Source organism: Oncorhynchus mykiss, chromosome 3, assembly GCF_013265735.2.
Source record: "Oncorhynchus mykiss isolate Arlee chromosome 3, USDA_OmykA_1.1, whole genome shotgun sequence".
Classification (NCBI taxonomy): domain Eukaryota; kingdom Metazoa; phylum Chordata; class Actinopteri; order Salmoniformes; family Salmonidae; genus Oncorhynchus; species Oncorhynchus mykiss.
In genome coordinates, this window is record NC_048567.1 from 34790631 (window position 1) to 34862719 (window position 72089).

At 43.1% G+C, this 72089-nt stretch overlaps 1 protein-coding gene across 3 annotated transcripts; it reads right to left on the reverse strand.

The window, feature by feature from the left end:
* Window positions 1-24248: 24248 nt before the first annotated feature.
* Window positions 24249-40598, reverse strand: vegf (vascular endothelial growth factor precursor). 3 transcript variants are annotated; one of them, XM_021581441.2, is made up of 7 exons: window positions 40316-40598; window positions 38564-38606; window positions 36034-36230; window positions 35410-35486; window positions 34923-34955; window positions 27139-27270; window positions 24249-25814 (listed from the first exon to the last, which is right to left on the reverse strand). In XM_021581441.2, exons 3-7 carry the CDS (start codon window positions 36217-36219, stop codon window positions 25793-25795), a joined length of 450 nt encoding a protein of 149 aa, XP_021437116.1. In that variant the 5' UTR covers window positions 36220-36230; window positions 38564-38606; window positions 40316-40598; the 3' UTR covers window positions 24249-25792. The 3 variants fall into 3 exon arrangements, with proteins under 3 accessions (XP_021437116.1, XP_021437118.1, NP_001117889.1); NM_001124417.1 differs by lacking the exon at window positions 40316-40598 and adding an exon at window positions 39904-39972 and having other exon boundaries at window positions 25793-25814; XM_021581443.2 differs by lacking the exon at window positions 27139-27270 and having other exon boundaries at window positions 39904-40598.
* Between the last annotated feature and the right edge of the window lie 31491 nt (window positions 40599-72089).

Here is a 72089-nt window from a genome sequence, read left to right on the forward strand (position 1 = left end):
CCAATACATAAGTGTGACACATGGGAAGACACATGGGAAGATTTTATTGTTTTTTCTAAAGGTGAGAGAGATAGAGAGAGAGTGACATAGCCATACTCACAGCGCCAGGCCAGACACGCCTACAAGAATACCATGAGTCAGGAGACCAGTCCAATGTGTCAATGTTTTGACTTTTATATGACTCGTGTGGCGGTTTGCAATGCTAGATGTAAAACCTAATTTCGCAGAGTGAGTTTGATGGAGTCCAAACAATTACAGTAACCACCCTAGACATTCCAGAGAGAACACAGAGCGCAAAAGACAGGTCACCAAGGACAGATTAAGGAATGGTCACCCATAGAGAAGTAAGTAGCCCTCTTCTGTTTCTGTAGCATAAGACATCTTTATGTACACGCATATTTGGTGTGCCTCGACCTGGGATCGAACCCTTAACCTTCCAATTTCAGGATAGACTGTAACCACAAGGTCGCTGAGTGATTTCTGCAACAACAAAACAATACAGCATCATTTAAAATACGAAGGAGGGAGGATAGAGGAATGCCTAGCTGACGATGGAGTTCAGAATATGTAAAGAGAAAAGCAACCAGAAACCAAAAACAGATAACGTCTGTTTGTGACTGGGATTATAACTACCTAATTACTCATACGATTTAATTGGTTGGTAATTAAAAATGATAAACCTATCTGATTGGACCTGCATGAGTATCACTTAACCTTCTGGGCGGAAGATGTATAGTATATAACCTGGAGTAGCTTGCAAATGATTAACTATAAACCCATGTAGTGAAAGAGTTCAGGTGCTTGCTATAAGCAATATGGTGTAACTGCAGACCGCAATTAGGGGCGTTTCTTGAGGGTTATAGTGTTTCCAGTAAGCGTTGGTGTGTGGTGTCAATGACACCTTGAATGGGTTGATCATTGAGGTCAGTTTGATTCCAGAGTCATAACTGTAAACTGGGTTTGCTTTCAATGTTGTTATCGGTGGCGTGATCATCATGGCATCATTTACAGAGCTGACGGTATTGAGTCACTTTCAGATGAGGTGTGGCTCGAGAGTTGCTGTCATTATTATGGACTGATTATTTACATTTTAGAAGCTGGATTTAACTGCTGTAGGCTAGTTGGTAGAGGCATGACAGGGAGACAGACACACAGAGGTGAGAATCAGTCACATTTCTGGCAGAGGATGTTGTTGGAGTCATGCATTCTTACTTTCTATTTCTAAACATCCATGCCTGCATGCATGTGATTCTGTCTGTTTGTCTGTCTCTGTCTGACTGTCCATTCATCTGTTTTCTACGTGGGTAGGTGTGTTTAGGCAAGCCTAGAAGTAGTTTATTTATATACTAGGGCTGGATTCAATCTGTATTGCGGATGAATCGCAGATCTATGTTATATCTCAATTTAAATTTGAAGGCAATGTTCCGGCATTCGCATAGACTGCATTCACAGTAAACGCTGCATATCTTCCACGATACTTGCGCGATACAGATTGAATCCAGCACCATGCCAATGTAAACGTGACCAAAATGGGAAGCGGTAAATAAATGAATGACTAACTTACTGGCAAAACTAGTCATCATTAAGATTCACATTTGCGCAAACATTTCCCTTTATTACAGTGCTATTATGCCCATTGTTAGCTTCTTAGTGTTTTTGTAGCTTTCTTTGGCTTTTATAAACCACCAGTCTAGATTGTTAGTTAACTAGCTGGCTAACTTAGATGGTGACTTTCCTTGGGCTTAGCCAAATGAGAATGTCCTAATTCTTAGGGTCTGTTTCGGCGGTCCAGTGCAAGTGGTCTTTGTGAGAAAACTTTGTGCTAATGGCTATTTTCTCCGTGTGTATTTGTAGTACAGTCACTTACAGTCCCAATAACTACAGTGAGCAAACCAGGACGTGTGTCAATACTGTATGTGAACAGCTCACATGAACAAATACCACAGTTTACTATAGAATACTATAGTCCTTACTGTAGAATTCTGTAGCAAACTGTAGTATACTGAAGAATACTATAGTATACGCTGTAGTATACCTCAATCATGTGTACAGTAGTACTTACTATAGAATGTTGTAGTATACTGTATAATACTATAGTAAATACTAGAAGTATACTACATATAATAAAAACATAAAAACACAACAGTAAATACTATAGTAATGTTTACAAATACACAACAGTCCGCAAAAACCCTACAGTAATTGCTATAGTATATACTACAGCATTTAATTTGCATATACACTACAGTTCAAAAGTTTGGGGTCACTTAGAAATGTCATTGTTTTTTAAAGAAGAGCACATTTTTTTGTCCATTAAAATAACATCAGATTGATCAGACATACAGTGTAGACATTGTTAATGGTATAAATGACCATTGTTCTGATTAAAGAAGCAATAAAACTGGCATTCTTTAGACCAGTTGAGTATCTGGAGCATCAGCATTTGTGGGTTCGATTACAGGCTCAAAATGGTCAGAAACAAAGAACTTTCTTCTGAAACTCGTCAGTCTATTCTTGTGCTGAGAAATGAAGACTATTCCATGCGAGAAATTGCCAAGAAACTGAAGATCTCGTACAACGCTGTGTACTACTCCCTTCACAGAACAGCGCAAACAGGCTCTAACCAGAATAGAAAGAGGAGTGAGAGGCCCCGGTGCACAACTGAGAAAGAGGACAAGTACATTAGAGTGTCTAGTTTGAGAAACAGATGCCTCACAAGTCCTCAACTGGCAGCTTCATTAAATAGTACCCGCAAAACACCAGTCTCAACGTCAACAGCGAAGAGTTGACTCCGGGATGCTGGCCTTCTAGGCAGAGTTCCTCTGTCCAGTGTCTGTGATCTTTTGCCCATCTTAATCTTTTATTTTTATTGGACAGTCTGAGATTTGGCTTTTTCTTTGCAACTCTGTACTGTACCCTGCCCATTCCCCTCTCTATATCCCAATTTGTGCCACCCATAAGTGAGAAACCTACATGCCAAGTATAGATTCAAAAAAAGAGTAAAAAAGAGCTGACCATTCAGACTAGAGTCCTACCTACCTAAATGCTCTTTGAATATTTTGCCCAGGGACAAAGTCCTCACTCCTATGTCAAAGATAATAAAGGCCTATTTATTTGTAACTAACTCTGTGTTGTTGTTTTTGTTGCACTGCTTTGCTTTATCTTGGCCAGGTCGCAGTTGTAAATGAGAACTTGTTCTCAACTGGCCTACCTGGTTAAATAAAGGTGAAATAAACACCACAGTAAGTACTACAGTATACTACAATCCGCAAAAACACTACAGTAATTACTATAGTATATACTATAGTTTCCCCCCCCATACTACTGTATTTACACTACACTTTTTCCATTCACTCGCGACGTTGCTCCCTGTCCCAACACATTATTTTTGTATTACTCTTTTCAGTGGAAATCCCCACGTGATTCTCAGAGGAGATTGTTTCCTGAAGCAGGAGTCTGGAATGAAGCAACAAGTCTGGGCTTGCTGCCTGTCACCTGAGTCTCCCATTGGAATGTACACCTTCCCCCATCTATATGCACACGCAGACACAATCGTGCATGTACACACATGCACACACATACACACACACACCTGAAAGCAGGTGGACACAAATGCGTGTGCACACACACGAACACACACACACACACAGAGGATCTACATACATTCATGTAATGTGTTTACTTTCATATTTCTATGTGGTAAATGGAACATTTGCATATTCCTCTTTATCTGCGACTTTATCTGTATTTGCAAAAGCATTGTGTAAAATTGCTCACACAAAAAAACGGAACTGGGTTAAATGTAAAAACAACTCCAGCAGAGGGCTTGACATAAGATGAGTGTGTTCACGTGAGCGTATAGAAGACACCCAGTTCCCCGCCACGCTAACCTCGTAAACACCTCTCCTCACACAACAGTTCCAGTGGGAATACACAGGTAGCCATAATGTATTAAACATTTTTTACAGCAACACTGTTCAGGGCCCAGCCTCATACTTCTCACGATCATAAAGATATCAGACGTGCTGATGTTCTAGGGGAACTAAGCCACAGACAGACAGACAGCAGCAGCAAAGGAACACCAGTCATGAAAGAAACCGGTCACGTCAGCCTAACCCCCCACAGTGGCCTCCCCCTAATATTACCATGCGCCATCTATCACAGCATGCTTTACTGTGGGATGAGGTCATTTTGCCGTAGTGCACCCTGCTTTTTATTGGTCTTCCCACTGGATGTTTCCCTCAGAGCCCCTGGGGCATGCTGGGAATAGAAATGAAGTAGCTGAGCGGCCTATAATTCTCAGGCATTCTGACTCAGTAAGGGGTCCACTGCACTTCAGCCATTCCAGAAAGAGATTTGAGGGAGTGGAGACTAAGAGAGTGGAAGAGAGAGGAAGAGAGTGGAAGATAGTGGAAGAGAGAGAGGGGGGGAGAGAGAGAGAGAGAGACAGGGCAAGGAAGGTAAATTAGTATAAGAAAGATTTTAAAAAAGATAGACTACTAGGTTGTACTCTTTAACTGTCTTGTATTATATAGATTTAACATTTGTAAAACCTTTGAGCCCTCTTTTTTTGGAGAGGGCAAATTGAAAAGGACGGACATTGTGTGTGTGCACCCTGGACCTATAGCACCCTGTCTGGCTGTCTGGCTGTCTGGCCGTCTGGCTGCCTCCTCATCTGTCACAATTATTCTTTCTAATCAATTATTTTATTCTTCACAACCAATATACATCACTTTATCTTTTTAATCAACGGCACAAACACATATACAGATACTCAGACACAAAGGGCAACGTTTTCAAAGAGAAACCGTTAACAGATTACATTAACGCTCTTGGATACTAGTATTGTAATCTAAATTGGTTTAGCTAATTAGGGTCAGTAAGGGCACAACTGATCAGTGGTCAACAGAGGTGCTTTACTGTCCAGACACAGAGGGTGGTTGACAGCTTGGGAGTAGTTAACAAGATACAGTATACTGTCTGGTCTGGGTGACACTTGAAAATCATTGCCACAGTGGCCCTTGTACAATCATCATGTGAGATAGAATAAGGCTAATCCCCACGGGAGCTATTTTGGAGATGTCATTTGACATTTGAAAGAGGGCAGACATCTGCATCCAGACTGAAAGAAGCAACACTGCAATACCAAACCCCAGCAATTTCCAAACCAGTGACTTTCCACTTAAATAATTACTTAGGCAAATCAGGGGCAGAGTTACACTACACAGACGGGACGGAATGGAAAATGCCGTGTGTAATCTCTTTCACACTCTTGCTCTCTCCCTGGGAGGTGTGTGTGTGTGTGTGTGTGTGTGTGTGTGTGTGTGTGTGTGTGTGTGTGTGTGTGTGTGTGTGTGTGTGTGTGTGTGTGTGTGTGTGTGTGTGTGTGTGTGTGTGCATCGACAGGGCTGTAGTGGAGCAAGTCGAGAATTTCAAGTTCCTTGGTGTCCACATCACCAACAAACTATCATGGTCCAAACACAACAAGACAGTCATGAAGAGGGCACGACAAAGCCTTTTCCCCAGGAGACTGAAAACATTTGGCATGGGTCCCCGGATCCTCAAAAAGTTCTACAGCTGCTCCATCGAGAGCACTGGTTGCATCACTGCCTGGTATGGCAACTGCTCGGCATCTGACTGTAAGGCGCTACAGAGGGTAATGCGTATGGCCCAGTACATCACTGGGACCAAGCTTCTTGCCATCCAGGACCTACAGTGCCCTCGACTAATATTGGCACCCTTGGTAAATATCAGCGAAAGGGCTGTGAAAAAAAGTGTCTGCTGTTTATCTTCTTGGTCTTTCATTCCAAAAATTCATAAAAATCGAACATTTAATTGAAGTAAAATGATTGCAATTATAAATTAATTAATTAATTGATTAAATCAATATTTTTCTCCGAAACAATTATTGTCACCGCTAGAAATTCTTATGAGTAAAGTCTAACTAAAGTATATTCCCATTCATATTTTTTTAAAATGTTTTTAAGTTCACCTGAGGGATTAGGAAAACTTAAGTGGTAAGCCATGACTTCCTGTTTCACTGGGGTATAAATATGAGGTGACACACAGGCCAAGTTCCCATAGTTATCCCGAGCATACAATAATGATGTGCGCCAAAAGGTTGTTGAGCTGCACAAATCAGGAAATGACTATAAGAAAATAGATCAACGGTTGAAAATGCCCATTTCCACTCTCAGGGCATTAATTAAGACATTTAAAGCAACTGGAGATGTTAACAATCGGTCCTGGAAGAGGATGTGTGTCTATATTGTCCCCACGCACAGTAAGGAGGACGGTTCGAGTGGCAAGGAAATCTCCAAGGATCACAGCTGGAGAATTGCAGACGTTAGTTGGGTCTTGGGGTCAGAAAGTCTCCAAAACTACGATCAGACACTACCTACATAACCACAAGTTGTTTGGGAGGGTTGCCATAAAAAAGCATTTGCTGTCATCAAACAACAAACTCAAGCGCCTATAGTTTGCCAAACGTTACTGGAACTTTCAATGGGATCTATGGTCAGATGAGACCAAAATATAGCTTTTTGGAAACAAACACCAGAGGTGGGTTTGGCATAGACAGAAATATAGCCATGCAGAAAAGTACCCCATCCCCACTGTGAAGTATGATGTTGGATCATTGATGTTGTGGGACTGTTTTTCTTTCAAAGGCCCTGGACAACTTGTTACAATAAATACATGGTATCATAGACTGGGCCGTGTTTGAATCTTCCAGCAGGACAATGATCCAAAGCACACCTCAAAATCAACACAAAATTGCTTCACTGACCACAGAATCAAGGTTTTGCCATGGCCATCCCAGTTCCCTGACCTAAACCCCATAGAAAACCTTTGGGATGAGCTGAAAAGGAGAGGAGAGCGTGGACCTCGGGAATATGTAGGAGCTGGAGAGATTTTGTATGGAAGAATGGTCTCAGATCCCTTGACATGTGTTCTTCAACCTCATTACGCATTATAGGAGAAGACCCAGAGCTGTTAACTTGGCAAAGGGAAGTTGCACAAAGTATTGAATGAAGTGGTGGCAATAATTGTGGCACACATATATTTGAGAAAAATATTTGTTTTATGATAATAATTTATTTTTTCTTTCAATTATTTTACTTTAATTAAAGGTTTGATTTTTGTGAATATTTTAAACGAAAGACCAATAGGATTAAAAATAAATAAATCACAACCCGCTTTGCTTATATTTACCAAAGGTGACAATGTTACTGGCGGGCGCTGCAGGCTAAAGTTAAATCTAGACTTGGTTTCCTCTATCGTAATCGCTCCTCTTTCACCTCAGCTGCCAAACTAACCCTGATTCAGCTGACCACCCTTCCAATGCTAGATCACGGAGACATCATTTAAAGATCGTCAGGTAAGGGTGCTCTCGAGCGGCTAGATGTTCTTTACCATTCAGCCATCGGATTTGCTACCAAACACATCACTGCACTCTATACTCTATACTGCACTCTGTATACACGTCTCAAGACGCACTAGTTGATGCTTATTTATAAAACACTCTTAGGCCTCACTCCCCCCTATCTGAGATATCTACTGCAGCCCTCATCCTCAACATACAACACCCGCTCTGACAGTCACATTCTGTTAAAGCCCCCCAAAGCACACACATCCCTGGGTCACTCCTCTTTTCAGTTCGCTGCAGCTAGCGACTGGAACGAGCTGCAACAAACACTCAAACTGGACAGTTTTATCTCAATCTCTTCATTCAAAGACTCAATCATGGACACTCTTACTGACAGTTGTGGCTGCTTTGTGTGATGTATTGTTGTCTCTACCTTCAAGCCCTTTGTGCCTTTGTCTGTGCCCAATAATGTTTGTACGATGTTTTGTGCTACTACCATGTTGTGTTGCTACCATGTTGTTGTTATGTTGTGTTGCTACCATGCTGTGTTGTCATGTGTTTCTGCCTTGCTATGTTGTTGTCTTTAGGTCTCTCTTTATGTAGTGTTGTGTTGTCTCTCATGTCATGTTGTGTGTTTTGTCCTGCATTTAAATTTTTTTTATTTTTTATTTTAAATTCCAGCCTCCGTCTCCACAGGAGGCCTTTTGCCCTTTTGGTAGTCCGTCATTATAAATACGAATTTGTTCTTAGCCTCTTGAAGCTAGGGGGCTATTTTTATAAATAAGAATTTGTTCTTAACTGACTTGCCTAGTTCAATCAATCAATCAAATTTATTTTATATAGCCCTTCGTACATCAGCTGATATCTCAAAGTGCTGTACAGAAACCCAGCCTAAAACCCCAAACAGCAAGCAATGCAGGTGAAGAAGCACGGTGGCTAGGAAAAACTCCCTAGAAAGGCCAAAACCTAGGAAGAAACCTAGAGAGGAACCAGGCTATGTGGGGTGGCCAGTCCTCTTCTGGCTGTGCCGGGTGGAGATTATAACAAAACATGGTCAAGATGTTCAAATGTTCATAAATGACCAGCATGGTCGAATAATAATAAGGCAGAATAGTTGAAACTGGAGCAGCAGCACAGTCAGGTGGACTGGGGACAGCAAGGAGTCATCATGTCAGGTATTCCTGGGGCATGGTCCTAGGGCTCAGGTCCTCCGAGAGAGAGAAAGAAAGAGAGAATTAGAGAGAGCATATGTGGGATGGCCAGTCCTCTTCTGGCTGTGCCGGGTGGAGATTATAACAGAACATGGCCAAGATGTTCAAATGTTCATAAATGATCAGCATGGTCGAATAATAATAAGGCAGAACAGTTGAAACTGGAGCAGCAGCACAGCCAGGTGGACTGGGGACAGCAAGGAGTCATCATGTCAGGTAGTCCTGGGGCATGGTCCTAGGGCTCAGGTCCTCCGAGAGAGAGAAAGAGAGAAGGAGAGAATTAGAGAACGCACACTTAGATTCACACAGGACACCGAATAGGACAGGAGAAGTACTCCAGATATAACAAACTGACCCTAGCCCCCCGACACATAAACTACTGCAGCATAAATACTGGAGGCTGAGACAGGAGGGGTCAGGAGACACTGTGGCCCACTCCGAGGACACCCCCGGACAGGGCCAAACAGGAAGGATATAACCCCACCCACTTTGCCAAAGCACAGCCCCCACACCACTAGAGGGATATCTTCAACCACCAACTTACCATCCTGAGACAAGGCTGAGTATAGCCCACAAAGACCTCCGCCACGGCACAACTTAAGGGGGGGGGGGGGGGGGGCGCCAACCCAGACAGGATGACCACATCAGTGACTCAACCCACTCAGGTGACGCACCTCCTCCAGGGACGGCATGAGAGAGCCCCAGTAAAGCCAGTGACTCAGCCCCTGTAATAGGGTTAGAGGCAGAGAATCCCAGTGGAAAGAGGGGAACCGGCCAGGCAGAGACAGCAAGGGTGGTTCGTTGCTCCAGAGCCTTTCCGTTCACCCTCCCACTCCTGGGCCAGACTACACTCAATCATATGACCCACTGAAGAGATGAGTCTTCAGTAGAGACTTAAAGGTTGAGACCGAGTTTGCGTCTCTGACATGGGTAGGCAGACCGTTCCATAAAAATGGAGCTCTATAGGAGAAAGCCCTGCCTCCAGCTGTTTGCTTAAAAATTCTAGGGACAATTAGGAGGCCTGCGTCTTGTGACCGTAGCGTACGTGTAGGTATGTACGGCAGGACCAAATCAGAGAGATAGATAGGAGCAAGCCCATGTAATGCTTTGTAGGTTAGCAGTAAAACCTTGAAATCAGCCCTTGCTTTGACAGGAAGCCAGTGTAGAGAGGCTAGCACTGGAGTAATATGATCAAATTTTTTGGTTCTAGTCAGGATTCTAGCAGCCGTATTTAGCACTAACTGAAGTTTATTTAGTGCTTTATCCGGGTAGCCGGAAAGTAGAGCATTGCAGTAGTCTAACCTGGAAGTGACAAAAGCATGGATTAATTTTTCTGCATCATTTTTGGACAGAAAGTTCCTGATTTTTGCAATGTTACGTAGATGGAAAAAAGCTGTCCTTGAAATGGTCTTGATATGTTCTTCAAAAGAGAGATCAGGGTCCAGAGTAACGCCGAGGTCCTTCACAGTTTTATTTGAGACGACTGTACAACCATTAAGATTAATTGTCAGATTCAACAGAAGATCTCTTTGTTTCTTGGGACCTAGAACAAGCATCTCTGTTTTGTCCGAGTTTAAAAGTAGAAAGTTTGCAGCCATCCACTTCCTTATGTCTGAAACACATTCTTCTAGCAAGGGCAATTTTGGGGCTTCACCATGTTTAATTGAAATGTACAGCTGTGTGTCATCTGCATAGCAGTGAAAGTTAACATTATGTTTTCGAATAACATCCCCAAGAGGTAAAATATATAGTGAAAACAATAGTGGTCCTAAAACGGAACCTTGAGGAACACCGAAATTTACAGTTGATTTGTCAGAGGACAGACCATTCACAGTGTTATGGTGAGTGAATGAGGACCCAAAAGCGAACTAACTTAAACAGAGCTTCTTTAATAACCAAACATAGGTAGGCTCAGATAGACCGGCAGATTCCGACAGGACAGGACAAGGTTACAGCAAACATGACGATAGTCTGGCTCAGGCATGAAACACAAACAAGAATCCGACAAGGACAGGAACAGAAACAGAGAGAGATATAGGGACCTAATCAGAGGGAAAAAAGGGAACAGGTGGGGAACGGGGTGAATGGGTAGTTAGAGGAGACAAGGGACAGCTGGGGGAAAGCGGGGGAGAAAAGGTAACCTAACACGACCAGCAGAGGGAGACAGGGTGAAGGGAAAGGACAGAGACAAGACAACATGACAGTACATGACAGTACCCCCCCACTCACCGAGCGCCTCCTGGCGCACTCGAGGAGGAAACCTGGCGGCAACGGAGGAAATCATCAATCAGCGCACGGTCCAGCACGTCCCGAGAGGGAACCCAACTCCTCTCCTCAGGACCGTACCCCTCCCAGTCAACTAGGTACTGATGACCACGGCCCCGAGGACGCATGTCCAAGATTTTACGGACCCTGTAGATAGGTGCGCCCTCGACAAGGATGGGGGGGGGGGGGGGGGGGAAGACGAGCGGGGGCGCGAAGAACGGGCTTAACACAGGAGACATGGAAGACCGGGTGGACGCGACGAAGATATCGCGGAAGAAGAAGAAGTCGCACTGCGACAGGATTAATGACCTGAGAGATACGGAATGGACCAATGAACCGCGGGGTCAACTTGCGAGAAGCCGTCTTAAGGGGAAGGTTCTGAGTGGAGAGCCAAACTCTCTGACCGCGACAATATCTAGGGCTCTTAGTTCTACGCTTATTAGCAGCTCTCACAGTCTGCGCCCTATAACGGCAAAGTGCAGACCTGACCCTCTTCCAGGTGCGCTCGCAACGTTGGACAAAAGCCTGAGCGGAGGGGACGCTGGACTCGGCGAACTGAGATGAGAACAACGGAGGCTGGTACCCGAGGCTACTCTGAAAAGGAGATAGCCCGGTCGCAGACGAAGGAAGCGAGTTGTGGGCGTATTCTGCCCAGGGGAGCTGTTCTGACCAAGACGCAGGGTTGCGAAAAGAAAGACTGCGTAAGATGCGACCAATAGTCTGATTGGCCCGTTCTGCTTGACCGTTAGACTGGGGGTGAAAGCCGGAAGAGAGACTGACGGAAGCCCCAATCAAACGGCAAAACTCTCTCCAAAATTGAGACGTGAATTGCGGACCTCTGTCCGAAACGACGTCTGACGGAAGGCCATGAATTCTGAAAACATTCTCGATGATGATTTGTGCCGTCTCTTTAGCAGAAGGAAGCTTAGCAAGGGGAATGAAATGAGCCGCCTTAGAGAACCTATCGACAACCGTAAGAATAACAGTCTTCCCCGCTGACGAAGGCAGTCCGGTGACAAAATCTAAGGCGATGTGAGACCACGGTCGAGAGGGAATAGGAAGCGGCCTGAGACGGCCGGCAGGAGGATTGTTACCGGACTTAGTCTGCGCGCAGACCGAACAAGCAGCCACGAAACGACGCGTGTCATGCTCCCGGGTGGGCCACCAGAAACGCTGGCGAATGGAAGCAAGCGTACCCCGAACGCCAGGGTGGCCGGCTAACTTGGCAGAGTGAGCCCACTGAAGAACGGCCAGACGAGTAGGAACGGGAACGAAAAGAAGGTTCCTAGGACAAGCGCGCGGCGACGGAGTTTGAGTGAGCGCTTGCTTTACCTGCCTCTCAATTCCCCAGACAGTCAACCCGACAACACGCCCCTCAGGGAGAATCCCCTCGGGGTCAGTGGAGGCTACTGAAGAACTGAAGAGACGAGACAAAGCATCAGGCTTGGTGTTCTTAGAGCCCGGACGATAAGAAATCACGAACTCGAAACGAGCGAAAAACAGCGCCCAACGCGCCTGACGCGCATTAAGTCGTTTGGCAGAACGGATGTACTCAAGGTTCCTATGGTCAGTCCAAACGACAAAAGGAACGGTCGCCCCCTCCAACCACTGTCGCCATTCGCCTAGGGCTAACCGGATGGCGAGCAGTTCGCGGTTACCCACATCATAGTTACGTTCCGACGGCGACAGGCGATGAGAAAAATACGCGCATGGGTGGACCTTGTCGTCAGAGAGGGAGCGCTGAGAAAGGATGGCTCCCACTCCCACCTCTGACGCGTCAACCTCGACAACGAACTGTCTAGAGACGTCAGGTGTAACAAGGATAGGAGCGGATGTAAAACGATTCTTGAGGAGATCAAAAGCTCCCTGGGCGGAAACGGACCACCTAAAGCACGTCTTGACAGAAGTAAGGGCTGTGAGAGGAGCTGCCACCTGACCGAAATTACGGATGAAACGACGATAGAAGTTCGCGAAGCCGAGAAAGCGCTGCAGCTCGACGCGTGACTTAGGGACGGGCCAATCAATGACAGCTTGGACCTTAGCGGGATCCATCTTAATGCCTTCAGCGGAAATAACAGAACCGAGAAATGTGACGGAGGAGGCATGAAAAGTGCACTTCTCAGCCTTCACAAAAAGACAATTCTCTAAAAGGCGCTGGAGGACACGTCGAACGTGCTGAACATGAATCTGGAGTGACGGTGAAAAAATCAGGATATCGTCAAGGTAAACGAAAACAAAGATGTTCAGCATGTCTCTCAGGACATCATTGACTAATGCCTGAAAGACAGCTGGAGCGTTAGCGAGGCCGAAAGGAAGAACCCGGTATTCAAAGTGCCCTAACGGAGTGTTAAACGCCGTCTTCCACTCGTCCCCCTCCCTGATGCGCACGAGATGGTAAGCGTTACGAAGGTCCAACTTAGTGAAAAACCTGGCTCCCTGCAGGATCTCGAAGGCTGAAGACATAAGAGGAAGCGGATAACGATTCTTCACTGTTATGTCATTCAGCCCTCGATAATCTATGCAGGGGCGCAGAGACCCGTCCTTCTTCTTGACAAAAAAAAACCCCGCTCCGGCGGGAGAGGAGGAGGGGACTATGGTACCGGCGTCAAGAGCTACAGACAAATAATCTTCGAGAGCCTTACGTTCGGGAGCCGACAGAGAGTATAGTCTACCCCGGGGGGGGGTGGTTCCCGGAAGGAGATCAATACTACAATCATACGACCGGTGTGGAGGAAGAGAGGTGGCCCTGGACCGACTGAACACCGTGCGCAGATCGTGATATTCCTCCGGCACCCCTGTCAAATCACCAGGCTCCTCCTGTGAAGAAGAGACAGAGGAAACAGGAGGGATAGCAGACATTAAACATTTCACATGACAAGAGACGTTCCAGGAGAGGATAGAATTACTAGACCAATTAATGGAAGGATTATGACAAACTAGCCAGGGATGGCCCAAAACAACAGGTGTAAAAGGTGAACGAAAAATTAAAAAAGAAATGGTTTCACTATGATTACCAGAAACAGTGAGGGTTAAAGGTAGCGTCTCACGCTGAATCCTGGGGAGAGGACTACCATCCAGGGCGAACAAGGCCGTGGGCTCCTTTAACTGTCTGAGAGGAATGTCATGTTCCCGAGCCCAGGTCTCGTCCATAAAACAGCCCTCCGCCCCAGAGTCTATTAAGGCACTGCAGGAAGCTGACGAACCGGTCCAGCGTAGATGGACCGACAAGGTAGTGCAGGATCTTGAAGGAGAGACAGGAGTAGTAGCGCTCACCAGTAGCCCTCCGCTTACTGACGAGCTCTGGCCTTTTACTGGACATGAAGTGACAAAATGACCAGCGGAACCGCAATAGAGACAGAGGCGGTTGGTGATTCTCCGTTCCCTCTCCTCAGTCGAGATGCGGATACCTCCCAGCTGCATGGACTCAGCACCCGAGCCGGCAGAGGAAGATGGTAGTGATGCGGAGAGGGAGGCGACGGAGAGCGCGAGCTCCTTTCCACGAGCTCGGTGACGAAGATCAACCCGTCGCTCAATGCGAATAGCGAGTTCAATCAAGGAATCCACGCTGGAAGGAACCTCCCGGGAGAGAATCTCATCCTTTACCTCTGCGCGGAAACCCTCCAGAAGACGAGCGAGCAAGGCCGGCTCGTTCCAGCCACTGGAGACAGCAAGAGTGCGAAACTCAATAGAGTAGTCTGTTATGGATCAATTGCCTTGACATAGGGAAGACAGGGCCCTGGAAGCCTCCTCCCCAAAAACAGATCGATCAAAAACCCGTATCATCTCCTCCTTAAAGTCTTGATACTGGTTAGTACACTCAGCCCTTGCCTCCCAGATTGCCGTGCCCCACTCACGAGCCCGTCCAATAAGGAGAGATATGACGTAGGCGACACGAGCAGTGCTCCTGGAGTAAGTGTTGGGCTGGAGAGAAAACACAATATCACACTGGGTGAGGAACGAGCGGCATTCAGTGGGCTCCCCAGAGTAACACGGCGGGTTATTGATTCTGGGCTCCGGAGATTCGAAAGCCCTGGAAGTGGCCGGTGGATCGAGGCGGAGATGGTGAACCTGTTCTGTGAGGTTGGAGACTTGGGTGGCCAGGGTCTCAACGGCATGTCGAGCAGCAGACACTTCCTGCTCGTGTCTGCCTAGCATCGCTCCCTGGATCCCGACGGCTGAGTGGAGAGGATCCGAAGTCGCTGGGTCCATTCTTGGTCGGATTCTTCTGTTATGGTGAGTGAATGAGGACCCAAAAGCGAACTAACTTAAACAGAGCTTCTTTAATAACCAAACATAGGTAGGCTCAGATAGACCGGCAGATTCCGACAGGACAGGACAAGGTTACAGCAAACATGACGATAGTCTGGCTCAGGCATGAAACACAAACAAGAATCCGACAAGGACAGGAACAGAAACAGAGAGAGATATAGGGACCTAATCAGAGGGAAAAAAGGGAACAGGTGGGGAACGGGGTGAATGGGTAGTTAGAGGAGACAAGGGACAGCTGGGGGAAAGCGGGGGAGAAAAGGTAACCTAACACGACCAGCAGAGGGAGACAGGGTGAAGGGAAAGGACAGAGACAAGACAACATGACAGTACATGACACACAGAGATAAAGTTAAATAAAGGTTTAATAAAACATATGTATATACTCGGCGGTGTCAGAGGAAGGCCCACATTTTTCTTTACTATGCTCTCCGCTACTGCACGGCAAGAGGTACCAAGTCCTAGGTCCAAAAGGCTCCTTAACAGCTTCTACCCCCAAGCCATGAGGGCTAATCAAATGGCCATGCAGACTTTATTATTAGACTTTATTATCTTTATTATCTATGCTTAGCCACTTTACCCCTACCTACATGTACAAATTACCTTGACTAACCTGTACCCCTGCACATCGACTCGGTACTGGTACCCCCTGTATATGGCCACGTTATTGTTATTTTATTGTGTTACTTTTTTCCCCCTTTTTTTCCCTTTAGTTTATTAATAAATATTTTCTTAACACTATTTTCGTAACTGCGTTGTTGGTTAATAAGGGCTTGTAAGTAAGCATTTCACGGTAAGGTCTACCTGTTGTATTCGGTACGAGTGACAAATAAAATGTGATTTGATTTGAAGGTACTTTTGTGCCTAACCAAAAAAAGGGGTTAAATATGTGTAACACAACAAAATGTTCAAAAACTCAAGGGGTATGAATACTTTCTGAAGGCACTGTAGCTTTCTTCTCGTGTTCTTCTTATTTCCATTTTGTATTTATTTTGTATTTTTGTCCTAACATATGTTATATTTAGGAAGACGTTGTTATTGCTTACCGAATTGTTGGGTTTAGAGGTAGCAAGAAAAAGGATTTGACTGTACTTGTGCACATTATAATTTGAAACTTGAACTACCCTATGCTTTAGCTAACCGAGATCAGCAATCAGCTGATGATTGCATCATCACTCACACTCCATTCCTCAAAGTCGCTCTCACCTATAGCTTATACACTTCTCATTAACACACAGTAACCTCTCCCTCTGTTTCTCTCTGTTTCTCTCTCTCTCTCTCACACACACACACACGCACGCACGCACGCACACACACACGCACGCACGCACGCACACACGCACACACGCACACACACACACACCATCTGAGTGGGGTAGAGTGTGAGACTGGTGACGTAGTGTGGATCTGGTGGTGTGGACAGTTTCCACCGCCTGTAGCAGGAGACCAAGAATACCTGATCAGAGGCACATCGTCTTAGTCCCAGTGACAGCGTGTGAACTGAATGCAGCACAGTGGGACTCTTAAAGCTACAGTACACCGTGACATGCATTCAGGGGAGGGAGTGCTTAGCCTGTGATAATCTACTTTAAAAAATCCGTTATGAAAAGCCCAAAAAGTAAAAAGATATTTACAAAATTGTCATCCTTTTTTGTTATCTAATATCTTTTTCTAAATTATTCTGATGGTTTCTACGCTCAAAATACAAAACATTTGCTGAAACTGCATCATCGGGAAAAGCGCCAAGGTATGCATACCTTCCTCCCCAATGTCCATTCATCCATTTAAATCATTGACGCGCACGGCCGTTCCTGACTCCAATGACTGTTAATGGACAGGGTCAACATAAGCCTCACTGCTTTGCCTAGCTGACATTTGTTTTATTGAGTGAATTCCATGTTTTGCATTTTGCCTAAACATGTTGTGTGGGTATTGCCTGGGGTAAATTGTGCAAATTTGGGCGTGTCTGCATAATTTGGCATCCCTTAAACTGAACTAACTTGAAGCTAGCTAGCTAGCTAGCAAAAACAACCTGACAGTATCGCATACTGCACCTCAAACTATTTTCCAAGTTGGAATAATGTAATGCGCCTTTTGGAACTTTAGAGGGTATGAAGAGTGTAACGCAAAATATAATGAAAATTAAGACCAGAGAGAGGCAATTATTCGGATTAAATGTGTCCATATATTGGTATTTTAGTGCCACATACCAGTTGTAACTGTGGATGCTACATCGGTCTATGGCTGAGCTGAGTTGAACAGTGTGTCATTTTGGCAGGTGACATGAAATATGTCCCCATCAGAGGCTATCGAATGTTTCTTGGCTACATTGGTGTTTACATTGGTTGTTGCCGCTATCGGATGTATGGTGACCTCGGCCTTCATCAAGGTTTATTTTTGAGTAAATCTGGCTTTCATAATAGCCAGTGCTTACCCAGCCACCAACCTCACTGCACGTCACTGGCACGCAGGCACAGCTCCGCTGCCCTTCCTTTTCCATTCCTTTCAATAGTCCTCACTAGAGTCATTCAAAATTCTGAAGTGAATTTAGAAGCTATACAACCTCTTCTCTATTAATTCAACACAAACTTTTTGAGCAGGTTACTGGTGTTGCGCTATAGAAGGTACACTTTTATTCCACCTTATTTCTTCATGTCGTCCTGCATGTGTGCTTTGAATAGCAAATTCCCAGTGGTATTTCCATAATTAGATTGCCAAAACCTTTCAAAATAGTTCTGTGCACACAGGTCAGTCTGACAGGCTTGGTCATTTGGGTTCCTCCCCCACCCTATTTCAGGAGGACCCCATGGGATGTACACACACACACAAGCATACAAGCACGCACGGGCACAAACACACACATGCACAAACACGCATGCACGCACATGCACACACACATGCACCCACCCACACACACGCACAAACAAACAGCCATACAAGCACAACATGCATGCATGCACAAATGCATGCAAGCATGCGCACACAAACATTTAACAAAAATTAAGTCAGAGGTAGAGGTTTAATGCTAGCAACAGCAGCTTATAGCTGCTAAAGCATCACTTTAAAGTCTAGCGCAACACTAGCCCTTAAAGTTAACACAGGGTCAAAGTTGGTCCGATATTTTTCATTCCTCTCTAATCACAAATAAAATAATTTAAAACATTCTTCGGAGCATTTAGTCCAACAATGTTTTGGGGGAAGATGATCTGTTCTGTCTCAAAATCTGACATTTAGAAGTGTTTCAGCCTTGTTTTATGGCATTCATCTTGGTTATTCTGTGTTAGGCGTTACTATAATTTGTAACTGTGATCTGGATGTCAGTCAAACAGCTGGATTGGCACTGCATTGTGTTTATGATCTCTGCCTCATAAGGGCAGCAATTCAAGTCAATGTTACTGGGACTCTACAACGCAATAACACGCTCCCGTAATCACCTGTCCATTCAACAACCGGAGCAAGGTTCACTAGACCCTGAATAATTTGAGCTATGTCAAGTGAACCTGAATAACTTTCGTGAAAAGACAACAAACCAATCCAGAGTGTTGTGTTTAAAATAATGAAACACATCATAAAATAATAAAACACATCATATAAAATGATTGTATATCAGTGGTAAACAGCTAGCTATGAAAACCAACCTGTGGCTGAATCCATATAAAAAGACCCAACACATTACATTCAAACCTTGGGACAGAGAGATTGAAAAAAAGCTTATATCTCAAGGCCAACATATTGTTAAACAGCCATCACTAGCACAGAGAGGCGGCTGCTTACCCACAGACTTGATATCATTGGCCGCTTTAATAAATGGAACACTAGTCACTTTAAGAATGTTTACATATCTCATATTACTTATCTTGTACTGTATACTGTATCCTTATCTATCTATACTGTACTATCTATTGCAACTTAGTCGCTCTGTCACTGCTCATCCATATATTTTATATTTATATATTCTCATCCCATTCCTTTACTAGATTGTGTGTATTAGGTTTTGTTGTGGAATTTGTTAAATATTAGGTTTTGTTGTGGAATTGTTAGATGTTACCTGTTAGATACTGCTGCACAGTCGGATCTAGAAGCATAAGCATTTCACTACACTCACAATAACATCTGCTAACCATGTGCATTTGACCCAATAAAATTTGATTTGATTTGAAACCTGTATCGATTGATAACACTACTGCTGATCAGTCAAACGGAACTGAACAGTCACAGAAATGTGATCAAATACTCACTCATGGCCTTATCGATAATCTGCATAGCTGACTGGACAGGACCTTTATTAAACATGCTCCTACACTGTATTATGTAATTCCTCCACATTCGTTTCAGTGAAGTCCTGTCACGACTTCCGCCGAAGTAGGCTCCCCTGCCTGTTCGGGCGGTGCTCGGCGGTCGTCGTCAGTTTGTCTGTTTGTTTTGTCTTATCGATTCACCTGCGTTTCCAGTGGTGTTGGGAATTCCCTGGCTAGCTCAGCACAACCCGGTGATTTCCTGGTGACAGGGGGCTCTTAAGGGGTGGTCAGAGGAGTCTTCAGGCAGGTGTATAGGAGTTGCCATTGGTGCGACTACGGTGGAGAGTCCAGACCATGTGTTCACCGTGCGCATTCCCTCTGAATATGCCGATTTGGCTATTGCCTTCAGTAAAAGGAAGGCAACCCAATTACCACCCCATCGTCGAGGGGACTGCGCGATAGACCTCCTGGAGAATGCTGCACTTTCTAGGAGTCACGTGTACCCATTGTCCCAGGAGGAGACCGTAGCTATGGAGACATATGTTGCTGAATCGCTGGGACAGGGGTACATTCGGCCCTCCGCATCACCCGTCTCCTCAAGCTTCTTTTTTGTGAAGAAGAAGGAGGGATGTCTGTGTCCGTGCATTGATTATCGAGGTCTAAATTCTATCACAGTGGGGTTTAGTTACCCACTACCTCTCATCGCTACGGCGGTGGAATCATTTCACGGGGCACGCTTCTTCACAAAACTGGACCTGAGGAGTGCGTATAATCTGGTGTGGATCCGGGGAGGAGATGAGTGGAAAACCACATTTAGTACTACATCTGGCCATTATGAGTACCACGTCATGCCATATGGGTTGAAAAATGCTCCAGCCGTCTTCCAATCCTTCGTAGATGAGAATCTCCAAGACTTGCTCGGGCAGGGAGTGGTAGTGTACATCGATGACATCTTGATCTATTCTGCCACACGAGCGGCGCACGTGTCTCTGGTGCGTAAGGTACTTGGGCGACTGCTGGAGCATGACCTGTATTGCAAGGCGGAGAAATGTGTGTTCTTCAAACAGGCCGTTTCCTTCCTGGGTTATCGTATTTCCACCTCCGGGGTGGTGATGTAGTGTGACCGCGTTGCAGCCATGCGTAATTGGCCGACTCCAACCACGGTGAAAGAGGTGCAGTGTTTTTTAGGGTTTGCCAATTACTACCGGAGGTCGGGGTTTTGGTCAGGTGGCTGCTCCCTTTACTTCACTGCTGAAGGGAGGACCGGTGCGCTTGCGTTGGTCAGCAGAGGCGGGCAGAGCTTTCAGTCGTCTGAAGGAGCTGTTCACCAATGCGCCCGTGTTGGCGCATCCGGACCCTTCTTTAGCGTTCATAGTGGAGGTGGACGCGTCCGAGGCGGGGGTCGGGGCCGTGCTGTCCCAGCGCTCGGGCGTGCCACCAAAGCTCCGCCCTTGTGCCTTCTTTTCGAGGAAGCTCGGTTCGGCGGATCGGAACTATGATGTGGGGGACCTGGAGTTGTTAGCTGTAGTCAAGGCTCTGAAGGTGTGGAGACATTGGCTTGAGGGGGCTTGAGATACCCTTTTCTCATCTGGAATGACCATCGTAATCTCGAGTATATCCGGGCAGCAAGGAGACTAAATCCGCGTCAAGCTAGATGGGTCATGTTTTTTACCCGGTTTCGTTTCACCATCTCGTACCGGCCAGGCTCCCAAAACACCAAAACCGACGCGCTGCCCGCCTCTATGGTACCGAGGAGCGGTCCGTTGAGCCAACTCCCATCATTCCACCTTCATGTCTCGTGGCACTGGTAGTATGGGAGGTGGACGCGGAGATAGAGAGGGCTTCACGGTTAGAGCCGGCCACCCCAAATTCTCCAGCGGGTGCTCAGTACGTGCCGAGGCGGGTCCGGGATAAGCTAATCCGTTGGGCTCATACTTTCCCCTCCTCGGGTCGTCCTGGCATCGAGAGGACAGTGCGGAGTCTTAGAGAGAGATACTGGTGGCCCACGTTGGCTAAGGATGTGAGATTTATGTCTCCTCCTGCTCAGTGTGCGCTCAGAGCAAGGCTCCTCGACACTTGCCTAGAGGGAAGTTACAGCCCCTCCCGTTCCACAACGGCCGTGGACACACTTATCGGTGGACTTTCTTACCGACCTTCCCCGTCCCAGGGAAGTACTACGATCCTGGTCGTTGTGGATCGGTTTTCTAAGTCCTGCCGTCTCATCCCATTGCCCGGTCTCCCTACGGCCCTGCAGGCTGCGGAAGCCTTGTTTACCCATGTCTTCCGACACTATGGGGTGCCTGAGGACATCGTTTCTGATCGGGGCCCCCAATTCACGTCCAGAGTTTGGAGGGCGTTTATGGAGAGACTGGGGGTCTCGATCAGCTTGACCTCAGGTTTTCACCCCGAGAGTAATGGGCAGGTGGAGCGCGTAAACCAGGATGTGGGCAGGTTTCTGCGATCATATTGCCGGGACCGGCCTGGTGAGTGGGTGAGGTATGTTCCTTGGGCTGAGCTCGCTCAGAACTCCCTCCGCCACTCCTCAACGAACATGTCCCCTTTTGAGTGTGTGTTGGGTTACCAGCTGGTCCTAGACCCATGGCATCAGAGCCAGACCGAGGCTCCTGCGGTAGAGGCAGGCCACCGATCCCTTTTTCATTTGTCTGTTTGTTTTGTCTTATTAGTTTCACCTGTGTTCTGTTGTATGTGCTTAATGAACTTCCTTATTTAAAGTACGTAAAGGGGTACAGTCCGCGCCCTGTGTTGTTGGGCTTGTCTAATTTTGTGTGCGTTATTAAAGAGCACTTTTTTTCCCAGTGGAACTCTCTGCGCCTGATTCCTTCCTCACCCACCTAGTCCCGCCTGACAAGTCCATTTCACTGGAAATGAAACTTCCTTCATGTAGGCCTCATGGTGCAATACTAGTTTGAGGGAGGAACTTGTAAAACAATAGATGAAACCACACTTTTTATGGAATCAAGTTGAAACTTCCTTTTAAGTATACAAAGGGAAAATGGGCCTGAACCTGTTGGTTATTCGAACTGTATTCAATTACAGGCCTCATTGGGCATTTCCTGGAGTGGTTGGGTCAGCGTTTCCATGTTGTTCCGTGACTAAGCAATTTCTTAGTGCTAGGGTGCTGTTTACCTTAAACGTGATTAATGACCTACAGTACAAGAGGAAGAAGGAAGAGATGGAGGGATGAGGCTGAAGAAGATAAGGATGCAAAATAAAATCCAAGATAATAGGCTCCCTCCTTCCTCCTTCCCTCTCTGGGGTTTATTTTAAGAGAGAGCCACTGCTAATCTTTTCTTAGTGGAGGTAGAATGCATGAAATGACATAACCACATAGACATGGGGTACTTTTGGATTATAATTAGAGAGGTTCAGTATAAAAATCACAACCCGCTCCTGACAGAAAAAACTCTACTATTTCAGAGATTCTATTTGTGAACAATTTAGGTAAATTATTTGAAATATGGCACAAGGTCAATGCTTGGTTCTGACATTTTTAGGGCGTTTATTTTCTCCTCCTCTTTTGTTCATCGTAAGTTATTGTGTTGAGGTGTTGACCACTTAACCAAGGGCTATAGTGCTATAGCGCGATTGTAATGTAAAGGCAATGTTTGCCAAAAACCGCATTCATGGTAAACGCTGCATATGTCGGCTCAATCGGAAATGATCTTTCCCTTCAATCCTGCTATAGCACGGAACTTCTGCGATACTTATCGAATCGAATTGAAAGTGAGTCTACCGCTTTTTTTTATGTACATCTGCCATTGTACAAGTATGGATAGATCAAAACCTTTTGCGGCTTCTTTTTTTTCAAATGTTTATTTTACGGTTTAAGCACCAGTTGGACCTACTTTTGATCATGCAAAGGACCATGAGACCTATGGTTCCATTTGGGGCATTGTGGAAAAAATTTAAACTTCCTGCAACTGTATTGCACTTTGTACTGCACTTTGTACTGCACATTGTGTTGCATCAGTGCTTAATGTAATGTAATTTCTGAAACTTTTTGCATGTAGGCCTACATACAGCTAACTGCCAAAATAATGGAAACACTTTAGTACAGTAAACGAGGGATACAACATATATTGAAAGCAGGTGCTTTCACACAGGTGTGGTTTCTGAGTTAATTAAGCAGTTAGCATCCCATTATGCTTAGGGTCATGCTGGGCAGGCCACTATTTCGGCCATTATTTTGGATATCATGGCTATGCCCTCACAGGATGACAATGGTCATTGAATGGTTTGATGAGCATGAAAACGATGTAAACCATATGCCATTGGCCGGCTCAGTCACCAGGTCTTAACTCAATTGAATACTTATGGGAGATTCTGGAGTGGCGCCTGAGACAGCGTTTTCCACCACCTTCAACCAAACACCAAATGACAGAATTTTGCGTGGAAGAATGGTGTTGCATCCCTCCAATAGAGTTTCAGACAATTGTAGAATCTATGCCAGGGTGCATTGAAGCTGTTCTGGCTTGTGGGGGCCCAATGCCATATTAAGACACTTTACTTGGGGCGGCAAGTAGTCTAGTGATTAGAGCATTGGACTAGAAACCGAAAGGTTGCAAGATTGAATCCCAGAGCTGACAATGTAAAAATCTGTCGTTCTGCCCACGAACAAGTTCCTAGGCCGTCATTGAAAATAAGAATTTGTTCTTAACTGACTTGCCTAGTTAAAGGTCAAATAAATTAAAATGTAGTTGTTTCCTTTATTTTGGCACTGCATGTATTTTATTGTAGTCTTGTACTTTTATGATGCCTAATCAATTGGCTTAGGAATGATTAATAAAGTAGGATTGTGTTGTATTGTTACTTAATCAAATTATTTTAGATTGATCAAAATGTCCGAGGTAATTTCAAAACAGTTAAAAAGAGGCTTCCAAAGAGAACTGCATTTTCTGTTTAATAAAAAACAATATATTTTCTAAATAAATATAGTTAATAGTTACACTAAAACAAAAAAATATGTTACTATTGTAAAACGGATAATTTTACAGCACCAATAAATATATTAATGTGAAAATATACTAAAAATGTGTCTGTACATGATACAACAAACAAAAAGAGCATTTCTGACATGGAAATACAAATAGAATGTTTCTTTTTTCATCAAAGGGCAGAGAGCATCATCTCCTAATGCTCCTGGTTCCCCACTAGGCCAAGTCCTGTTCTGGCTAAAGTGGGCTGGCCAGAGTCTCAGTCTCTCAGTGTGGAGCTTTCCCAAGCTGACCAAGGTCAGGGAGACGCCCTCAGTCCTCCTCACGACGTGTCTTCGGGCACTCAAGTGCAAAAACACATGTCCCGCCTAAAACTGCAATGTTGGCTGGGCATCTTTTCACAAAGATGTTTGTGGCAGGGGTTGTTTGTAACAAAGTCCAGACACATGCTTACCAGCCTCTCTAGCCCAACAAAACATACAGTATCTCATTTTCAGGAATGTTGAAGTTTATCTATCTGTTCTTTTTTTTAAAGAAATATGTCTACAGTTTTCCATGGCCAAACAGATTGGTGATAACATTCTAGTAAAATTAAAATTGAAGTAAAATCAATATCAACCATAACACTGAATATAAATATATAAATTAAATGCACAGAATTCTGAAAATATTCTAGCATTATAAATTAGATGTACTGTACTAGACAAAGGGATATTCGGTAAGTATATAGAGATCAATATTTTTTCTAAAACAGACTATTCTTTAATGTGTGTGTGCAATTATATCTTTGGAAAACAAATGAAGACATTAAACAAAGCAAATAGAGATTATTGATTTTGACAGTGGTGAGTTGAATACCACTGCTCCTAAGCGGAAGACGGAATCAAGTTCAGGATTGTCTCGTCTCCATACATACCTACGTTTAATATCCCTTTAGAATTATTCTCACATCGAGTCCTATCTGGTATTAGTAGATACAGCGGTGACAAAAACTTAACCCCACAGAGGAAGTAGTTCTGCTTTCTGACAGTTCTCTCAGACCTCTGTTCCCGTTGCACCTCTCAGTGAAGTTATGGTCACAATTTCTCTTAGTTTTTTTATATAGATATATTTAAGATACTCATATCCACAGCAGACCTACATCCAGTGAAGTGTTACATAAAATTACAAAAACTCTCAGTCCTATCCACGCGAAGGCCCAAACACCCTGGGAACTAAACATTTGTCCAATTCACACGCCAGACAGTGGCGCATTCGTTCACTTTATAATGTCTCATTTTTTTTTTATAGCAGCAATACACAATGTCATTGTCCTTTTAGAATATATATCTTAGAAATATACAACAGCATGTTGCTATCTCAGTCTCTCTCCATCGTTCGCTCTTTCTTCTTTCATTGTAATTTTCAGTCCATTCAGGGAATGCGTCCTCAGGTTTCAAAGTGCTGTGCCAAGAAAATATTCCTTCATTTCATTGTCCCCCTCTCCTCATCTCATCTCCTTGGTTTGTCACATCTGTGGATGACAAGACATGACAGACAGTAGGTTAGAAGGTGGGCAACAAATCATCCTCCCAGCAGGGGTGTAGCCTGGAGCCAATCACATCACCCCAAATGTGGAAAACTCCTGCAGCTCTCCCTCTTCCTCCCCTGACCAATTGGAATCATGTTGCTGGTCACCCCACTCATGTGTGGCTCTCTAAATCCAGCAAACCGTGTGGGGGGCCCCTAAGGTTCAAAGGTCATATAGTAGTGTCAAGGCAGGTCACCAACACAAGGCCTTGTGGGAGTGTGGAAGCAGTCAGCTCTCCATTGGGCCACTGACTGAATACAGCCATTATTTGCAACCAATGAAGATGGAGTTTTAATCACCGATTAGTAATTGAGTTTAGGGCTACGCCTCGTAGGAGTTATGAGTAGGACCATTAGAAACGAGCAGCATGGACACCAGCTCTACATTCACTCAATTAAGAGCCTGTTCGTTCACAGTTACGAACCAAGGGAAACACTTTCCCTTTGAGTGTTAGTGCCGTGCATGAGTTAGTTCTGGCTTGAGTCCTGTACTGTGCTGACTTATAAACATGTCTGTCTATTTGTGTGACCAAGACTGGTAGAAGTTTAAAAACAACAATGGATGCTAAAATTCCCCTCCTACGCAGGTGGTTATATATATATACATACATGTAGCGATGGGAAAGAGATAAGGAGACTATGTTGGGAGATAAGTAGGATGATAACTGTGGGTCTTATAATATATGGGCAATACTACAGACTGACCCAATATGGTGCGGACTGTCTCACACACATAAAACCCAACCGCCTACACATATCTTGATGTGTGTAGGGGGTTGGGTTTTGATGTGTGTAGGGGGTTGGGTTTTATATAGATTCCCTTTAAATGAATGCCATATATATATATATATATATAGCATTCATTTAAAGGGAATCTAAAGCGAGAAAGGGGCTGTTTTTTTGCGTATTGTCTAGTTTAAGTGTCTACCATGCAAAGGGAATATACTATACTAGCTAGATAAAATATACTATCTTTATAGAACACACAATAATAGAGTCACAGTTCTAACATCAAGGATGATGCTAAAAAGAGCATCAGAATATTACACAGGACAGACAATACAAACACACTTACAAGCAAACAGTCCTACACAATTCTCAAATCAAACAAAAACAGTCTATAAGAAACTGAGAAGCATGCATTTCTCATGCAGGAGAAAAGAAATCAGGCAAATGACAGAAGTATAAAGAAGGTGGAGGGATGTAGATGTGGGTGAGCGGAGTAGAGACCAAGTCACGTTGTTTATCATAATATTTCGTAAACAAACCTGCAAGTTCTTTCGTTTAACTCAAGTTGTCTGGACTTGCAGTCTAATTGTGTGAATTTGCAGGAACATTTACAGGTGAGAGGGTCCTGCACAAACAAGCGCTTTCTTCTCTCTGAGCAAGGCTCACAGTGGCTGCAAGGGAAGCAAAAAGGGAGAAAGAGAGAGAGGTCTAAGCTATAGAGCGTATCCAGCAGAAAAAGGGTGCAGACAGACTCTCATGCACCATCCAAAACCACAACCCATTGCCCCCCCCCCCCCCCCCCCCCCCCCCCTCCCCCTCCCCCCAACGCACCGACATTGGAAGAACATTTGAGCAACATCAGCTCAATACTTCTGTAGCCGCTGGGTGGTGTGAAGGTTGTTTGCGGTTGTGGCGCCTTGTGATCGGGTTTGAAAGAGAGCACGTGTAAAGACTTTTCTACACACATGGCCCTGATCATGCTTGCATACACTCACACACATTCACCCACTCTTTCATTCATCCTCTATAAATCGTATGACAAGCACATGTGTGACTGGGTCAATGAGAGCAACATTGAATGAGAAAATGTGCACCATATACACTAACTGCCACACACACACACACACACACACACAGACACACAAAACAGGTGCATGTGATAAGATAAAGGCCACAGCAGAAACACAGAACACATAGCATTTGCTTCCCAATCCACCCAATGACATGCTCACAAGGGAGCAGCCATCTTTAAAAACCCATCCCTCCCAAAATCTGCCGATATTTCCCACTACAATTACCCTACAGACGTGCTCACATGAGCGCCACGACTTAATGGTATGTTAGGATGACATTAGGATGACGGTTGGGCTGAGCAAGCGCAGGCTCAAGCACAATGTAAGGATTGTGAAATACAGATCAAAGACTAATCTAAATCGTATTCATTTCACTAGCCTAGTCAAAGTAGATGCCATCACTGGTGCTTAAAGATGCAGTATATTTTATGGAGGTGAACATTGTCAGATATGGGGCACACACCATAGACAAAACAAGGACAGAGACAGGGGAGCGCTGCGATGCACCAGACGAGGTGAAGCTACGCTTCGTCCCAGACGACGCAGTTGGCCGTATTTCTACTAGCTATGCGAGGTCAGATCACGTCTGGGTCACGTTCTAGACCGTCCCGTCTAAAAGCAGGAACAAAGCAACCTAAAGCAGCCCTTTTCGGTGTACCACTCAAGGCCACAATAACTCTTAACCAAACAAACTGAGCCAAGCCTGTCTACTTAAAGTAACCAAACCAATTGGCACTATATAGTGGTCGAGAACAGTGTTGGTCCATCCACCTATCAGCGAAAACAAAAAGGCAACAGAGAAACAGAGCAAACTCCTAGCAGCGTGTAGACTCAACATGGCATCGACTCTGCTGCCATGGATTAGTGAGGGGGTGGTAAAACAGCCATGCTTCATTCGGACATCATCATTACCTGACAGTTCTCACTCACGTCAACTTCACATTACTGCCCTCGCCATGGACTCAAGTGGTGCAAATGCCATACAAAAAAAGGTTCCTTTAAAAAAATGGAGCCTCCTCATGCCAAACGAAGAGGTTTGCATTTTACAAGATAAAAACAAGGTCCTCCAATATCAAACCAACCATCAAGAGAGATATAGTGCCCATGTGCGGACACGCCACAGAAGAGGCCTCAGACCTCATCGTGCCAGTGTCTCTCTCTTTCTTTCTCTTTCGGTCATTGCCCCTGGAAAATAAAGAACAGGGCAAAAGAGAAGAGACACCTAAAGTGGAAGTAGGGACACTCATACAGAGTTCAATCAATAGAGGTTAGGCCAAAGAGGAGACAATCAATCAAGTCAGGCATCTCCCTTCTAATCTCCTAATAAGCAGTGGGATCGATCCCTTTTTGAATGTGTGTCTCAATGTAAATGCGCGTGTCAATGTAAATGCATCCACTGTTGCCTGTGTAAATCAGTCTGTGCATATCAAGGGCTCTATTCTCGGCTGCCGTTAAGGCGGCACTAATGTGAAATGCACGTTAGTTTGCAATTTCGTCATGTAAAAAAATACCGCAGACATTTTCCGGCCCTAGCGCCAGGTTCGAGAATTTACCCGTCTTATATCAGCACGCTTGCACTCAGATGGAAGGGGTGAAAATATTTTAGGCGTGTCCTAAAAAACATGATCCAAAGTGCTAAATTCAGACAGCGCTGATAGGGATGTTTAAGACTAACCAAAAGCTGGTTTTAGTGGTAACACAGCTGGTTATGGCATGAATGTTGACAGCGGAAACTCAGCCTATACAGCCGTGACGCACAATGCCCATATGCGCATGGAACAATAGTAGCCTAAAGTGCTTTTGGTGCCTGAATACATTGTATATAGAAACATTAAAAAAACTTTGAATAATTGTTTTATTTGAATTTTGTATTTCTCATGGATCCCCATTATCTGCTGCTTTGGCAGCAGCTACTCTTCCTGGTGTCCAGCTAATTTAAGCCAGTTTATACAATTTTAAAAACATTACAATACCTTCACAGATTCCACAACACACTGCCCTCAGGCACCTACTCCCCCACTACCACATATCTACAGTACTAAATCAATGTGCATGTATTGGTATCGTGTGTGTGTGTGTATGCATGTGTCTGTGCCAATGTTGTGTTGCTTCACTGTCTCTGCTGTTCCATAAGGTGTTTTTCTATCAGTTTTTTAAATCTAGTTTTACTGCTGGCATGAGTTACTTGATGTGGAATAAAGTTCTATGCAGTCATGGCTCTATGTAAACTCAGCTAAAAAAAGAAATGTCCCCTTTTCAGGACTCTGTCTTTCAAAGATAATTCGTAAAAATCCAAATAACTTCACAGATCTTCATTGTAAAGGGTTTAAACACTGTTTCCCATGCTTGTTCAATGAACCATAAACAATTAATGAACATGCACCTGTGGAACGGTCGTGAAGACACTAACAGCTTAACAGACACACTAACAGACAGTAGGCAATTAAGGTCACAGTTATGACAACTTAGGACACTAGAGAGGCCTTTCTACTGACTCTGAAAAACCCCAAAGAAAGATGCCCAGGGTCCCTGCTCATCTGTGTGAACGTGCCTTAGGCAAGCTGCAAGGAGGCATGATGACTGCAGATGTGGCCAGGGCAATAACTTGCAATGTCTGTACTGTGAGACGCCTAAGACAGCGCAACAGGGAGACAGGACGGACAGCTGATCGTCCTCGCAGTGGCAGACCAAGTGTAACAACATCTGCACAGGATCGGTACATACGAACATCACACCTGCGGGACAGGTACAGGATGGCAACAACAACTGCATGAGTTACACCAGGAACGCACAATTCCTCCACCAGTGCTCAGACTGTCCACAATTGGCTGAGAGAGGCTGGACTGAGGGCTTGTAGGCCTGTTGTAAGGCAGGTCCTCACCAGACATCACAGGCAACAACGTTGCTGGACCAGACAGGATTGGCAAAAAGTGCTCTTCACTGACGAGTCGCGGTTGTGTCTCACCAGGGGTGATGGTCGGATTCGCGTTTATCATTGAAGGGAAGAGCGTTACACCGAGGCCTGTACTCTGGAGCGGGATCGATTTGGAGGCAATCTCCACACTGTGCGTTACAGGGAAAACATCCTCCTCCCTCATGTGGTACACTTCCTGCAGGCTCATCCTGACATGACCCTCCAGCATAACAATGCAACTAGCCATACTGCTCGTTCTGTGTGTGATTTTCTGCAAGACAGGAATGTCAGTGTTCTGCCATGGCCAGCGAAGAGCCCGGATCTAAATCCCATTGAGCACGTCTGGGACCTGTTGGATCGGAGGGTGAGGGCTAGGGCCATTCACCCCAGAAATGTCTGGGAACTTGCAGGTGCAAGTGGAAGAGTAGGGTAACATCTCACAGCAAGAACTGGCAAATCTGGTGCAGTCCATGAGGACTGCAGTACTTAATGCAGCTGGTGGCTTCACCAGATACTGACTGTACTTTTGATTTTGACCCCCCCCCCCCCCTTTGTTCAGGGACACATTATTCAATTTCTGTTAGTCACATGTCTGTGGAACTTGTTCAGTTTATGTCTCAGTTGTTGAATCTTGTTATGTTCATACAAATATTTACACATGCTAAGTTTATTTTCAGCAAACGCAGTTGACAGTGAGAGGACATTTCTTTTTTTGCTGAGTTTAGTACTGTGTATCTCCCGTAGTCTGTTCTGGACTTAGGGACTGTGAAGAGACCTCTTGTGACATGTCTTGTGGGGTATGCATGGGTGTCCAAGCTGTGTGCCAGTAGTTTAGGCAGACAGCTCGGTGCATTCAACATGTCAAGACCTCTCATAAATAAAAGTAGTGACGAAGTCAATCTATCCTCCACTTTGAGCCAGGAGAGAATGACATGCATATTATTATTATTATTAGCTATCTGTGTTCATCCAAGGGCAAGCCGTGCTGCCCTGTTCTGAGCCAATTGAAATATTCCTTAGTCCTTTTTTGTGGCACCTGACCACACGACTGAACAGTAGTCAAAGTGCGACAAAACTAGGGCCTGTAGGACCGACCTTGTTGATAGTGTTAAGGCAGAGCATCGCTTTATTATAGACAGACTTCTCCCCATCTTAGCTACTACTGCATCAATATGTTTTGACCATGACAGTTTACAATCTAGGGTTACTCCAAGCAGTTTAGTCATCTCAACTTGCTCAATTTCCACATAATTTATTACAAGATTTAGCTGAGGTTCAGGGTTTAGTGAGTGTTTTGTTCCAAATACAATGCATTTAGATTTAGAAATATTTATTCCTTGCCACTCACTCTGAAACTAACTGCAACTCTGTTGAGTGCAGTCATTTCAGTCACTGTAGTAGCTGACGTGTATAGTGTTGAGTCATCCGCATACATAGACTCAAAGTATAGCCTCCTCTCCTCTCAATGAAGGATTTTTTACCCAAGACTGTCGATACAGGGTTTGGCTCCTGAGAACGCTTGGAAATAAATCTTAAAATCACCAAAGCTTTATTCAAATATAACGTTTGAGAGGAGTAAAACAGTGGGCTGACATTCCCTTTTTACCTACAATAATATAATCTCCACCTGGCACAGCCAGAAGAGGACTGGCCACCCCTCATACCCTGGTTCCTCTCTAGGTTTCTTCCTAGGTTCTGGCCTTTCTAGGGAGTTTTTCCTAGCCACTGTACTTCTACGTCTGCATTGATTGCTGTTTGGGGTTTTAGGCTGGGTTTCTGTACAGCACTTTGAGATATCAGCTGATCTAAGAAGGACTTTATAAATAAATTGGATCTTAATGCATTAGAGGTAGGCCCACATTATTTTAGTCATGCGGTCCCATTTTGGATGTGTGTAAACCTCCCCTCCTCCATGATGTAAGCTACAAGTCATGTCAATCATGATACGAAAGATGAGAACCTCGTTGAGTACAGGTGAACCTCGCATTTAGAAGTTATCTGTAACAATTGCCTGTTTTCCGTTTCATTCATTAGGCCTACTATAACAAAGGCTGGTTCAACAGCAATGCGCTTCTTTTCATCATGTCAATTTGATGATATCATTACATGTTACAATTATTTATTGTTGTTTAAAAAAAAGAAAGAATGGTTGTAATAACAAGCAATCTACCTTATTAGAATGATCCACCTTCCTGGTTTTATTTGTTTTGTTTAGAATTTGATTAGAGCTATTCGTTCTCTTCGTAGGCCTTATCAATTAGTGAATTTAATATTGCTTATTGACAATGTTTGTCATGTCTGTGCTCAGCTATAATGCAATTTACAGTAGGCCTAGCCCCTATCCTATATGGGAATGCTATTTATGCCTTGCAATTACTTAGAACAATGTGGACTGCAAATGGGTTCAAGTTAACGTATTTAGCAAAGATAGGTCTTCAATTTGTTATTTAGTTTCTGTAAGCCATTTAAAAAAATATAACAGACACACTGGAATTGGCGTTTATTCCAAGTCAAAACATAAAATACTGTAAATACACAACTTGAAGCAACAACACATTTCGCCATGGAGCACGTTCTGATAGGCCAGTGAGGGGCCAAGCCTCGACACCCACAACTAGTTTACTCATCAACACCCAGCCCTTTCGCGCCAACACCATCAAGTGCGCAGATAATTGTAATAGTGAAAATTGCTAAAATATTTTTGACACACCCTTGAACCTACAGCGCTACCGCCTGCCCTTAGATTTACCATTAAGTTAGGTTTGTTAAGATAGAGCCCCGAGTGTTGGTCGAGGGTATTACGTACAGTATGCATTTGAGTGAAAGAGTGAGGGTGTGTCTGAGCTCATGAATGGGCAGTCTTTTCCCTGCACCCTACCCTGGCATGGCTGGGGTGAGCTGTCTGCCTACGTGCTGGGTGACAGGCAGAGATGTGTGTGTGGCACAACGCGAGGACAAGGCTCAGCTCAGTCCCATGACAAATGGATTTGATTTAGCCCTCTCAGGTAGCTAACATGATCCCATCTCTCCTCCTCTGATCCATGTGGCTTTAACCCTACGTGGTTCTTATCCAATAGAAACAAGGGACATCCTCTGACGTGCCAGCTGCAGCTGAGGTGGCTAAAGATATATACATACATACACACACACACACACACACACACACACACACACACACACACACACACACACACACACACACACACACACACACACACACACACACACACACACACACACACACACACACACACACACACACACACACACACACACACACACACACACACACACACACACACACACACTTGCATCAGTCGGTTTCCCTCCCTCCACACTGCCTGTAACTAACCACGTCCACTGCGTCTCCATCTCCAGGCTCATCCACTATTTACAACTCTAAAAATAAAAATGGTTTAACTGAATGACACCTGTTGCACTGTGGAAGTAGCCACGAGGGCCGACGGTCAAGCTTAAGCAACTGGAGCTAAGAAGAAGGCTGCTGGACGGCCCAGCCAGTCGCGGGTGGTCTGGCGCAAGCGAACTACCTCAACCCAACTGTTACAGCCGCACAGTAGAGCACTAAACCAACCGCCATAAAACGAACAGAGCCTGGCAGGAAGACAAACTGAAACAAACCCTGTTAAAAAAAAAATCCATTCTCTTATCAGCATCAGTAAAGATAGAGGAGAGAGGCTGTTTTTTCCCCATAAAGTGTGCTGCTAGTCCACTAACTCCCACAAGGCGGGAAGGGAACATGAAGAACTAGGCCTCTACCTCCACTCCATCGCTATGCAAAAAAGAGAGAGACAGGGCTATGTGGTGCGGTGTAGGAGCCTATGAGGTGCTGATAATCCCAATCATTAGTAGAGAAGGCACCCTAACACTTCCTCTCACCAGCCTTTAAAATGATTGACTCAATCCTATCAGCTGGAGTAGTGCAGCTGCTGACTTCTCAGTGCAGCAGGGGTAGAAGATACTGCAGCGTCACTGTTACTATTAGCATTAGCATTAGTGCTACCCCACATGGTTGCTGGTACCACAGTGTCCAGCTGGCTGCTTCTCATCTGCATGTACAGTGGCCAAAAAACATGAGGAATACTGAATACGTATTGGTTCGGGAGGATTGGGCCCCAGCCTTCTGTGTTAAGTTACAACGTCTGTGGTGAGAAAGGGATGATGATTGGTTGGGAAACTGGTCAATCAATATATTGAGATATTTTGGGGCTGGCAGATAGAGCTGTTTCGACCGTTTGAATATCAGATTGGGAGTCAAACGGAACACAGAAAGCTCCCCCCACAAATAACTCAATAACAACGCAAAACGTGTACTTACTTTTCTTTCTTTGCTTTAACTTCTGGCTTTGGTCTGAAATGAAGAGGAAAATAGAGAACAAAACATTTAGCTTTATATTTAGCTAGGCCCAGTGCAGTCAAAAACATGATTTCCTATGTTTTATATATATTTCCACACTATGGAGGTTAGAATAATACTGTAAAATAGTGAAAATTATGATGATGCCCTTTTAGTGGAGGAGCTGTTTGAAAAGACCGACTGAAATGTCAGCCTGTTTTGGTAGGATGGAGTTTTGGCCTAAATAATTAGTTAATAGACCAATAAGAAAGATATTTCCAAATCTCTCTGCCAATAACAGCAAGTTTTCAGTTTAACAGTTTAATTGAAAACAATCACAGTAAGGTACTTAATTGTTACCCAGAAATGATTTGATATTGAGATTAAAAACACCTGCATTGAACCTCCAACCAGTAAGCAAAATAACATTGAAGCCTGAAATCATTATAGGCCTGAGAAATATTCTTACCTGCATTCACACTTTCGATGTTCTGTGAAACTTAACAGAAAATGATGTTGCGATACTCTCTGTTTCACCTGTATTACCTGTAGAGAAACATAAGACATTAAACATTAAAATTCACGTTGAAAAAGGGTTTGTAGTCGCTTACTTGGGTCAATCCCCCCCGCCCAAACCAAATTCCTCTGCCACAACATTACTACCTCAGAGATTCTTAGCGAGTGATTGCTCTGTCCATTGACAAAGTGGTCACAGTCTGGCCAATAGCTAACCGGTCGGTGAAGACAGGGCGACACCATAGCCAGGCATGCGCTGGATCACATTCCTATAGCTTATTCCTTTCCACCTTAGGCTCATGCCAACAGTAAGTCCTGACTCCTGACCGTGGCCAAGAGAGACTTCAACCTCATAAAACAGGGGCGTAAACAGGGTGTGCAAGGGTAAACAAAATAGCTGACATGCCAGGCCCCTGCTGCTTCACTTTTTCCATGGGACAGAGAGAGACGCAAAGCGAGCAAGAGCGAGACAGAGAGAACCAGTGAGAAAAGGAATGGAAGAGAGAGAGGACACCGAGAGATATGGAAGAGAGAGGGGGTTATAAGTGAGATAACCCCCGCGAGAGTTGGAGCTTACCTCCATGGTAACGTTTTTTGTTTCCGTGGGGACACACTCGAGCGCCTCGTCGTTGCAGCATCCAGCGCAGCGCATGAGCACCACGCACGAGGGGATGTAGGTGTGCTCAATCTCATCTGGATACTCCTGGAAGACGTCCACCAGCATCTCCCGTGTCCGACACATGCTCTTGTTATACACGTCCATGAACGGGACCACTGCAGGAGGAAGAGCAGAGGGAGAACATCAGTCCTGCTTCCTTCTCATCCTCACTGTGCCGTAGATAACTGTCAGTAACAGTGAGATTCCTTGAGGAGAAGACGGTAACATCAGTGGCAACCCTACCACAAAACTGCTATGCTGTAGAGAACAGCACATCCATCCTCTCCACTTAGTAAAACTCTCCAATGCATTCTCTTTCATCCTCCTTTCCTCCCTCATTCCCCAGTTGTGTCCCTTTTTCTCCTTTATCCTAACTCTCCATGCCTCCTCTACTTCCTAGAATCCCCCATCTGCTCTGGTTCCGTTTGGCAGTGGAAAAGAGTACTTGTGTGCCTTTGTGGTCGTCAAAAGGTACAGGCATTCGTTTCCTGAGTGGTTCCCATTGCGAAAGCCAGTTTAGCAGATGAACAAAGCCACATATATATGGCTTCAGATGTAACAAAGCAGAGTATTGTGCTGACAAGGATCTTAATGTCCCCCACCAAAATAATGTCAAACCTGCTCATGTGCTCACAGCTGTCTAAAGCCCACAACACAACACACATGAAGGTAGGCCTTGAAATGCATACACAGGTACACCTTGTGTATGTATTTGATGTATATAAATGATTTCAATGTATTTTATATGTAAATGATGTCAATTAGCCTATCAAAAGCTTCTAAAGCCATGACATAATTTTCTGGAATTTCCCAAGCTGTTTGAAGGCACAGTCAACTTAGTGGATGTAAACTTCTGACCCACTGGAATTGTGATACAGTGAATTATGAAATAATCTGTCTGTAAACAATTGTTGGAAAAATGACTTGTGTCATGCACAAAGTAGATGTCCTAACTGACTTGCCAAAACTATAGTTTGTTAACTCGACATTTTTGGAGTGGTTGAAAAACTAGTTTTAATGACTCCAACCTAAGTGTATGTAAACTTTCGACTTCAACTGTACATACAACCCACAATTCATCAGATGCTGACTAACTCTACCCATCTCCATCCCAGAATAATCCCGCACGCTCCATCCTATGGACTGGTTTCCCAGCGACACCGTCCCCCTCCTGACCCCCAGGTCATCCGAGCAGCCCATGCCCTCAGGCTGTGCGGTGCCAGGGTTCACCTCCTCTCATGTGACCCCCGGCAGCCCACCCCTTAATCAGTCGGCCTGGTCAGTTCCCACCTAATGCTACAACAACATCCTGAGACACCACTGCCTGCCTGCCGTAGCTGGATCTGTTACTCCTTCTCAAACCTGCCTTGTCAGCAGATGCGGTGTCCATACCTCCCTTTATCCCTCCCAGCACCTGCTCTCAGAGGAGAAGCCCAGGCCCTGGCCAGGCCAGCCTGTAGGGGGAGAAAGGCTGTCACTCTGTCTCGCTGCCATAGACAGGAGTGTCTCCGTCTACAGCCCAAGGTCACCAGCCCAAAACTTCTCCCTGTGCTGTTCTGGCTCTGCGGAGCCCCACAGTCTCTCTCTGCACAGCTGCTGCTTCACAGTCTGTCTAGCAGAGTTCTAGTACCTAGGCAACATTTGTTTTAATGCGATTGTGTGTGTGTGTGTGTGCGTGTGTGTGTGTAATGAAGGTCAGAAGCCGCTAACAGGTGTCAGAGAAGAGGAAGGGAGTCACTGCCCTTGTGCTGTGAATAAAAAAACACAATTAAATTCACTGTGTTTTCTCTGCTGATGACCAGTCCCTGATGTATGACAGTGAGTAACCTTTCTGTGTCCACTATTGACCAACATGGCTAACCTTGAACACAGTGAACAAGTGAAACACACTCTGTCGCTGTCAATAAACAAACATAGCCATGTGTACAGCCTTGGACCGAGGCTGACATGCTTTGTCCAATATAAATGATACAATCTGACCATATGGTTTGCCATGTGACCAAATCACAAGAGGAGGAAGAAAAAGGCTAAATAAAAGACAAATTGAGCAGTGGCCTTGAATTCACGCAGTAATCTTGTCTGTTAACATGTACCAGACTATTTAGATCGGACACACTTTTATGGTAATTCCAAAGTAAAGCCTTTCACTCAGGGACTCACCACTAATATAGCACCATGGGGTCCTATACGATACCCATCTTCTCTCACTGATAGAGAGGGAGCATTGCTACAATGTAAAGATTTTGTTATGACAATAGCCATGTGCAATAGCCAATTTGTCAAAAACGTATTTTCATTGAAGGCCTAAACTTGAAAAGGTGAATATTCCGATTCAGAATATGTCCACTAGGTGGCTATTCACACAACAAATCCCCCAATAAGGGTAAAACACTTAGAAGAAACTTCTACAATATTGCACTTGTAATACATTTGTACATTCAGCACTTACCATCATTTTTACTCTTCTCCCCGTCCTTGGGTATGTGGGCTGTCTGTAAAAAAAACAAACAACAGGTAAGCCCATTAGAGGAAGCTTCACGTCTTAGCCTATGTCATACACATTTTTTCATATGGTAGGCTATGCATCACGTTGTAAAAAAGGCAATGCAGTTTTGCCTCCCTGAATTATGTATACATCATTTCCATAATGGAACTGCATGCACAATCATTTTTGGTATATCCGTAAGCCATTAGCTTATTATACAGCAAGACTCCAATACATTCCCTCTTTATTCTGACAGCTAGCCGACTTCATTGAATACTATCCCGTTTATGGGCAAGTGCAGAGGGACAATGGCATCACAGCAGTGCTTCAGTCACGTTATCACCGGACCGAGACTGTTGCAATAGCTCTTCAATATTGCGTGAGAAAGAAGACTATGTAATTGTATAGATGAAAGACTGAGTTGCCCATTGTTAGCGTTTACAGGTTGTACGGATTATCGTAAACATTTTAGCGAATATGTTTTTATTAACAAGGCCTAAGTTTAATATAAACGGGCTATTATTAGCCTTAAGTAGGGAGTGATATACACGTTGACACTTTATACCTTCTGCGACCCAGCGAGGCTATTCGGTTAGGGGCCAACAGGTTTGCACTATCCTTGTGCTCTCAATAGACAGGACGTCTGGACTTTGCTTTTCATTACAGTAGACTAGCCTACAAAACGAGAGCAAATACATTGCCAATATTGGAATCAACCCACTGGACACACACACACATCAGTTCCACCTCTATTACACGTTGGTTCAATGGAAACAACGTTGGTTCAACCAGTGTGGCGCCAGTGGGAATAGTGACATTATGTTGTCGTGATTTTATTCAATAGGAATCCAATTGAATTAAATCACGACAATAGTGATTTTGGATTATGTTAGTATAATGAGGCAACTCATTTCACTTTTACGTCACTCAAAATTCCGATTTTGCCTAGTTTACTATTTTGTTGACATTAATTTCGGGTGCATTGTGCATTTTCAAAAGTTATAATAATAATAATAATAATAATAGCGTAATTATAATAGAAAATACAGCGTTAATTGGATAGGCCTATGACACTTTTTCCCAAAAGGACCAAAATGTATGTCAAACCATTCAAAGGTGACATAAAATCTCTCATTAGGCCTATGATTTACAGAAAGTGAATACATTGTAAGTGGCCTACACACCTAGCAGCAAGGGACGTGGTTGTGCGATAAGGGCGATCACCTCATTAATGAAACATGAACAGCATTGTATTCATAATTCAAACGCATCTGATCCCCCTCCGATTTAAATATAATTCTCACCTTAACTGCATAAAAATGAAGCTGAAGCAGCGCTGCAAATAATAATTGTACAAAACTGCCAATGTTCATGATTGTAATTCCGAGGGTGAGTGGTACAGTTGTACTAAAATTTCAGCTGTCGTTTGGATCAGACACAATAAAGAAAAAACACACAAAAAAAATGCAGCAATTTCTTGATAACTTGGTTATAGTAAAATCAAATCCATCCAAACATAGCAGATGTGCCACCTGAGAGGAATCCTTTTTCTTTTTTTTGTATTGCCACCGCCTCTAAGGAATCTCAGAGAATAGCCCCAAAGAATGGTAACATCCAAAACGCGTCGGTCATCCGGAGACTTCCAAGATTTCTATTCTACATCCACATTAGAAACCCCATAATGGACTGAACATCTCCGTCCTATTATCTGCTCACCAGGATGAAAACTTTCACCAACTTCTGAAAGCAACTTAACGCAATGCCTCCACTGTGTGAAAGCGGCGGCTGAGTTATAACGACATTGATCACAGCAGTGAGTGTGAGCGGTTGCCTATGCAAAGTGATCCGTTAGCAATCCTCCTTGAAACGCACTGAAACGGTCTCCCTTTTCTTTGTCTTGCTCTTTTAAATGTATTTTACTATGACTTTGGGTTTGGACGTCCAGGCGCAGAATAGGGAGATCTTGTCATACACGTCCGTTTCTCGCTCGGGTAGCGCGTTTACTGTTCTATGATCGTCAGCTATTGCGTTAAGCAATCGGACGTGTCGACCGTAGGACGACGTTTGCGCTCATTGGCTAGATCACCAATGTGGGCGTTACTGGTTGGTGGCGAGGGGGTGGTGGGCGCGCTCCCATAAAATATTTAATAGTGATGTTCACATTGTGCGATTTGGTGAGTGCTTAAGTCACATTTTTTATGAAAAATATAATACATGACACGTTTAAAATGGTAAGTATTAAATGTCCAATAGTTAGTTGTGTTGTTGGTGCATTTAAATGGTCTCTTGTTGCCTTTTTTTGCAGCTTTTTAATCATTCATCATTGTGATAGACATTTACCATTTTGTGTAAATATTAGAATTGACATACTTCTTATTTTTCAACCAAAGTTTTTTGTATGTTAAAGTATTGGCAAGAGTTACCATAAACAATGTGAAAATACCCAATTAGAAGCAGGCATGGCCTATACTATTGCAGGAATCACTTTTGCACCCGACTTAACTTCCAGCGCTTGGATGTGGTGGTGCACACATGTTTTTAGTTGATCAGTTAAACTGATTGTAGCCTATATTGGACATTAGAGATGCCTGGATCTCTAAAAGGATACAGAGTAGGATACAGAGTACAGTAGGTGAGGATGTTCAGATATGAAAGAGTGGAGAGGGACTTGCAATGGCCTGGTAAGGTGTTTTGCTTTTGTGGTACCACACACATGATGCTGAGTTCAGGAATCCTAAAAGGCTCATTCCATAGCCTCATTATCATAGCACTTTCTAGGTGCTGGAAGTTGCAAGAAATGAAGTTGCAAAAAATGATCCTTATTAGAAAGAAAGTCAAACTTTAGAAAATGTCATTCATTATATGTTCCCAAGTGAGAATGACACTGGTGTTCAGGTGAGCTTTAGGAAGCTCTTAGCTAGGCATGGCTGAGCCAACACAATCAACTGAAACATGTCAGATTCTTGACTTGCATGGACATATTGTTTGATATTGGAGGTTTTGTTTAAGCATTTAAGCATTCCCAAAAGCACAATTGTTTTTGATATTCATCCTCTTTCATCTGTCATGTGAATCAAAAGAGAACAAGGCATACATATCTAATAATTGATCTTTATGCGTAGGCAAGACGAATGCCTGCTACATATTTGTTACACAAGGAATTCATTTAATAGGGGGACTGCATGAGTCTGTACGGATGGGATATCTCTCTCTCTCTCACACACACACACACACACACACACACACACACACACACACACACACACACACACACACACACACACACACACACACACACACAGTGAGTGAGATACAGAGAACCTCTATCCTCTCTCGCTTTAGTTCTCACACAAACAGTCCCGCATCTCCCCAATACTGTCCCTCAAAACATACTCTCACGAAGACGCACTCAATCTCAAAATATGCACATAATATCCATATCCTCTAAATCCCATCTCCCCTGCACCAACTCCATCCCTTTGTGGCCCAGTAGAAGCGTGCATGTTTCCCATTCACTATAACATTGTACCAGTATTCCGCCATCACAGCGATGGGTCACTGCTCTCTCTCTCGAACACTGCTTTAGTAGATGCACTCCACATAGTTTCCATGGTTTCTGACCTCTCCAATCCCTCACCTCACTCGTTGTTGTCTTTTCTCCTTTCTTTCTCACGCAAGACAGGATCCATAGCGAGGACAGCCCCAGGGCTGAGGACCTTGTTGTGTTGATTAGCTTCCTGAGGCTTCTAAAGGAGTTTCAATATCGAGTTAATGAGAGTATAACAACTCTGTCCACATGCCCATACACAAAGCAAAGTGTTTCCCCTATATGCAAAAGTTTGTAGTGTTTAAAAAGTAACCTTTAAAAAAATGTAATATTTAGATTTGTGGAGACAGAACAAATAGACTTAATAGTATATTTCCAACTATGGAAAAGTACAGTTATTCAAAGTATGACTGACATTCAAATGACTATTGTAGAGCATAGAAAGGTTTTTTGACCAATGTTTAATGAGCAAAGGGTGAGGCGAATGGAAATATTCCACATGCATACCATTTGGAAACACTCACACACATATTTACCCATGAAGCATGGGTTTAGATATCTCCTCTGGATATGTAATCAATATTTTTAAAAAGGGTGTATCTGGCACCATAGCATATTCATTCTAATATACATGTCTGCTTTCCTCTATATTTCCTGTGAATGGGAGTTGTCATTATATGTGCTTGTGTCTGTGATGGTTACATGTGAATTTGGTCTGAGTAGGTTATATTACTTGTCACCTGAATAGAATCCCAATAAAAGTTTTATTTACTCTTCTATGGGATGATTATGGTTTGACCGGCAAGTCACTGGTGCTTTTTTTCACCCTCTGTTCATTGAACTGATACGGTTAACCTGTAGAGGACACTGTGGAGTCATTTGACTCATCATTTATCAGTAAAATCATATGATTTTACAGCAGACAACAACATATTTGCACTCAGAACGTGTCAATAGCAAGAAAAGGTACATTTCGCTCTGTTCACATGCCTGGGAGTAATTATTTGCAAGAAGTCAACCCTTGTTCTCGATTGCGCGCTCTGTCTCTCTCTCTCTCTCTCTCTCTCTCTTTCTCACTCTCCTCTCTCTCATGTCCATTTCAAACTCAATGCTCTCTGTAAGCACACTGTATCATCAGCATTATAGGCACATCTCATATACGCTTAATCCACTACACGATGAGATGTTACACTTGCTGAGGGAATCTATGAAAAGTAACTTTCTATATGTCTTTGACAAGGAATCTGAGCCTTGACCCCCTATGTGTGGGAACATATTGTCCCATCTTAGATGTCTTGTCTAACGTTCTAATGTCTAATGTTTGTCAAGGTCCCTTCTCCCCTTTTAGTTTCTGCCATGGTTATAAGTCTGTTGCTCTTTTTATTACGTATTTGACAGATTCGATAATCTATGAATTTGTACCAGAGTAAGACACTGATGAACTCATGTTTATGCTTATAGAAATCATAATATATAAGTAGTTTGGGTGTTAGGATGATATTAAAACGTTTTCTTCCCCCACCCAATGAACTGCATCAAAACCTCTCCCTGCCGAACCTTGTGAGCCTGAAGGTCAAAGCTGAACCACTTCACCACTCTAGGCCATAACCTCTGTCCTTAATCCCGAGAGCCGGTCGGAGGCCTACAAGACCTGTCACATGCTTTCTGCAAAAATATTTAGCCTGGACCCAACGTCCAGGAGAGTCACAATGATAACACGTGCATCCGCAGATCAAAACTAAGGACTGGGAAACCCATCACACCACGAGTGCAGGGGAAGGAGGAGAAGAGTGGGAGAGAGTAGAGAAAGGAGGCATGGGGAGTACCTCTTTGCTGTGATGTCACCTAAACCGGAGGACGGAGAGGACTCGTCGTGTCCACGGAGCATCACTCCTTTTGTTTGCGGGGCTTTGACTTTTAATTGAAAGATAACAAGCAGGTGCATCTGCCTCCATAAGAGCCTCCCTGCTTTGTGCTGATTCAACAAAACATCCTCAGTGTTTTGGGCCAAGACACCTAATGAGCTCTCTTCCTGTCCCTTCATCGGTAACACCCACACCAAACATGCACACACAGAGGCGCATGTTTGTGTGTACAGTTCAATTCTGTCTGCTGGTTAAACACACATGCTTCCTGATTAGTTTACATTTCACAGCAGGAGAGGGATATTTAGCATTTAGACCTCAGAGTCATCAGAGACTCAAGCAAGCAGAACAGTGAATACTCCCTTCCCAAGGTATGTCAATCAGGTAATTACCATTGAGGAAAAACTCACAAAATGAACACTTGTAAAAAATGTAATCTACCCCACCTTCACCTTTTGTATAACTACTAAACGCTATTATCAGGATTTGAACACCACAATGGCCACTTACATTTTTCAAAGTCCTCAGCTCTTACATACAGTTATTATCCAATAAGCTGCTCCAGCATAGTCCTTTCGCATTGTCAATAAACCAAGTCTTTATTAATACATATTACCCATGACTGATCTTCATGTACAGTAGGGTCTCACACATCAAAACAGTCAGCTTGACTACCTGTCCTTTGGTTTAAAATCCATTCACCCTCAGTTTGAAAACATGGGCCTAAAATAAGTGATACGGAATGTTAAGGATAAATATGTGAATTGTCCAGACACGGCAGATGTTATGTCCCACATTATTTAATCAGTGGCAATCAGATTATACTACGGATGAAAAGGCACGCTGGCAGAGCATTCCAAATTTAACTCATTCATACATGTCAGATCATACTGTACAGACAGAGATCTCACGTAACCTCTGCTAGATAACTGTCCATTGCAACTTGATCTCACAAGAAACAGTAACATTGTCCAAATCGCAACAGAGTGTAACAGCCCGAGAAACTGTTACACTCACAATTTGTAAAACCAGTAGTATTTACACGAAAGCGCAAGTGGTTAGGACAAAGTTACGTTTAGGTATGCTAGCATGCGGTTAAGTTTATACACTACTGCAAGTAGCCTATAAGCAGCCAAGACAGAAAGATTAACATGGTCAGAGACCAGCTAAGACAGCAATGCCTCCTCAAGTGTCTCAGCCTGCCTGGCAGGGCTGGTCTAACAAAGCCCCTGGATGGGTGGAATTTCTCAAAGCTGCTAATGAGGACTTTGATGACATCTACCTAGTCGGTGGGAATTTCGGTGAGGTGCCTTCAGTAACCCATGGGGAGGGGCTCACACTCGAACAATCAGAGAGGGGGCAAATTATTGTGGCCCTGATGGCATAAAATAATAAAAAGGTCTGACTGCACAGAGATGCTTGGGGAAATGGTCACAGCGGGGGACCAGCATATGTGTGTTTCAGGGTAGGGGGGTGTATCTGAGCTCCATTAGCTAGGACTTGACATTGGTTAATCAAATCTCCCCATTCTTGCAAAACTGTTGCATGCCTTCTCAAACAGCTACAACTGTATATGCATTTGCATATCAAGTCTTCTCTTGAGTTTGTATGTGTGTGTGTGTGTATCCCACGTTGCTATGGGGTGATGTTAGGATCAATACCGGATGAATCACAATGATTCTTTGCAAAAATAATAATTGCTTGACAAAAATGTAGTTTTTGTAATGCCAATCCTGGATACAGGTGACAATCCTTATTTCCTGTGGAAATAAATTAAAATATGCAATATTGCAATGAAGACATCAATACTATGAAATAACACATATGGAATCATGTAGTAACCAAAAAAGTGTGAAACAAATCCAAATATATTATATATTTTAGATTGTTCAAAGTAGCCACCCTTTGCATTGATTATAGTTTTGTACACTCTTGGCATTCTCTCAACCAGCTTCATGAGGAATGATTTTCTAGCAGTCTTGAAGCAGTCCCCACATATGCTGAGTGTAACCGTCAGCGTTGCATGAAGAAGTGGACCAAACGCAGCGTGGTAAGTGTTCATTATTTATTAATAGAACTGAACACTGAATAACAAAAACAACAAAGAGAACGAACAAAACAGTTCTGTCTGGTGCAGACACAAAAACAGAAAACAACTACCCACAAAATACAGGTGGGAAAAGGCTACCTAGGTATGGTTCTCAATCAGAGACAATGATAGACAGCTGCCTCTGATTGAGAACCACACCCGGCCAAACACACAGAAATAGAAAACATAGAATGCCCACCCCAACTCACGCCCTGACCAAACCAAAATAGAGACATAAAAAGGATCTCTAAGGTCAGGGCGTGACACTGAGCACTTGTTGGCTGCTTTTCCTTCACTCTGTGGTCCAACTCATCCCAAACCATCTCAATTGGATTGAGGTCAGGTGATTGTGGAGGCCAGGTCATCTGATGCAGCACTCCATCATTCTCCATCTTGGTCAAATTGCCCTTACACAGCCTGGAGGTGTGTTGGGCCATTGTCCTGTTGAAAAACAAATGATAATCGCACTAAGCACAAACCAGATGGGATGGCGTATCGCTGCAGAATGCTGTGTTAGCCATGCTGGTTAAGTGTGCCTTGAATTATTGGAATAGAAACACTATAATATGAATCAAATATTGTGACAGTGTCACCAGCAAAGCACCCCCACACCGTCACACCTCCTCCTCCATGTTTCACAGTGGGAACCACAGGTGTGGAGATCATCCGTTCACCTACTCTGCGTCTCACAAAGACTTGGCGGTTGGAAACAAACTCATCAGACCAAAGGACAGATTTCCACCGGTCTAATGTCCATTGGTCGTGTTCCTTGGCCCACGCAAGTCTCTTCTTCTTATTATTATTGGTGTCCTTTAGTAGTGGTTTCTTGCAGCAATTCGACCATGAAATCGTTGTACAATATGATCTTGTTGCCATGTAATGCACATTCAAATGTTATAAATCAACACTGTCCTCCATGTCCTCTGCTGTGCTCTGATTGTATTACTGCTGATTATATCTGGAAATGTGCATGTACACCTTGGCCCATCTACTGTTGCTAGCCCCAATTCTAATTTGTGCTCTGATATGTGCTTCACTGATTTATGCTCGTTAACACTAGACGCTTATTACTTATAATTGATCAATTGAAAGTGTAGGTTCACAGTTCCATTCCAGATGTGTTGGTCATCACTGAGACATGGTTAAGAAAGAGTGTTTTGAACACTGATGTTAACCTTTCTGGTTATAACTTTTTTCAGCAAGACAGATCTTCCAAAGGTGGTGGAGCGGCAATCTTTACCAAGGAACACCTTCAGTGCTCGGTTGTCTCCACCAAGACTGTCCCCAAACAATTTGATTTGCTGGTTTTACACAATCAATTTCAAATAACTCTTTGTTGACTGTTGCTGGGTGTTATCAGCCACCGTCAGCACTGACCTGAAAGCTCTCTCCTGGCCCCTTACACTAAGTCTGAATTTGTCCTGCTAGTTGACCTAAACTGGAACATGCTTCAGTGTCAGCCATTGTAGCCATTAATGCTAGTTAGTGCTAGTTTGACCACCAGAGCGCATCTTTGATTTTAAGAAATGTAGCTTAGTTAATTTGATTCATATTATAGTGTTTCTATTCCAAGAAAAACAAAAAACTAAACCCTCAGGGTTTCTGTTAGGAAAATATGGTGCTGTACAACATACCACTCTCAGTGGGTTTAGGCTACAGTACTAAGAGAAAAATAATCCTAACATTTCCACACCCTAATTGTAGTCTAACCAATACCCAAACGAAGATCCAGTCCACATGCTTGTCTCAGAGCAGCGCCAAACGGTGCTGAAATAGTTGACCACACTGTTGCTTATCTTCAATATGCTTCAAATTCCACAACGTCACAAATAATTCAACAAACACAATTCTTAAAACTCTGAGAATGGTAATAGGATGTGATCTGCACTATATATTAAACTGACATTCTTATTGCTATATTCTACATGTTACTGTGTGTGTTTTGATCCCCGCTCTCTATCTTGCTCTCTCGCACACACACACGGACACGCACACACACTTGCTGTCTTGACCTCTGAATGGCTCGGCTATGAAAAGCCAACTGGCATTTACTCCTAAGGTGCTGCACGGTTGCTTCCTCTTTAACTACTGTTTATATTATTTGACCCTGCTGGTCATCTATGAATGTTTGAACAGCTTGAAAAATGATATAGCCTTTATGGTCATGTATTCGTATAATCTCCAACCAGTTCAGATTTATGTATAACTTTTGTACGACTGAAACCTTTAGTGAGAGGTCTAATGTTTTAATATTTAATAATTTATGCCCTCCATTTTCATATTCATTATATAAATAGGACCATGTGCACCTTCATCAGATGAACAGCAACATTTCGGCTAAAGATTGTGGACTACAGGAAAAATAATTCCGAGCACGCCCCCATTCTCATCGATGGGGATGCAGTGGAGCAGGTTCCTTGGTGTCCACATCACCAACAAACTGACATGGGCCAAGCATACCAAGACAGTCGTGAAGAGGGAACAACAAAACCTATTCCCCCTCAGAAGACTGAAAAGATTTGGCATGGGTCCTCAGATCCTCAAAAGGTTCTACAGCTGCACCATCGAGAGCAGCTGGCAGGAAGCTTGGCCCCAGTGATGTACTGGGCCGTTCACACTACCCTCTGTAGTGCCTTGCAGTCAGAGGCCGAGCAGTTGCCATACCAGGCAGTGTCAGAGGAAGGCCCTAAAAATTGTGAAAGACTCCAACCTCCCTAGTCATCAACTGTTCTCTCTGCTACCGCACGGCAAGCTTTACCGGAACGCCAAGTCTAGTTCCAAGATGCTTCTAAACAGCTTCTATCCCCCAAGCCATAAGACTACTGAACATCTAATCAAATGGCTACCCAGACTATTTGCATTGACCCCCCCCTCCTCCTCTTTTACACCGCTGCTACTCTTTGTTGTTACCATCTATGCATAGTCACTTTAATAACTCTACCACTGTATACAGTCTCGCTGTTGTTATTTTACTGCTGCTCTTTAATTACTTGTTACTTTTATTTCTTATTCTTATCCTTATTTTTTTAACTGCATTGTTGGTTAGGGGCTCGTATGTAAGCTGTTGTATTTGGCGCATGTGACTAATAAAATTTGATTTAAAGCGATTTAATTCATGAATCCATTTGAACATTTTTAATATTGTGATAGTGATTTGTATCCAATGATGATGATGATTATTATTATTATATAAAATCCCTTTAGATATTCTTCTGGGGGCATTTTGTTTTTCACAAGCGTAGCAGGCTGTAAATTCTGCAAACAAGCCAACCTAACTAAGAAATACATTTAGTTGGTTGCCATGGTGAATAATCCAATAACAATTGGTAGGATACATAAAAGGAAACATCAAAGAGTTTACCGGAATCTCTAAATGAAAATACTGGCAGATCAATAAAATGTCCTTGTACAGTAGATCTAATTAAATATCTAAAGGGCTTTTATACAATTATAATGCAGGGTTAATAATAAATGAATACATTTGTATGGGTTGATGCATTTTTTTGTTGGCGCAAATCTGCTTTTAGAGTTAAAACAATGCATTTGGTGGACTCATTAAAATACACTCACTGGTGGTTGAAGATGATGAGCGATCAGCAAAGGCAATCAATATCACTCTAATCACAGTAAGAAGACAGTTGAAGAAACTTGAGTGGACTTATGGAAAGGCTCTGTAAGACATTTTATATATATATATAATCTCAGCAAAAAAAGAAACATCCTCTCACTGTCAACTGAGTTTATTTTCAGCAAACTTAATAACATGTGTAAATATTTGTATGAACAAAACAAGATTCAACAACTGAGACATTAACTGAGCAAGTTCCACAGACATGTGACTAACAGAAATGGAATTATGTGTCAAAAAATAAATAAAATAACCGTCAGTATCTGATGTGGCCACCAGCTGCATTAACCTGTTAGAGCTCTAGGGGCGCTATTTCATTTTTGGATAAAAAACGTTCCCGTTTTAAGCGCGATATTTTGTCACGAAAAGATGCTCGACTATGCATATTCTTGACAGTTTGGAAAGAAAACACTCTGAAGTTTCAGAATCTGCAAAGATTTTGTCTGTAAGTGCCCCAGAACTCATTCTACAGGCGAAACCAAGATGATGCATCACCCAGGAATTAGCAGAATTTCTGAAGCTCTGTTTTCCATTCTGTCCTTATATGGCTGTGATTGCGCAACGAATGAGCCTACACTTTCTGTCGTTCGCCCAAGGTCTTAGCAGCATTGTGACGTATTTGTAGGCATATCATTGGAAGATTGACCATAAGAGACTACATTTTCCAAGTGTCCGCCTGGTGTCCTGCGTCGAATTCGGTGCGCAATTGCCAGCTGCTTCTACTTTACCATTTGATTCAGGGGAGAAAGCATGTGTCCAAGAACGATGTATCAATGAAGAGATATGTGAAAAACACCTTGATGATTGATTCTAAACAACGTTTGCCATGTTTTCAGTCGATATTATGGAGTTAATTTGGAAAAAAGTTTGCGTTTTGAGGACTGAATTTATGGATTTTTTTTGGTAGCCAAATGTGATGTATAAAACGGAGCTCTTTCTAATACACAAGGAATCTTTTTGGAAAAACTGAGCATCTGCTATCTAACTGAGAGTATCCTCATTGAAAACATCAGAAGTTCTTCAAAGGTAAATTATTTTATTTGAAGGCTTTTATGTTTTTGTTAATGTTGCGTGCTGGATGCTAACGCTAATGCTAACGCTAAATGCTAACGCAAAATGCTAACTCTAGCTAGCTACTTTTACACAAATTATTGTTTTCCTATGGTTGAGAAGCATATTTTGAAAATCTGAGATGACAGTGTTGTTTACAAAAGGCTAAGCTTGAGAGATGGCATATTTATTTCATTTCATTTGCGATTTTCATAAATAGTTAACGTTGTGTTATGCTAATGAGCTTGCTGATAGATTTACACAATCCTGGATACAGGGGTTTTTTCATAGCTAAACGTGACGCAGAAAACGGAGCGATTTGTCCTAAACAAATAATCTTTCAGGAAAAACTGAACATTTGCTATCTGAGAGTCTCCTCATTGAAAACATCTGAAGTTCTTCAAAGGTAAATGATTTTTTTGAATGCTTTTCTGTTTTTTTGTGTAAATGTTGCCAGCTGAATGCTAATGCTAAATGCTACGTTAGCCATCAATACTGTTACACAAATGCTTGTTTTGCAATGGTTGAGAAGCATATTTTGAAAATCTGAGATGACAGTGTTGTTAACAAAAGGCTAAGCTTGAGAGCTAGCATATTTATTTCATTTCATTTGCGATTTTCATGAATAGTTAACGTTGCGTTATGGTAATGAGCTTGAGTCTGTATTCACAAACCCGGATCCGGGATGGGGAGATCAGAAAGGTTAAGTACTGCAGTGGATCTGCTCCTCATGGACTGCACCAGATTTGCCAGTTCTTGCTGTGAGATGTTACCACACTCTTCCACCAAGGCACCTGCAAGTTCCCGGACATTTCTGGGGGTAATGGCCCTAGCCCTCACCCTCCGATCCAACAGGTTCCAGACGTGCTCAATGGATTTGAGATCCGGGCTCGTCGCTGGCCATGGCAGAAGACTGACATTCCTGTCTTGCAGGAAATCCCACACAGAACGAGCAGTATGGCTGGTGGCATTCTCATGCTGGAGGGTCATGTCAGGATGAGCCTGCAGGAAGGTTACCATATGAGTGAGGATGTCTTCCCTGTAATGCACAGTGTTGAGATTGCCTGCAATGACAACAAGCTCAGTCCGATGATGCTGTGACACACTGCCCCAGACCATGACGGACCCTCCACCACCAAATTGATCCCGCTCCAGAGTACAGGTCTCATTCCTTCGACGATAAACGCGAATCCGATCATCACCCCTGGTGAGGCAAAACCACGACTCGCCAGTGAAGAGCACTTTTTGCCAGTCCTGTCTGGTCCAGCGACGGTGAGTTTGTGCCCATAGGCAATGTTGTTGCCCGTGAGGTCTGGTAAGTACCTGCCTTTACAACAGGCCTACAAGCCCTCAGTCCAGCCTCTCTCAGCCTATTGCGGACAGTTTGAGCACTGATTGAGGAATTGTGCTTTCCTGGTGTAACTCGGGCAGTTGTTGTTGCAATCCTGTACCTGTGATGTTCGGATGTACTGATCCTGTGCAGGTGTTGTTACAAGTGGTCTGCCACAGCGAGGACGATCAGCTGTCCGTCTTGTCTCCCTGTAGTGCTGTCTTAGGCATCTCACAGTATGGACATTGCAATTTATTGCCCTGGCCACATCTACAGTCCTCATGCCTCCTTGCAGCATGCATAAGGTACATTCACGGAGATGAGCAGGGACCCTGGGCATCTTTCTTTTGGTGTTTTTCAGAGTCAGTAGAAAGGCCTCTCTAGTGTCCTAGTGTTTTCATAACTGTGACCTTAATTGCCTACCGTCTGTAAGCTGTTAATGTCTTCACGACCGTTCCACAGGTGCATGTTCATTAATTGTATATGGTTCATTGAACAAGCATAGGAAACAGTGTTTAAATCCTTTGCAATGAAGATCTGTGAAGTTATTTGGATTTTTACGAATTATCTTTGAAAGACAGGGACCTGAAAAAGGAACGTTTTTTGTTGTTGCTGAGTTTGTATACACTTCTGTTCATAAGTTTGGGGTCACTTAGAAATGTACTTGTTTTATAAAGAAAATCTATTTTTGGCCATTAAAATAACATCAAATTGATCAGAAATACCGTGTAGACATTGTCAATGTAGTAAATTACTATTGTAGCTGGAAGCAGATTTTTTATGTAATATCTACATAGGTGTACAGAGGCCCATTATCAGCAACCATCACTCCTGTGTTTCAATGGCACGTTGTGTTAGCTAATCCAAGTTGATAATTTTAAAAGGCTAATTGATCATTAGAAAACCCTTTTGCAATTATGTTAGTACAGCTGAAAACTGTTGTTCTTATTAAAGAAGCAATAAAACTGGCTTTTAGACTCGTTGAGTATCTGGAGCATCAGCATTTGTGGGATCGATTAGAGGCTCAAAATTGACAGAAACAAAGAACTCTCATGAAACTCATCAGTATATTCTTGTTCTGAGAAATAAAGGCTATAAAGGCTATGCAGTCTCAACATCAACAGTGAAGAGGCGACTCCGGGATGCTGGCCTTCTAGGCAGAGTTCCTCTGTCCAGTGTCTGTGTTCTTTTTCCCATCTTAATATTTTCTTTTTATTGGCCAGTCTGAGATATGGCTTTTTCTTTGCAAGTCTGCCTGGAAGGTCAGCATCCCAAAGTCGCTTCTTTACTGTTAACGTCGAGACTGGTGTTTTGCGGGTACTATTTAATGAAGCTGCCAGTTGAGGACTTGTGAGGCGTCTATTTCTCAAACTAGACACTTGAATGCACTTGTCCTCTTGTCCTCTAGCCAGTTTGTGCTGTTCTGTGATGGGAGTAGTACACAGGGTTGTTCGAGACCTTCAGTTTCTTGGCAATTTTTAAAACATTAACAATGTGTGTTCTCTTGTTTTGCACTGTTCTTTAGTTTCAACCCAACGATTCGTCTTTTGACGAACAACGAACTTTACAGGCCCAGGCATGGATCAAAGCTGGCGAGACATTCAATGACATCATCTAGAGATATGCTGGACCCAAAGTCAGAGAGGTGTTTTTAGGACCAGATCGTGTCTAATGTCCTGCCCTTTTGAAAAACAAGTGTTTGAAAACATTTTTCCCCTTCCACTTGCCTCTTCCATTAATTTATAAAACATATTTTTATCATTATTTTATTAACGAAAGCATAAATAGGTTGATGAAGAAATACTGCGCAGTATATACTTCATCTGACATGCACGGAAGATTGCTCAATTCATAAACCACGTGCCATGGAATGGTACATCGAAAATCTCTTCCCAACTATTTAGCTAAGTGATAAATCTTATTGATTTATCAAGACCAGTCCCCATGCTGGTCTCAGAGCAGCGCTAAACAGTGCTGAAACAGTGCGGCTATTATAACAATTGTATGACTTTGGGTGTTCCAGTAAGCAACAATTTGTTTACCTTCATTAGCCTACTTTATTCCAATATTTCTTTCATTCAGTGATATTTATTCCCATAGTTATTAATTAACGAAAGCATAGAGGTTGTTGAAGGAATATTGTACACTATTGGCTTTATCAGACATTTTGCGGTTGCATGTAGTTGCCCACACGCACTTTAAATATTGGGATAATAAAGCATTTAAAGCATATTGAAGAAAGAAGCTGCCTGCATATGTTTATTAGGCTACAGTGCAGTCTGACAAGTAAACATAGCGTACAGTACATAGTAGACATGGTAAAGTGCCAAATTCCTTACATAAGGGTGAGCCGGCCATGTCCAGATTTTCTTGGTGACCTCAAGTACTCATTAACTCTGTCTTTAATGCTTTTTTGGGTTGCATCAGTCATGGACAAAAACTTCTGAGACGCAGTATTAATGATAAACAGCCGGAGGTTCACTGGTAAACCACATTTTACTCGGGATCCATCCCAGTTGGTATTCTGTGTCCCTCGTGGTATCTCTCTTCAGTTACACATCCTTGGAATAGCAGAACAGCATAACGGTTTGGACGGTCCTTGCTGTGTCTGGTGAGCAGTTGGTCAAGTTCTGTTGTCAGAAGAGGAATGGAAATGTCAGGGTAAAGCGACGACCTGACGAACCCGCCACATGTTCACTGCCTGTCAGTCTTCAAAGTTTGCCAACTATTTTGCAATCTCAATGGCTCTCCGCCAATAATTACACTTAGAGGATTGGAAGATTCTAAATTAATATCTAAAGGACAGAGGGCAAATCTGGAAAACAACATGGGCAAGAGAAGGTGGTAATATTTTTCCTTTTCGAGATTATAATACATGGTGTCCAGGTCAGGATAACCAAAAAAATCTTTATTAAAGACTATCAGAAAGAATGTTGGTACTTATTTATTATGATCCAAAGCCATGATTGAGTGAGTCACTCACTGCCGAGGCTATATGACTGCGCCATCAACTTGATTATTTAGCATACATCACTTGCCGCAGCTTTTGTGGAGCGATGGGTGACGATGCTTCGAGGGTGACTGTTGGCGTGTGCAGAGCGTCCCTGGTTCGCGCCCAGGTCGGGGCAAGGGGACGGACGTAAAGTCTATACTGTTACATAAGGTCAACATATATATATATATATATCTTAAGAATATCATGGAAAATAATAGAACATTTTAGTTTCTAAATTCAATCACCTACTTCATCCTCATCGTTCAGTTCATTGAAATTCAACTTTGAAGTTGTGCGCAATTATCAGTTTCTATTTGGTTTATATCGCCCATTCGTTGTCAGTTAGAGACACATTAGTGCCTTGCAACACAAAAGCATAATCAGTGCTCTAACTCCCCCTTGTGGTGGTCTGGAGCAATGAAGCAGTGGTGCAGGGTACCGTACTAAACCACAAATTACCTCTGTCCTGCTGCATAATCTCAACACTTTTCATTCAGGAACCATTGTACTCGGAGGACCGTTATTAGCGTTTTAACTACTCCTATAAAAATGGTAGGCTATCAGATACTCAACAAGGTCTGATTTCATTATTACTGAACAGGTCCCAAGTTGTAAAGATAAAGATCCAATCAATTTAAACAATTTAAAGCCCTTTACACTTCAGTGTTGGGATGCAAAAATTCTAGTAAAATGCATAGTACATAGAATTAATAAGGTATTCTCAGATATTATTAGTCCTAATCAGACAGGTTTCTTACATGGACGATACATTGGAGATAATATATGACAAGTACTGGAAACAATAGAACTGCCACGCCCTGACCTTAGAGAGCCTTTTTATTTCTCTATTTGGTTAGTTCAGGGTGTGATTTGGGTGGGCATTCTAGTTTGTATATTTATTTGCTGGCCGGGTATGGTTCCCAATCAGAGGCAGCTGTCTATCATTGTCTCTGATTGGTGATCATACTTAGGCAGCACTTTTTCCCACCTTCAGTTGTGGGATCTTGTCTTTGTTTGTTGCATGTTTTGCACTACGAAGCTTTACGTTCGTTGTGTTGTTTATTGTTTTTTTTGGTGGAACATTAATAAAGAAAATGTACGCCTACCACGCTGCACCTTGGTCCGGTCATTCTACAAACGAGGAGCATAACAGAAGATCCCACCACCAACGGACCAAGCAGCGTGCCCCAGAGTGGAGGACATCATGGACATGGGAGGAGGTAATGGCAGGGCATGAGAGCCTGTCGTGGAAACAGGCGGAAGCATTGAGGGAGGAATGGCGGTGATACCAGGAGTCACGGCAAGGACGGAAGCAAGAGAGGCAGACTCAAAAAACAAATTGGGTGGGGGCACACGGGTTGGTGAGGGGAGCGAGCGGCATGAATGTAACTAAGGGGTGAACGAGAACCAACTCCCTGTAAATACAATGAGGAGTTGGTCATGGTTCAAGTGCCACATTTTCCGGTTCTGCGCACCGTGCCTCCAGTGCGCATCCACAGCTCGGTGCGCTCTGTGCAAGCTCCCCGCAGTTGCCATGCTAGAGTGGTTATTCAGCCAGGACGGATTGTGCCGGCTCAGCGTTCCTGGTATCCGGTGCGTCTTTTCGGCCAAGGATATCCTGCGCCAACTCTAAGCACGGTATCCCCAGTTCGCCATCACAACCCAGTGCGGCCTGTGCCAGCTCCCCGCACTTGCCGTGCTACAGGGGGTATTCAGCCAGGACGCGTTGTGCCAGCTCTACGCTCCAGACCTCCAGTGCACCTCCACGGCCCAGTATATCCTGCGCCGGCTATACACACTATGCCTCCAGTGCGCCTTCTTAGTCCAGTGCGTCCTGTGCCAGCTCTCCACACTCACCGAGCTAAGGTGGGTATCCAGCCAGGACGCGTTGTGGCAGCTCCACGTATCAGGCTTCCAGTACGTCTCCTCAGTCCAGTGAGACCTGTTCTGGCTCCACGTACGAAGCCTCCAGTGATGATCCATGGCACGGAGCCTGCAGCGAGGGTTCCCAGTCCGGAGCCTCTGGCGGCGGTCCCCAGTCCGGAGCCTACGACGGTGGTCCCCAGTCCCGAGCCTCCGGCGGTCCGCGGTCCGGTTCCTCGGGCAACAATCCAAGGTCTGGAGTCTCCGGCAACAATCCACGGTCCAGTTCCACGGAAGCGGAGGGATCAGCATGCAGAGCGGGGGCTACATCAAGAACCGGAGCCACCACCGAGGATAGATGCCCACCCGGGCCCTCCCCTATAGAGACAGGTTTTGTGGCCGGAGTCCGCACCTTTGGGGAGGGTACTGTCACGCCCTGACCTTAGAGAGCCTTTTTATTTCTCTATTTGGTTAGGTCAGGGTGTGATTTGGGTGGGCATTCTAGTTTGTAAATTTATTTGTTGGCCGAGTATGGTTCCCAATCAGGGGCAGCTGTCTATCATTGTCTCTGATTGGGGATCATACCCTTTTTCCCACATTCAGTTGTGGGATCTTGTCTTTGTTTGTTGCATGTTTTGCACTACAAAGCTTTACGTTCGTTGTGTTGTTTATTGCACCTTGGTCTGGTCATTCTACAAACGAGGGGCGTAACAAGAACTCTATGAAAAATCTGTGAGACCAGGCCTGGTATTCATAGCTGACTTTGAAAAGGCTTTTGATAAAGTACAACTGAAATGTATACCGTAAATGCCTGGATCTCTTCTACAATGGTTTAGAGTTATATGTAGTAACCCTAGATGGATTTTTTTAAATGGCTTCTTCTCAAAAAGTTTTAAACTATCAAGAGTAAAATAAGGTTGTCCACTATTGGCATATCTATTTATTATGGCCATCAAAATGTTAGCTATTAAAATCAGATCCAACAATAATATCAAGGGGCTAGAAATCCAGTGCTTAAAAACAAAGCTGTCATTGTATGCGGATGATTCATGTTTTCTTTTAAATCCACAATTTGGATCCCTCCACAGCCTCATATAGGATCTCGATAATTTTCCTAACCTCTCTGGATCACGACCAAATTATGATAAGTCTACTTGGACCACCAAAAAATGTAACATTTTACATTACTGTGTAGTTTACCAGTAAAATGGCCTGACAGTGAAGTGGACATATTCGGTATTCATATCACGAAAGAAAGAAATTCTCACTACAATACATTTGAATAGAAAAATATAAAAAATAAGATCTCTGTCTATTTGTGGGAAAATTATCCTGATTAACTCTTTAGTCATATCCCAGTTTACCTATTTGCTTATGGCCTTGCCTACATCTAGCAACTTGTATTTTTTTTAAATTATATGAGCAATAAAATATTCAATTTTATTTGGAAGGGCAGCCAGACAAAATTAAATGGGCCTATTTATATAATGAGTATGAATTCGGAGAGCAGAAATTAAATATTAACGCATTAGAATTGTCACTAAAGGCTTCAGTCATAAAAAGTTATACTAAAATCCAAACTAGTTCTCTAGAAGATCAGTAAGAATGTCTCACCCAATGTTCAAGAATGGCATTTTTCCCTTTATTCAGATTACAACCTCTAACTTTCAGTTTTTTTGAAAATGAAATCCACTCGAAAATATGGCTATTTTTTAAAACAAACCATAGAACGTTGTTTGCAATTTCAGTTTCATCCACCACAAAAGACAGAACAATATTATGGTTAAACTCAAATATACTAATATACAGATATACAATATTTTGGGGGGTTTTCAAACAGTATAATCATTGTAAATGATGTCATTAAAAGGACTGGTGGAGTTATATCACAGATGCAGCTAACAAACATGTATGGAAATGTTTGCTCTACTCAAAATTGCAAGCAAATAATTGCAGCTTTACCGGAAAAATTGATGAGGCAAGTGGAAACAGGATTAAGTAAGGAACATGTCTGTTAGCCATGCATTAAAGACCAAAATTGGTTAAAGAAAATTGTGATGTCATTTAAGAACCCAAAAATTGACAGCTGTGCGGCGTAGACTGCAAAATAGTTGGGAAGAGATTTTCGATGTACAGATTCCATGGCACATGGATTTGTGAACTGATACACAAAAACGGTGCTGGTTTCAAAACTTAGAGTTTAGAATTTAAATTATACAAAAATTCTTGCAAGGAATAGAATGTATTTGTATATATATATATAAATGGGGGATGCAACCATCCCAGCTCTGCAGATTTTGCTTCGAAGAGACAGAATCATTAGGGCTCCCAAGTGGCGCAGCAGTCGCAGTGCTAAAGGCATCACTACAGACCCTTGTTCGATCCAGGGCTGTATCACAACGGGCCTTGATCGGGAGTCCCATGGGGCAGTGCACAATTGGCCCAGCATCGTCCGGGTTAGGGGAGGGTTTGGCCAGGGTAGGCCGTCATTGTAAATAGGAATTTGTTTTTAACTGACTTGCCAAGTTATCTAAAGGTTAAATAAAAAATCTAATTAGATCATTTGTTTTGATACTGTCCATATGTCGCTTGTTTTTGGTTGCAGGTTCAGGAATGTCTGAAGAATTGTAATTGGTGCTAGTCAATCGATCAATAATACACTGCATTCGGAAAGTATTCAGACCCCTTGACTTTTTCCACATTGCTACATTACAGCCAAATTATAAATGCATAGTTTTTTTTGCCTCATCAATCTTCGCACACTACCCCATAATGACAAAACAAAGACAAGTTTTAGACATTTTTGCAAATGTATTTAAAATAAAAAATTTATTCAGACCCTTTACTCTTTTTTTGAAACACCTTTGGCAGCAATTACAGCCTAGAGTCTTCTTGGGTATTTCTCCCATTCGTCTCTGCAGATCCTTTCATGATCTGTATGGTTGGATGGGGAGCGTCACTGCACAGCTATTTTCAGGTCTCTCCAGAGATGTTCGATTGGGTTCAAGTCCGAGATCTGGCTGGACATTCAGAGACTTGTCTCGATGCCACTCCTACATTGTCTTGGTTGTGTGCCTACGGTCAATGTCCTGTTGGAAGGTAAACCTTCGCACCAGTCTGAGGTCCTGAGCAGGTTTTTATCAAGGATCTCTCTGTACTTTGCTCCGTTCATCTTTCCCTTGATCCTGACTGGTCTCCTGGTCCCTGTCGCTGAAAAGCATCCCCACAGCATGATGCTGCCACCAGCATGCTTCACCATAGGGATGGTGCCAGGTTTGCTACAGATGTGATGCTTGGCATTCAGGCCAAAGAGTTCAATCCTGGCTTCGTCACACCATATAATCTTGTGTCTCATGGTCTGAGAGTCCTTTGGTGGGTTTTGGGAAACTCCAAGCGGGTTGGCAAGTGCCTTTTACCGAGGAATGCCTTCCGTCTGGCCACTCTACCATAAAGGCCTGTTTGGTGGAGTGCTGCAGAGATGGTTGTATGTCTGGAAGGTTCCCCCATCTCCACAGAGGAAATCTGGAGCTCTGTCAGCATGACCATCAGGTTCTTGGTCACCTCCCTGACCAAGGCCCTTCTCCCTCGATTGCTCAGTTTAGTGGTTGAAAACTTCTTCCATTTAAGAATGATGGAGGCCACTGTGTTCTTGGGGACCTTCAATGCTGCAGAAATAGTTTGGTACCCTTCCCCAAATCTGTGCCTTTACACAATCCTGTCTCGGAGCTCTATGAACAATTCCTTCGACCTTGGTTTTTGCTTTGACATGCACTGTCAACTGTGGGAACTGTGCGATCTTATATAGACCGGTGTGTACCTTTCCAAATCAATTTAATTTACCACAGGTGGACTCCAATCAAGTTGTAGAAACATCAAGGATGATCAATGGAAACAGGATGCACCTGAGCTCAATTTCGAGTCTCTTAGCAAAAGGTCTGAATACTTATGTAAATAATCTATTTCTGTTTTTGTTTGTAAGAAATTTGCTAAAATAATTTAAAACCTGGTTTTACTTTGTCATTATAGGGTATTGTGTGTAGATTGATGAGGAAAATGTTTGACTTAATACATTTTAGAATAAGGCTGTAAAGTAACAAAATGTGTAAAAAGGGAAGGGGTCTGAATACTTTCCGAATGCACTGTATAATATAAATGCAACATGCAATATTCTCAAAGAATATAACTTGTACTCCATAAGGAGCCAAAATACAAACTTGTTTTATCTTAGGTTACCTCAACAAGCCCTTCACTTGAACAAGATGGTGGAGCACTCACTTCTGTATTCACACCACTGAGTCGATACTTTGTAGAAGCTAAGAGCTTCCGTAACTGGATTGTACAACATTTGCCCATTATTATTTTCAAAATTCCTCAAGCTCTGTCAAATTAGTTGTTGATCATTGCTAGACAACGATTTTCAGGACTGGCCATACATTCAAGTAGATTTAAGTCAAAACAGTAACTCAGCCACTCAGGAACATTCACTGTCTTCTTGGTTAGCAACTCTAGTGTAGACTTGTCCTTGTGTTCAAGGTTATTGTTTACATACTGTTCCTCATTTCATATGCTGTATTCTAGTATTGTGTTCATAGCTCCAACAGTGCAGTAATATTTAACAATTCACAACAAGACACAAAAGTCTACTAACTAAGAAATATATAAAATGTTAGGACGGGCAATGTCAGAGTATATAGTTGAGGTCGGATGTTTAGATACACCTTAGCCAAATACACTTAAACTAAGTTTTTCACAATTCCTGACATTTAATCCTAGTAAATATTCACAGTCTTAGGTCAGTTAGGATCACCACTTTATTTTAGGAATGTGAAATGTCAGAATAAAAGTAGAGAGAATGATTTTTTTGAGATTTCCCAGTGGGTCAGAAGTTTACATAAACTCAATTAGTATTTGGTAGCATTGCCTTTAAATTGTTTAACTTGGGTCAAACATTTTGGGTAGCCTTCCACAAGCTTCCAACAATAAGTTGGGTGAATTTTGGGGCCCATTTTCCTCCTGACAGAGCTGGTGTAACTGAGTCAGGTTTGTAGGCCTCCTTGCTCGCACACGCTTTTCAGTTCTGCCCACAAATGTTCAATACGATTGAGGTCAGGGCTTTGTGATGGCCACTCCAATACCTTGACTTTGCTGTCTTTAAGTCATTTTGCCACAACTTTGGAATAATTGTTATTTTTTACCTTTATTTAACTAGGCAAGTCAGTTAAGATCAAATTCTTATTTTCAATGACGGCCTAGGAACAGTGGGTTAACTGCCTGTTCAGGTGCAGAACGACAGATTTTTACCTTGTCAGCTCGGGGTAACCTTTCGGTTACTAGTCCAACACTCTAACCACTAGGCTACCCTGCCCTGCTTGGGGTCATTGTCCATTTGGAAGACCGATTTGCGACCAAGCTTCAACTTCCTGACTGATGTCTTGAGATGTTGCTTCAATATATCCACGTCATTTTCCCTCATCATAATGCCATCTATTTTGTGAAGTGCACCAGTCCCTCCTGCAGCAAAGCACCCCTACAACATGATGCTGCCACCCCCGTGCTTCACGGTTGAGATGGTGTTCTTCGGCTTGCAAGCCACCCCCCCTTTTTCCTCCAAACATAATGATGGTCATTATGGCCAAACAGTTCTATTTTTGTTTCATCAGACCAGAGGACGTTTCTCCAAGAAGTACGATCTTTGTCCTCATGTGCAGTTGCAAACCGTTGTCTGGCTTTTTTATGGCAGTTTTGGAGCAGTGGCTCCTTCCTTACTGAATGACCTTTCAGGTTATGTCGATATAGGACTAGTTTACTGTGGATATAGATACTTTTATACCTGTTTCCTCCAGCATCTTCACAAGGTCCTTTGCTGTTGTTCTGGGATTGATTAGCACTTTTCGCACCAAAGTACATTCATCTCTAGGAGACAGAACACGTCTCCTTCCTGAGCGGTATGACGGCTGTGTGGTCCCATGGTGTGTATACTTGCGTACTATTGTTTGTACAGATGAACGTGGTACCTTCAGTCATTTGGAAATTGCTCCCAAGGATGAACCAGACTTGTGGAGGTCTTTTTTCGAAGGTCTTGGCCTATTTTCCCATAATGTCAAGCATAGAGGCACTGAGTTTGAAGGTAGGCCTTGAAATACATCCATAGGTACACCTCCAATTGACTCAAATTATGTCAATTAGCCTATCAGAAGCTTCTAAAGCCATGGCATCATTTTCTGGAATATTCCAAGCTGTTTAAAGGCACAGTCAACTTAGTGTATGTAAACTTCTGACCCAATGGAATTGTGAAACAGTGAATTATAAGTGAAATAATCTGTCTGTAAACGATTGTTGGAAAAGATTGTGTCATGGAGAAAGTAGATGTCCTAACCGACATCTCAAAACTATAGTTTGTTAACAAGAAATTTGTGTAGTGGTTGAAAAATGAGTTTTAATGACTCCAACCTAAGTGTATATAAACTTCCGACTTCAACTGTAGTCAGGCGGTTGGGGATGGGTTATTAGCAATTGCGGGTGGGTGTGGGTGAACAAATAGCTGACCCGCGCGCACCACTAGTCTGTACTTTGGTTGTTATTTTCTTCTAACTTTCAATTGAAACACTTTTAAACACTCACTCTTTTACCGTGAGATATCATTACAGATGAGTGTGGTGTGGTGAACCTTTGTCTTTAATAAACCTTTCTGAAGATATCTTGCAGGACAGACCTGTGGTGGCTGAACCCCACCTATTGGCACAGTAGTACAGTAATAGCTCTCTAATAGCGCCTGTCCTACATGGTCCTCCCAGATCAGTCCTTTAGTATTTTTCATCATTTATGCTGGAAACAAGCAGAAATAACAACTTCTGACTTATTATGGGAAACCTTTGACCCTTCTGCCAGTAGCTAAGAGCAATTCTGGCACTGATGGCGCTTAGGGGTGACAGTTTCACACTGGAATGCAGTGCTGAAAGTGCGCGTGTGTGTGTGTGTGTGTGTGTGTGTGTGTGTGTGTGTGTGTGCGCGTGTATGTGCGCATGTGTGTGTGCATGTGTGCAGTCTTTGAACGTCACCTGTGTGTGCTTGTTACATGGAAGATAGTATAAGTGACTGTGTTATGTTGTCTATCAAGCACAACATATGGCAACATCTATCAAGAATAATTGTGTGCACACTAGCTCTCAGTTGACTCATATGAACTCGAGTTAACCATGAGTTACAGTATATAATAAATCCACAGGGTCTGCACAAATACAGGTTACTAATAATACATTGAGTAGTTTATGTTTTTTAACATGGTCAGAAAACATGGCAGCATGATTCCCATCGGATTCCCATCCGATTCCCATCCGAAACAAACACACAAGGAGGAAGGTAGGGAGGGGGAACAGAGCGCAAGAGAGACGTCACCACCTCACACACAACCCTCTCCTGGATTTAGTTCTACTGCCTTGTGAGAATGTGTTCTATGTCAACATACCTGGCAAAATTAAAAACTTTAGGGGGATTCAGGAAAAAAGGAAATACAATAATCTTCCCTACCAATTCACGTTATCTGAATTTTTGAATTTCCCACATCCTAGCCAATGATCATGTCTGATCCATGGGTGGTCCAGTGACAGTATCTTGTCCAGGCTAGACAGGGATGTTCGCATCCTGATGTCCGGCTCCACCAGCATTCCCTGGAGAGAAGGAACCATCAATGTGGAGCTTCTCACATCCCCTTATAATCCTTCCTTGAGTTTCTTCAATACCATTCAATATCTTCTGTATGTACTGTACTGTATTCCTCTGCTTAGGCCCATAGATTGGGTTGTGAATCCAATCATGTACTTTGGAGCTCAAGTTACATAGAGGGTAGTTACAGAACATTGTGGCTTGAGTTACTCATGATAGACAGGAAGTACATTCCTACATAATGAGAAAATTCTATTTCAAAATGAATTGTAACATTTCTCAGATGGAATGAAGATATCTGAAGTTTTATCCTCGGGAAGATGTGGTAAGTAAGTGAATAAATTTCAAGAGACCAAAAAAGCTGACCATAAAATGTCTATATTTAATCGGAAATGTATGCTTGTGATTCCTCTGTTCTACCTGTCATATCCTAGGGTCACTTCGAACATCTGTGAAGTTGATCATGAAAGCCTTGCAGTCTTAATGTTCCAACTGCCTTGGAACAGTATAAGAGAGTTTGTCTCTTTGATATGCCCCTAAACATGTAGCATCACTGTACTCCATTAATCAACATTAAACCCAGAAACCAGTAGTACCCTGGTCCTCCAACCTTGAGTTTGACAAGCTAATCACAGCAGACATCAGCCCCTAAACGACAAAGCCAGTCATTGAGGGTGAATCTGCTGAGGGTTGGCTTAACTCCTCACACAAGGTGGTAGGCCAGCAAATCGTAACACCAGGCTGCAAATGACAAAACCTGCTGACAGAGTAGAAACAGTCCTCTCTCTCTGATCCAGAACAGCATTGACTTGAAAGGGAGGTTCATGTTTGCACGCCACACTTAACGTGATTGCTTTGGCTTTTGCACGTGATATCCCTCAAGGAAACATAGGTGAAATAACAACGTTTGGATGTGTATTCTTCTTCTTTACATATGGTAGATACAACAAAAGGAGAGAATCAAATGTCACCTCAATGTTATATTGGTCTTTGAACAAGATCGTGACCGACAAAGATTGAAGTGCATACACAAGCCTTGCTTTTGTCTTCACCGTGAGCACACACACGACGATAAAGTAATTGATCAAGATTTATCTTGAGGTTTGAAAGAGCTAGTTGTAATAGCTGACCGAGTGTGTGAGAGAGAGAATGGAGAGAGAAAGATGGGGAAAGACAAGTGGATACAGAGTTGTTTATGTTGTAATGAACTTTGAAGATCTCACACGCAGAAAACACTTTGCAGCCCCTTCCCACCACTTTGTCACGTCAATCAGCAAGAGCCTGCAGTATATTGCTAACCCAAGCACATCATACCAAAGATGGTTGAGTATGAAGATATTTAGAAACTGCTTCTCCAATAGAAATCCCAGATCGTGCTTGTAGGCAATGTCATGACGTCATTGGCTAGGTAAGCTCATGCACAGAAACATGTCATTGTGTCTAGCGGTTGTTTCACGCCGAACTGCACATATGCAGGCCGTCAAATCAAAGGCACTCCTTCAATATAAAGTTGTTTTTTATGAAAATAAAAAAGTGTCAGGCACTGCATCACAGTGGTTGAGGCATAAATACAGACCCGGATTCGATCCCATGCTGTGTCACAGCCGGCTTTGACCGGAAGATACTTGAGGCAGCGCACAACTGGCCCAGCCTTGTCCGGGTTAGGGGAGGGTTTGTCGACTACTTGTGGCGGGCCGGGTGCCTGCAAGCTGACTTCAGTAGCCAGCTGGACGGTGTTTCCTCTGACACCTTGGTGTAGCTGGCTTACTGGTGTCATGACTCTCTTGGGAGGGCCAAAGAATCAGGTTACGGTGGGTCAACTAGAGGGATGAATGTGGGTTTTTTAAAGACTCTGGGACAATATATTTCATCATCCGAATGGGTGGGAATAATGATGGATGGAATATGTGTCTAATTTTGTGATGTCATTAAAAGTTAAATGAAGACGTTATGACAAAAATATTGTAACTTGAAGACTTTTCATAATGTGTATATGTTTACATTCTTTACATTGTGTAGAAAATATCCAGACTAAAGAGAATGTTTTTGTGATGATAAGAATGTGATTTTAGTTGTCTTAACGAGATCATAGTAAATTCTAATACACCTTACCTCGTAACTAGCTACGCCCCAGGGAACCCAGAGAGCATGTCATGAAGACGGAAACGCCCCTTTCTACCCGAGGGTATAAAGCATGTGAGTTAAGAATTAACATAACAGACTACGATGACCAGTGCTGCAGCGAAGGTCTAAAATTAACTGCGACCCCAAATTGCAACACAAGGTTGAAGAGGACAAAGAAACATCTTAACAATCAATGCTAAGAGTACTGTATCTAAGCAGGACCACCCGGTTATTCTCTTCAAGTCATCAGTTGTCTACACTGCTTTCCTTCCCACCCTGGAAATATCGACACGGCTGATTAGCCATCCTTAGAAGACTACTCTCACAGAACGAGTGCAAGGAAACAGACAACCAAGAGAAAGCATATTGTGACATCTTGTGGACAATCAGAACCTCTCCCCTAAGCAGAACTCGGGCCACGAAGACCTGGGCCAAACAGATATTCCCAACAGAGAAACCCGATGAAGACCTTCAACACGTAAATAATGCATTACACTTCTTACCCATAAGAGTGGCAGTTCGGGGCAAGGTTTTAGTGTGAAACTAAGCGTAGTTTACACATTTATCCAAGTGTTGTTTCTCTTTCAATCTCTCTCTCTCTCTCTCTCTCTCTCTCTCTCCATCTTGTGTAACACGTCATATTGTGTTGGTCCGCTAGGGACCTGTCATCATTGTATTAAGTTCTAATTAATAACCTAGACTGTGTGTGTGTGTGTGTGTGCATCTTATGTTATCATTTAGCTTGTTAGTAAATAAATAATCAACTCAACTTGTGTGATTAGTGAGACCTAGGTTTGTGCAGATTTATGGATTAGGCGACGTTCAGAATGAGATTGATATGAGGAAATGATTGACTGTTATGATATCGAGATATTCTGAAATATTCTTGAGTTAATTCGGGAAACGGTAACTCATTAAACAAACTTTTCCTATGGTTCCCCAGGTTAATAATGAGTTTTTTGTTACATTATTAATTTAATCATGTAATAATTAAACAGTTAATTATTCGATAAATAGCATGTCATCACATTAATGATACTCATGTCACAAAACTGGTTAAGTGAGTAGTGCTGCTTGGCAGGGTTGTGTTTTGGAGGATGCATGGCTCTTGACTTTCTTCTCTCCTCAGTCAGTAGGGGAGGTGCAGCGATGGGACAAGACTGTAACTACCAATTGGGGAGAAAAAGGGGTAAAAGTACAAAAAAATGTAGTGACATGTTCAGCTACTTAAAACATTGGTTTGAATCTATTGTGACTTTGCCATTGTAATTGTTTGTAAACTTGTGTAGTCTAAAATAAATGTATGATCGTATGCTATCCATTTGTTGTTTGTATGCTGTTCTTTGTATGCCATTTTAATATTTTATAATTAGCCAATGATATTAGGCCACTCTTGGCCATGATTACAGACACCTGTGTCTTTTGACACTACATAAACATCCCGCAGTGTTTGTGATTATACCCTGATGAAGACAGCTTGGCTGTTTGCATCTGAGCTCCTAGAGTGTGCGGCTCTCTTTTATTTTCAAGTTTTCTACTCCGCTAGCCAGCACCTCGCCTAAATAGGTGTGCGTTTCTTTTCTTCTAGGTTGTGTCTTTAAAAATCAAGAAAATTATCAACTAGGGAATATATTTTTTCACATCTCTCATTGATTTCTCAAACCCAATCCCTGGTCTGATCTGCCGAGTCTGCTTCACAAGCATTCACAGAAGTATCAAGATATTGGGACGGGTTTATAAACTGCACTACCGTTCAAAAGTTTTGGGTCACTTAGAAATGTTTTTGAAAGAAAAACACATTTGTTGTCCATTAAAATAACATCAAAATAACATCAAGCTCATTGAGGAACTCTCCAAAGGCACCTGGTGGGCGATAGATGACAATAATGTTAAGCTTGAGTGGACAAGTGACAGCATGGAATTCAAATGAGGAGATGGACAGGTGAGAGAGGGAGAAAATGAGTAGACCTGTGCCACCACCGCGATGACCAGATGCTCTATGACTATGAGAGAAAACATAATAAGATTAAGAAACTTCTTCGGGCTAGGTGTTCCGCTGTGAAATTGGAGGGTGCGCAATTCAAAATAATATTTGTAATATTAAACATTAATGAACATAGAAGTGTCTTACATCATTTAAAAGCTTAACTTCTTGATAATCTAACCGTGTTGTCAGATTTCAAAAAAGCTTTACGGCGAAAGCATACCATGCGATTGTCTGAGGACAGCGCCCCACATCCACATATTTTTCAACCAGCACAGGCTTCACAAAATCACAAATAGCAATTCAATAAATAACTTACTTTTGAAGATCTTCCTCTGTTTGCAAGGGTCCCAGCTACAACATGAATGGTAATTTTGTTCGGTAAAATCCTTCTTCATACCCCAAAAAGTCTGTTTAGTTGGCACCATTGATTTCAGTAATCCACTCGTTCAACATGCAAACAAAGGAGTCTAAAAAGCTACTGGTAAACCTCGTCCAAACAAGTGAAACGGCATTTCTATTTAATCCTCAGGTACTCTAAAATGTAAATAAACTATAATATTTCACATGGAAAGTAGTCTGTTCAATAGGGAAGGAAAATTCGTAAGCGTGTGCCCTCTCCCTCGGGCGCCGAAAGACTGATTTGCTTCAGGTGGTCCCCTAACAAAAACTCAAAATACTTGTTTGTTTATCAAAAATGAAGCCTGAAACCTTGAATAAAGACGGTTGACAGCTAGTGGAAGCCATAGGAATTGCAATCTGGGTGACGGAGTTACATCGAAACAATAGGTTTCCATAATAAGAGTCTGGGAGCTAAAAAAAAAAATTCTGGTCGGATTTACTTTGGATTTTCGCCTGCCATATAAACTTTGTTATAGTCTCAGACAGTTTTAGAAACTTCAAAGTGTTTTCTATCCAATGCGACCAATTATATGCATGTCCTAGCTTCTGGGCCTAAGTAACAGGCAGTTTACTTTGGGCATGTCAGTCAGGCGGAAATTCTGGAAACTAGACCCTAGCCTTATTAAGAAAGAGCAAAGGGTGTTTTCTGGGGTGATCCATGTCTCTTTCAGGGCCAAAAAGTCAAGGGACTGAAGGGTAGCATAGGCTGAGATTAACTCTGCGTTCTTGACTGCAGATTGGCAGTTCCAAACACTGCCAGAGACCCTGAATTCCACATGGGTTGTGCGTGCAGGGTACACTGTTTGATTGCTAGGTTTTATGGGTATTATGACACCTGCACTGTGGGGCTCTATACAAGTGGTGGATTAAATCACTAGTTGTAGGCTATATTATCACATGCTGTCATAAGGAGCATTTTGCGACAGGGACAGGAGTGGCAGCATATAATTTGTTGACAATTATGTGTACAAAACAGCACTATACAAGGCAAGTTTCCAAGCTGCTCTTTTGACAATTTAGTTAATAACATTTCATCAAACGTGCCTGTCCAGTTTGCCATGGCTGCACTCCACTCTAATTGTGATGGGAATTTCTTTGCAAACGCATTCCCATCGCCTTGGTCCTTGACCCTTACGAAACCAATCACAAGCTTCAATCTGCCACGGTTCACTCTGTGGTGGCAGGAAAATGATGGAGATGTAGAGTATTATATGCTCTGATTTCAAAACCTATTTGGAGGCAGGGTTGAAAAGTTAACGCACAGTGGACTCATTAGAAAATGAAAGCAGTACTTTTTTCAATGCGTGAGAATTAAAAGGTGTGGTGTGTGTGTGTGTGAAGAGGGTCAAGTTGCATGTGTCTACCGGCCAATGCATGAGAGTTGTCAGCACTGCTCAATGTCAATCACTTTTGGAAGGAGATGTATAACTGTCAAAGTGAGCATCTGGTATACTGTGGGAGATGCGCTGTGAACTATAAATGAAATACTGATTGGCATGTTTACCTCCCTATAATCTTACATAGAATTAATTTATGTTTGCTGTTATTTTCAGGTAAATGTTATCAGCACCTACAAACAAATTGGCACAGTGAGTGCAGGTAATTACCTATTGTACTGTATACAGTACATAGGAGACATGAGGTCTAACCCTTACTTATAACTCATAAATATTTTCTCACAGGTATGCAGACCTCAGGTACATTGGAACTCTGTCTTCAGACTTCAGACTCCCACAAGCCAATATGTCCCTCAGCACATCATTTGTGCCATTTCAACATAACCTACCTACTAGCCCAAGCATAAACATTTTTTCTTCTTCTGTGATGCCTCCTGCACTTGTGATAATGGAGTAAATAAATCATCTTAATTTCCCCTCGTGTTTGTGTGTCCCCTAACCCCTGACTCTGGTTAGCAACAGACTGGGCCAGTGTTAAGGCTGTACACATCTGAGTGTGGGGGGTGACCAGTAGGTTACACAACCTCACATATCCTCAATTTACAAATGCTTACACCCATACCCCATACCCTATACCGCTGCATTGAAATATAATCCAATACCTTCAATTTCAGTTTTTGTTCCTGTTGAAAACAATGAAAAAAGTTCATTGAAACAAACACAGTTCATATGGATAGAATTTTGCTATCTACTTTGTCTAGATATTGCGGAGATTCCATCCCCCTTCCCTCTCTGTGATGTGGCCAATGTGTTAGAGCACTTTCCCCTCCATACATCCTGCAGTTCATTTGTACAGCTGGTTATTTGCTGGTGCAAATTGAAGTAAATTGCTTTTCCCAAGAGGACCAGGAATTGGGGATTTGGGTGAAGTGCTTTAACAATCACACTTTGTGCGCTCACGCACGTGAGTGCGTGTGTGGTTTGGAGTAATCTTGTTGAAAATAACCCGATCAAAGTCAGAGCTGAAACATCAGCATGCAATTATGAATGGATCTCAATACAACACAGAGTGGGAGATGGCCTAGATTTAGATATGGTAACTCTACACACCATTGAAAATGGGACTGGGGGGGGGGGGGCTTATAGACTCTCTTCTTTGGTCCGCTTATGATGGCCGCTCATTATGGCTCTTGTTACTTGCACACACTCACACAGCACCAGCTAAAACACATTGGTCAGTGCTACTGTACTGCTGGAGATGTGCGAATGTGAGGGAACAAACGCAGAGCTATGGCCTCTTGAGCTGTAGAGTACCTCTTGTCACCTGGCTAGGCTTTGCATCAGGCCTGAGCTCTCACCACACACAAACTCAGTCTTAATCAAACTACAGTGTCACACTTTTTAGGCATGTGGCATCAAATGTGATCTCCTAGAAGACAGTTTCTGTTAAGTTCCATTTTGAACGAAAGTCAAACAAACTGATCATTAGACATGGAGACTACACAGAACATACATTCTCTCTCTACCGCAGTATCTTGTTTCAATGAAAACAGA

Excerpts from the sequence above, each read along its gene's own strand:
- vegf (NM_001124417.1), bottom strand. The coding sequence starts at position 39,972 with ATGAACATTGGCAGTTTTGTACAATTATTATTTGCAGCGCTGCTTCAG. Across the intron at positions 38,607-39,903 it reads TTCATTTTTATGCAGTTAAG|ACAGCCCACATACCCAAGGA; the intron begins GTGAGAATTATA and ends TTTTTTTTACAG. Across the intron at positions 27,271-34,922 it reads GTTAAAGCAAAGAAAGAAAA|CCACTGTGAGCCTTGCTCAG; the intron begins GTAAGTACACGT and ends CTTCCCTTGCAG.